Here is a 72,089-nt window from a genome sequence, read left to right as displayed (position 1 = left end):
TGCTCTAGAAGGATTGTTAAATGTAAATATAAAATCTTATGATTGTTTAATGTAAATATTGTTGAAAAAATCCAAATTTTCATAGACAGTTTCATATATTACACGCAAAAAGTTTTATTTTTGCATATAATTCTTAGATAATAATTAGTTACACTATTGAGATATGCTATACATGTAATGTTACAGTGAAAAATGGAATACTGTCGCAATTTTTTTTCTATAGAACAGTCCTAATTTTTGTAAATAAATGCTAAAATTTATATCAAAATAGGCTTTATCTTCAAAAACTGAATATATATTTAAATAATTTCACTTTTATCCATCATTTTATCTTTATATTAATAAAAAACATCATATAAATATTTAAATATATAGTTTTATGAAAAATACCCTCCGAAACTAGCAGGATATCTTAAAAGGCAAAGATTTCAAACCTAAGCAAATAATTCGTCGCCTTCAAACTTCCAAAGAGAAATCCGCGAATCCAGGGGTGTTCCTGCGCGCATTCTCCAGCAAATGAATCCAAATGAGACAGGACAGGATTTAATTAGTGCGCTCGTGATCCCTAATGGAATTTGGGGAAGAAAAATTAGAACCGAGAGAAAATCTCCAGCCTCACGAAGCTGTGAAAATTCTTCACATTCTTCTTCTGGAATGGAGCTATTTTCAGTTTTAAAAGATCCGATACTTATTGAATGTAATCTGATCCAAGCGTAGGCGAGGGGACTTCCAGAACCCCAACAGTAACTGATGAATGGCGAGCGTAAAGCAGAATTCTTCCTTGATGATGTGAATCACATTCATCTCAGGAAAGTATGCGTCATCACATAACATCCAAAAGAAGAATATATTCTATTAATATTGTTTAATAAATAATGACGCTATTACTCACATTGTATCTCAGATTTGCGATGTTTCCAAGCTGTTTATGTGCGGTATTGTAAAATAAGCAATCAGTATTGCTAAAAGAATCTGGGATATGTTATTTTAGTTGTCTATTCATGGAATGATACAACAATTCATTTCCAACCACAGAAGAATGTCCAAAACAGTATTATCCCTTCGGCATCCTCGCACATCGAAATGATAGGGCCCAGTTCTGTGAATAGCGATATAGTGAAAATGATTAATTATTCGTTTTGGATATCCTCCTTTCGTTCCAGTCGAATCAAAACTGATCATTTATCTGCTAATTTGATGACAAATCCAAGATTTTTTAAAATGTTGCTTTTTTTCGGATATGTATCAGCAAATTTGGAAATAGACCGACTGTCAATCCACCAGCATATCTGATCCAAAATTTGATATAAGATAAAATTATTCTAAAAACCGTCCTGAAGTCTATTGATGTTTTCCTTTATCATATCGGAATGCATAATGTGGCGCATTCCACCTGCTCACCAATAGTAAATGGAAATCAAATGTGACCGTGGTTCCCAGACTGCTCTGGTTACACTAAAAACTGGCCACCTTAAATGTCTTTCCCTTGAAATTGGTTGAAAAATCTATCCCACTTGTAAAAAAAAATGATGTGACCATCCAGTTTCACCGGATCTCTTCTGGGTTTTGTCGGACTTTCTGAGGGTGACTTAACAACCGGTACTCTTATTGTTATAGATTCTTTGGCTATCAACAACCTACTGGAGCTCACGTGACATATGCCAGATCTTTTTAGGATAAGTAACAACAACATATCGGAATGCAGATTGAGAGAGAGACCATCCAAAACTGGATTTTGTTCGAAATTCAGGAGGAATTTGGATATGAGAACCGCATTTCAGATTTCATTTCTAGTTCAGTTCTTTCTTGAAGATAACGAAAGAAACGATTTTTTGACGATTACTATCACTTTATAAATTTCTTGTACAAGAAAATAAAATATCCCCTTTTTTAACTCTCCAGCACTCTTATTGCACGAGTACAATGCGTGCAGATGTTGGATTAAGATGGTAGCAGTAAATAATTCTACTTCCTTGAAAACATCCTCAGAACTTTATATACAATTGAATATTGATGACAATACAAGAAAATAAAAGCAGGACCAAGGTCAGCGAGCCTTTCTAGACATTGAGGCTCTCCGATATTGTGCCTCCAAAATCACATCATACGGAAGTATCCCGACACAGTATATGGCAACAGAGTTCATCGACAGCCAGATCTGTACTATACGAGTCCAACAGCTTATCGGCATCCATTCCACCTTGGCGTAGAACTGCTGTGACTTGAATTTATACAGAACTTTAAAATAATAGTTAAAATCGCTTTATTTATTTATTGTTTTTGAAATGGTAGCGAAAATATATTCAGTTCGAAACAATTGCGCATGATTGCTAGTGTTGGAATAAAGAATATTTTTGAAGTAAAATGTGTATTAAAGTTATTTAACGTAACGGTGTTCTAATTATTAAGATTAATTTGGCAGAACCAATAAAACTTCTGCTACACGAGAGATATGCTGAGTAGGGCTTCCGATTTCATGTTGAAAAAATGTGAATAAATGCTCTTTTTATTTTTGAAGTTGAGATCCGTATGAGAAAGATCTGAAGCGGGTGTTTGAAAGATTTGAACCCCGAATAGTAGCCTTCACATAATCAGAATTGGTGTAACTCGAATAAAGCGCATGCTCTTTTTTAGTGTACTGTTATACTCTAATAAAAGCAAGAGCTGCAAAAAATTCTGTATATTTTATTTTTAGGTTTTAACATATATCACGTTTAATGTTTAGTAATACTAGAAAATCTTTAATGAGTTTTTTTTTCCTGCAAATCTCCTATAGAAGGCACACTTTTCAAATTTTTTTAATTGATATCAAAATTTATAAAAATATAAAAATTTATAAAAATATTTCATTTTCATGAAGAATAGGTAAGAGCACAAAATTTCAACCCATAAACTGTGCAAAAAATCTTCGATATTAACACATTTGAAAGAGAGTGAAAATATGTTTAAATATTTACAATTTTGCAAATGCTAGAAGCAAGTCAAATTAAATAAAAGCGTGTTAAAATTATATTACTTAGCTTCTAACTATTAGTTAGCTTTCCCACTTCCAACTCTTAGCATGAATGCCTTAAAAGAGAGGCGTCTCTTGAATAAATTTTAAACCCAACTATTCAAGAATAAACTGAATTACATAACAACAATTTGCGTTAGCAGGTTGAACTGCTTATACTATGAATGAAATATATTTATGACTACAAATTATAGGAAATATAATTTATAGTCATAATGACCATAAATTACATTTTATATTTCATTTCATATAGGATCATAAATTGAATTTCATAACATTGATTTGAATTACATAATAAAATTTTACATAAGATGGACGAACGGTTTATACTATGAAATATATTTATGACTATAATTTATATGAAATATAATTTATAGTTCTAATGACTATATATTATATTTCTCATTTCATTTCATTTATGACTATAAATTATATGAATTATGAAATATATTTATGACATTAATTGTATGCTTTTGTAAAGGCTGTAAAGTTTACTGACAATTTTTTATAGGAATCTCATAGTTTTTTTCAATTACCTAGTAGCTGTCACTTAACTTTAAAGTTAACTTTATTCTTTCATTAAAATATCAGGTAAGTGGTAATCTATGAATCTAGTACATGATGTCACACAAAGTTAGACATATTAAGGCAATAAATAAAAATGCCTGCCTCAGCTTTTTCCCCACGGAAAACCGTTTCAATACCCAGAAAAGTTCTTTCATCAAACATAAATGAATTTTGCTAATTATTGTGATTAATGAGTTGTAAAATATTAGATCTCTTCCTCATACTGCATTCATTGAAGACTGACAATTGATAAGAGAAATAAGATAAAATGGATAAGAGGCAAATAAATATTATAATTTAATGTCTGATGACTCCATGAGAGCTTTTCTGCGAAAAAAAAAAATACATTTACGGATTCATAGAAATTTTTTTCATTACTATTATCACTTTTGATTTGAATCATCGAAGCTATTGATCGTATTCTTATATTTCTCTAACAAGGACTGGCTTATTTTATACACGCTTACTAAATAATTATTGCACGTAGTGAGCACAAAATTTCATGCACCGCAACTTTCTATTTTTTTTTTAAAGTTGAACAACAGAGCTGAATTTACTAGGTGGGTCGGATTATGATTTAATATAGTTAATGTCCTGCTTAGTAGCTAAAGTGGAACATATTTTGGAATGGATGTCGTAATATTAAACCGTGGTCAATTAAATAGAACTCAATATTAGCTGACAATTTTTTCCACATTTTCACACATCACCAGCAATATAATTTTTGCATCAACAAACGTATATATGAAGTTATATATTTTTGCATGCGATTTTTCTGTATGTTTATGTTTGTTCGGTGTATATATGTGCGATATTTATGTATGTTCTTCATTATATGTATTATACTTCGGAATTTAATTAATTACTTATTTATAGAGAAATGGAACAACATTGCAACTTTAAGAAGATTTTGTATTTAAACTTTTGTAGCAAGATAAACTATGTTGATATTGATTTTTCGGTAATTTGTATGATATACGATTATTTATGAGCGGCATGTTAGTTTATTTATAATAACGTCTCACTTTAAAGCAACATCAGAGCTATTTCGGGAAGGATCTCGTTATTTTGAACCGTGGTCAAATGACGAGGATGACACCTGAGCTAGCACCCCTCCATCTCCAAGCTCCCGTACCAACAGGAGGACATTTAACCTTGACGGGTTTAACGTCGACCAGCCCCGCTTACACGACTGTTCATTGATGAAATCTTGTCCCGAACTTGAAACCTTCTGATCCCAAAACCGGACCTTACCACCAGACTAACTTGGTCTGAGAGTCATGATCAATGAATAGTCAAAGGGAAAAAAATTATTTCATTTCACTTTTTTCCGTTTAGCAACAAAAGTCTCTTCGCAGGAGGAGAAAAATTTGAAAAAGATATATTGAACTCCTAATGAAATGTTTCGCGTAATAATAGATTAATCATAAGTTGTATTTTTCGATTTGAATTCTCCGGTCTTTGGCTTATACCCAGATTACTAAGAGATAGTTCCACCTACCACACTCGTCAAAAAGAAAACGTAGGAAATCTGGGGTTTCATTTATATTGACTTTAATAAGGATTCTATTTTTAAAATCTTGATTTGAAATTTTCTAAAGGAATGCCAATATTTTGACTAATGTTACTAGATTATAATTCTTTTCTGGAATGGCTACCATCTTTCAGCAAAACATTAAATTACCTCAAGGAATACTTAATAGCACAGACGGCTTGCTTACCATGCAGATCATTTCTTTACGAGTGCAACTATGAAATTTTATGTTCGAAGTAAAATATTTGAATAATTTTATTCCTTTACTTATATACTGCACGAATTGTTAAAGGATTTTCACTCTATTCCAATTTCCACGGCATAATTTTGTCATCATCATCCTTCCTATTTACTGCCGTTCTATCAAAGATTTTATTTATAATAGCAAGAGAAGTAATCTGCTGAAGGAGGAATGTGTTGTGAGAACTAGTCTCATTTTCAAGAATTCATTATCGCATTAGTCAATAACTCAGTACTTTATTTAAAAAGTCTTAAACATGATCCTAATTATCTGGTTCTAATGAAATTTAATTTGAAAACCATGACTCGATATCGCTGAGGATGAAACTCTATATTGCAAATGAAACTATGGAATTTCGTGGAGCTCTTCCTAGCTACTGCAGTAGTTTTTAGATGCATGTACCACATAATCAGCCGTTGATGATGTCGAACAGCGAATTCGGCGCTTTTAAGGAACGAGTAAATTTAAAGATTCCCTAAGTGAAAATTTCTCTTATTTTGACACAGCAAGCCTCCAAGATTAGTTAATTCGCAAGAACAATCGAGTCCGTCGCTTCGTAGCAGCAGGAATGGGCCAGAAGGTGAAACAAATCTTGAAAACAAAGTGAAGCTAAATTAATTTATCCCCTCACCAAGATAACAAGAGAATTAATTATTCTCTCTGATATAAACGATGCAACTCTTTTCTTCCTTCGCATGTTCCAAACGAGAATCCACGCGCCTGGGACACCCCTTAAGGAACTTTTGGGGGCTTTCCGGTACGAATAATCGAACTAATTAAGACATTGTAGTGGATGCGAGAAACCCCGCGTGGAACCTCGCATTTCTCCAAACCGCAGGAGACGATTTATTCTAAGACAAATACATCAATTATGTGAATTTTCGCTGCTGTTGTCTTCCACTCGCGAATATTGCTCATCTGGTGCCGTCAGCCCCCTATCCAGTTCCGGAAAAGAAAAATTCATTCGAATCGAAGGATCTTTTCGTTCAGAAGTCCCTACGGATCATTCTCTTCCGTTCTTTTCTTAGGTTTAGGGACGAATTTGGTGTTCTCGAAGGATCTTTTGTCTCTCTGCAGAGATATGAAGAGAACAGATAAGAATATTTTAAGTAAATCGACAAATTTATCGTTTGGTGAATAGAAACTTCAAGATTTTAGTTTAACTAATGTGCATTTTGATTAACTTAAAATAGATTAATTTTGTGAAGAATTTTAATTGTATGCATACAAAATCAATTCAGATTAATCTTTTAAAACTTAAGCAATGTGCCTCGAATTCTGCGGAGAAAAGCTCGTGAAACTCAAAGAAGATGTTAACACACTGCATACGGCCCTCTGCGCTCAACGTTCTCCTAGGGCCCGCACATTTTTGACCGCTCTAAAGATTTACATTTTTTTTTTAAATTTCCTCCTGACCGAATTAAACTTCCATGATATTCTATGGATCATTGCTGAGGAATTTAAATTAATAAAATTACTGAGAATTATTATTATTACAGCGTATTTTTATTAATGTGTATTTTTTCAAATTTTATTAGTTTTTATGACAATTCGAGTTGCGCAGATTCGGGTGGCATCCTTTAGAAATGACATGATGCAAAATAATGAGAACAACTTCAAAAAACTCTTTCTGCAACTTTCAAAATGGGACTGTAATTGAAAATAATTTATATGTTTTTTTTTTAATAACATCTCAATTTAAACCTCTATTCCTTCCAAATTATATCCATCCTTGGTTTAGGATGGGTGATGGAGGTGTATTTATTTGTTTCTAAAGGGGATGATTCTTCAATCATTTTTTTCTTTCAGATGAGGCCTGCCATATTCAAGTTTTCTCTTCTATATACAATAAAAAAAATTTTAAAAAAAGTTTTCTTTTTCAAAACAATCAATAACTCTTTAAAAACGAAAATTTTTTTAATTCATCCTTTTTTTTTTTAAGAAAGTCTTTAAAATGAAGCTCTTATCATGTCCATATTTAATCCCTGGGCCAGGATAGCCTGGTTGGTAGAGCGTTGTATTGTCCCTTAGGTAGCGAGTTCGAACCCCGCCGGACGAAGATTCCCAGTGTGCTTGGTGGCTGACGCGTGTATAAATCTGCCGGGGTCACAAAGTCCGTTCATGTCGAGAGTAATACCACAGGCAGTACTGGATCAGGGGTGATCGTTCTCTGATTCTGGTCTAAATTACGATCTGTGAATGAAATGTGTGAAATCCACCCCGTAAAAAGGGTAGTGACGTGTGTGTGTGTAACTAAGTCGCTCTCTTGGCTTCTATAAAAGCGTGCCATATAAGTGTCATAAAAAATAACAACATATTTAACCTCCATTTCAAGGTCATGTTATTTGTTTAAAATAAAACATCCTACATAGTGTCAAACAATGAATCAGTTGCCGGCACCAAAAATTGACCAAAGGGAAGCTTACAAATGATGTTTGAATATACACATAATAGCCACCTTTGGCGACCGGTTTGCTGGCCCAGATTGTTAATTTTTTAGGTTATTAAACCATTAATATTGAATGCATTTTTCAAGATTTATGTTTATTTAATACAATTTAAAAATTGAATTTAGTTGAATCAATCAGCAACAAATTAATGTGGGCACAAATTAAAAATGCATTTACTACGAAATAAAAGCGGAAGTAAACGTCCTATTTTGGAATTAATGTCCAAAAGACAGATTTTTTAAATCGTAATTTTAACATTGGAAAAAGACCGCTATTCAATATTTTAATGTATGAGATTTAACTTCATAATATTAAAAGCATCGTAACAGTGTAAATTAAACTTGAAAAATTTATTAAAAGTAAAGAAAAATTTTTTACAAAAATGAAATCGATATCCTTAAAGAGGTAATTTCTTGAGTTTTAAGATAGTTTAAAAACCTTTTCATGAAATTAATAGTTTTGGAAGATATGGTCATCTATTCCTTGGGAAGTCATGGCGAATACCCATCTAGTGACGGTTAAGTCTATTTTCGGATTCGATTAAACTTTCTGTTTAACGTCTATTTAATGGTTTCCTTTACATCTTTTGACTGAATGAAGTGTTTGACTCAGCGAGGAACATTTATAATATATAACATTTATTTAATCAGCGAAATGTTGAATTAAGGGCAACTGTAAAAACGCTAAGTTCGTTAGTTAATTAGTTTGGTTTTTTTAAGCGCAAGAGCCAGATTTGGCCATATTGCGCCAATAGTATGGTAGAAGTTACTGATCAATTGGTACTGTAAAATATACTAATTATGAAATGCAAATTTTAAACTACGAAAATTTTACTGTAGTAAACAAGGTTAAAAGTGTAAAAAGATTTAATATTTAAATAAGATGATAAAATCCAATTGTTTTCAGAAATGTAAAAATGTTACAATGGGAATTTTCTCATTAAGTCATTGATGTTGGGAGATGATGCATTAAAAAAGTGTATTCGGTGGTGATTAAATGCAAGGCATTCTGATAAATATGTGAAATTCTGATAAATATGTAAATTCTACATGGCACGCTGTATGTAAAAACTCCAAATAAAGTAGTCTGAAACTTTCGTATAGCAATATGTTTGCATTTGACGGTTGCCATTCGATAATAAATAATAAGAACGATTTCAATGCCACATACAGTAGCATTTTATATATATAGATTTCAATTTTTACTTTTTTTATTTTTGGAAAAACATAATTAATTATAAATAACATGATAAGCATAAAATGATGCTTTCTCACCATTTCCAGAAATTATCGTCAGCTTATTAAACGTAAATTATTGTATATTTATCATAAAAAGTATATCTTTTATATGCCATTCGTTGAGTACTTTTAATGCGCCAAAAGGATACGAAAGGTAAAGCAATTGCAACATTAACCAAAGAGAACAATTAATTTCCCCCAATTCTTTAGCTTAGCGCAATCTTCCAAATTACTACCGGAAGATGATTTGATGTCTTCTAACAACAGCAAGAAAAAGTGTATTTTTAAAATTAAAACAACACGATTCACCGTAATATTTTTGATTAATTACTTTCAAGTCAAAGTTTCTTTTCCTCCCAACACATAATTATCTATGCAAGTGAGCACAGCAACGCAGAAGGGTGATTAACTTAACTAATTAACTAAAACTTTCCTAAAAACGCACCTTCGAAAACCCAAATTCGTTTAAAAGCGCACTGAAAGAGAGCAAGAAGAAAATTGCGCTGTGTTCCTCCATGTTGCCGTGTTATGTGAAGTGGAAATCATATTTATTTAGAGGAGCAGGTAGAAAAACCCAAAAAAAATATTCGGCTAACGGCTGTTTGAATTAATTAATTAACCGGTCATAATTCGAAAAATTCACTGTTTCCAGCGAATTTTAATATAAATGGTGAAAACTTAAAGGAATGAAGAATATGTTTGCCAGCCTCTCTCCAATTGTTCTTTTGTTATTATTGCTAAGTTGCGGGGGTGGAGAAAGATGAAAAAAGTTTACTTTGGAAAAAAGGTTTAATTAAAGAATTGTACTAGTGCTCTATGTTATTTAATAATGCTACAGGAATCATTCAAGAAATTTTCGGGAGAAACGGCAAAGGCATTTCGAAGAAATAATGGGAACCAATAAAAGAGCAATTAACGCTCGTTAATGAGGAAGACGGGGAATTTCATTTCAGAATCGAATATTATTCTGTTGAATAATATTCATCAAATATAATAATATTTTTTGAAAAGACATTAAAAAAATTTGACTTTCGATGCATATTTACTTTTGACTTTTAAACTAAACAAAATACAGGTAAGCACATTTGAGTACTAATTTTAAATTCTAATTCAAATGATGGAAATCTAATATCATATACCGGTGAACCATTCATTATAAAAAAATATTGCAAATTCACAACAAAACATGAATTTGAGAAGTTTTTGATACCATTAGAAACCTATAAAGCCCTATAAACTTAAATAAATTTTATTTGTAGCTATTTGTAGTTTTTATTCATTACTAAACCTATATAATTGTATGTACAGAACAGAACGCAGTCTCATACCCCGTATACGTAACCATTCTGGTCACTGAACGATTTGTTGGGCATGTTATAGGAATTTTATTACATATCATGTGATACTGAATTATGTACAGATGTGAATTCATACAGCCATAAGTCATCTATACTTATATAAAGCTCAATGTGTGTGTGTGTGTGCTGGCGCTCTACAGGCCAGACCGTTTGACCTACAGCTACCAAATTTGGTACATGTATACCTTGGAGGTTGAGAATGTGCACCTGCGGTCCCTTTTTTTAAATTTTTAATTATAATTTTAATGATTAATTAAAAACTAACTTTCCCGCCAAAAAAATCTTCTCATTTTCCCCACCGCCAAATAAGTAAGGCTTCAGTTTTTTTTCCCACTTTAATGAGGCTAGGCTTAATATTTTTCGGCTGATTATGTCAAACGATTCTGCTTATTTTCTTAATGTTTGATGCATTTAAAATTAAACATTGCTAATTAATCGATCTTTCAGATTCATTCTTAAGTACTTTTGAATTAAAATAAAACAGAATAAAGGAAATTAAAAATTTCTAATCTGCATAGCGTTACCCCAACTGGCGTAGAAAAATTCACGCATTTGCGTTACCGTACTTGGTGATGAAAATTCACGCATGCGCATTTTATTCTGATTGTTGACAAATATTATCAACGGATGCGGACTTGATTTAAGTTATTTTTAGGTTAGTTGCATGCTTTTGTATTTAAATTGTATTTATGTTAGTTATATATTTTTTGTATATGCTTATAGTTTTAAGTAGTTTTTTTAACCTGTTTTCAACCGATTATTTTAAACGATCCGTTTTATTTTCTTAGTGTTTGATGCATTTAAAATTAACCATTGTTAATCAATCAATCTGCTTGCTCATGATGAATCTGAGAAAAAAAATTTGAGAAATTCTTGAGATATTACATAAAATAAGAAAGATATTCTTTAGTGCCCATAAAGTTTAAACGCTCAGTGATTCTGTTTTCAGTAATCATATTATAAAAAAATGCTTTGTTTCAGTAAAAAATATTATTATATTAAATGCATATTAATCCTTTCCACTTTAATTTAAGGTATAAATTCTACGGGAACTAACAGAAAATGAGAGATACATATTACGTTATGACTGAAGACCTTTATAATATTATGAGTAAATTATATGATTATCAAAATTTGAAGTTTTAAAATATTTTGATGAAGAAGCTATTAAAGTAGGAATTGCATAAAATATTTAATTTTTAAAATTTTAATGAACATTAAGATAGACGAACAGGCTGGTCGCCAAAGCCGGCTAGTAATAAATAAAGTAACATAATATAAATTTTTTTGATTAAGTTAGAAATGTGTTGTAAAGTATAATAAAATTGACACATTTATTAAAAGATAGATTACATGATATATACTACTTAAAACTACCAAAAATTAATAAATTCCATAATAAATTTAAAAATAAGGGAGACAATGCCATAAAAAAATTCACCTCAATTTACTTCTCAATATTCGTTGGAGTTCCTCTTCAAAGAAAGGTCAAATAGTATTTAACCACAAAGCATGTTCGGTCTTTTTTACATGTTTCCACTCTCGGATACTGAAAATGTATAAAATCAATATCTCTTTTCCACTTCGGCTCATGGATCAACAGACCATTTCAAATTTTTTAGAAATCCGGCAAAGATGATTTTTCCTCTATCGTATGAGAAAGAAAAGTTCTGTAATCATCAAAAAATTATTTTTCAAGATTTATATCACACTTCAGACCACTTTCAATTCAGAAAGCTCATGCCTGTGAACGCAATGTAAGAAATGCGGCCTTAGTACCAAAATAGTAGATTTCTATAAAATTTTTGAAGGATTTCTTCCACGAATCGTTAAGTCCATTCCTTTCCGCGCGAGCATGCAAGTACGAAAACTTGGAAAAGCTTCGATCTAATAAATATTTGAAATTTATTTTACAATTTTAACACCAGACATTATCTGAATGAAATTTTTGCGATTACAATGAATTATGGGTTGCACGGTAATAAATATTTAGTTAAAATGTTACATCGATATCAGCGTTTTTTTTTTTTTTTTTTTTTCAGAAAAAAATTTAAAGGAATAAAATGGTTTACAAGTATTCACTAAATGTACTTTTCTATTTGCTGAGGTCTTTTTGTGTTGCTGCTTCCAGTGAATCTGACGAGTTTGTGTTGCTGCTTCAAGTGAGTCTGACGACTTTGGTAGCTGGTGGATGGCGCCACAACAGCTGTACGAAGGTTGAAGGTTTATCGCCCGAGATCCTCAATGTAGCGAATTGGAATGAGAGAGGATAGAACCTGGGACCTTGTGGTTCGCAGTCCAGTAACATGACCAGGATACAAAAGCAATTGCTCGTGCAGCGTAGTTGTTAACTGGCTTATAAGCTTTCGCCACACCGTTCAGGACTCCAGATCCTATTAAGAAATGCTTCATACAGAAATTTTATGATGCAGGGGAAGACAAATATGCAGTAGTTATTTTTCTTGTACAAGCAGGCCAAAGTAAAATTGGTACTTCTTCGATTTTAGATACCAAATCGATTCTCTAAACACTGAATTGGCCGCATAATGGAAGTTTCTCGTTGCACAACGGAAAATGAAATTGTCAAAATCTGTAGTATATTTGTGTGTTTATAGTATGTAGCATATATACATAAAATCTGCATTGGCTAGACGACTATCAAAATGTTTTTTAGGGAAGTGGTTACAGTGGCTGGATGATTATGAAAATGAGGGTTATTGAAAAAAAAATCTTGCTTTCTTTTGTTAATAATAAAACGCAATTAATATGAAAATTGTGTTGACCTTTTCTTCGGCATCATGTGTCCGATAATGAAACCCTCTTCCCAGATTTACGCTGGCGATGCAGAATATCAAATAAGTTGTTTTCTCAGAACAGTTAGTTCAAGGACCTCTCCGATGGTTTTTAACTGGATAAAGACGAGTTTACTGAATAGGCAAAAGAAAGTTATGTGGCGAATTGCGATGCGCGCGTATAGAACCTGGGACCTTGTGGTTCGCAGCTAAGTAACATGACCACAACGCAAAAGCAATTGCTCGTGCAGCGTAGTTGTTAACTGGCTTATATTTAGTTCACCACAGACTCTCTCCAGTGAGTCGGAGGTGAGACGAACGATATGGCTGTTGAGTGGTGATGTATTAACTATTGATTCTAATGCGCCTGTACCCATTTTTTGAGTAGCGAGTGTGTGGGGGTGAGTGGTTGCTGATGCTGTTGCACCAAGTGAGTCTGACGACTTTGGTTGAGGGTAGATGGCGCCACCTGGGACCTTGTGGTTCGCAGCCCAGTAACATGACCACAATACAAAAGCAATTGCTCGTGCAGCGTAGATGCTAACTGGCTTATATGCTATTCACCACAGTTAACAAGGGCAGCTTTAGCATCTCTAAATCAAAAGCAATCTACCGAGAAGTTTCATCGCGTTTTTCGAAATATTGAGATACAGTAAGGTTAGTCCAAAATTCGGTGAGATTTTATCAAAATTATTTTACATAAAAGCAAACTGAAACGAAGATGAAATGGCAAGTGAATTCGTAAATGCAAAAATAATAATAACTTTTGAAATTGTTTGGCAAGAAAAGTTCCAAAGAGAATAAGACAATAAGTTAAGAGTCAATTTTCTTTTACAAAATTGAAGATGACGTTTCACGAGCTGAAACATTAATCAGTGTCAGAAAAAATTCTGAGAACTTTAAAAAACCCAACATTTTTTCATATTGGTATTCAGCACATGTCTTAAAAATGACATGTTTTCATGACGGGAAAATATACCATGATAACTTGAAATTTGCTATAACAGATTTACAATTTATTTTTTTATCTGTTTTCTTTTCGGTCGGTTTTTTTTTTCATATTTATTTCATATTATACAGACATGTGCTGAAAATAACACTTTTCAATTAGCATTGATAGTTAAATTATTTTTTAATTTGAGCTTTTGTCAACGTGATAGCAATACTATGGCTAATTTTTTCCTATGCACGTGCAGATTCAATTTTATTATCACGAGAACTTGATGTTGTTTCGGTTTGAGGTTTTTGAAACCACAAAATCCACGGGTAGAAAATTGGCGATTTGTCGCTTTTGAGGCACCAACTTTTCATTTTTAGGTTTATTAGAATATGATATAATAGGTTGTCACATTTGATCACTTATCGCCAACCAGAAGTTACAACCTGGTGTGAATGTACGCCATGTACTCGATTCTCCTGTCTGACCAATAAAGGGTAGAGTCGTAAGAATTGCCTGACAAGCGCTAGTGAAAAGGAAAACAATTTGTCTGAAAATAAAGGACGGAAGAGAATGAGATTGCTGACGAATTCCGAAGCAAATAAATTTTTTTTATTAAAGTTGCTATTGTTGAACAGCATGAACAAAATCGAAACAAAACCTCTCCAGGTATCGACACAAATTCCACCTTTTCTGTCCAATTTCAAAGATGCATCTGATCAGCTGGATATGCCATATGATGACAAAGAAAGTATAACATTTTAATTACTGTTTGTCTATAGTACTATGAAATACTTTATAAAGTGTACAACCCCGAAGAGTTCTAGGAAAAGAATTTAAATGGAAAGGTATCAAACGACACCTTTTTGTCGACGAATGTAACACGAAATCATTGTAGATATAGTATTAAAAATTTCTTCACTGATTGACGTTTGAAAGAAATGAATGAAAATAGGTAACATTTTGTTACGTTTACAACTTCATTTCTTCAGAACAAGGCATGAATTCAATACTTAAGGTTTTTACAACACACATTTAGATTTGAATAAGTAATTAACCTGAGTTAAAGCAGTGGATTTTCATCGCCTTCATAACAGCTTTGAAATGCCAATAAACGAATAAACTAGAATAATCAATAAATATTTTCTTAACTTTCTTAAATGAAAAGGAGAGAATGATGGAATAAATAATTCTATATATTTAGTTTTTTATAACAATAAAACACCTGATAAATATTGGGTTGGCAACTAAGTAATTGCGGATTTTTTTTAGAAAATCAAAGACAATTTTTTCATGGAACTAAATAACTTTATTCTGTAATGTATTGCCCATTTTGATCAATGACCTTTTGCCTTCTTTCAGGCAGCATCATAATCCCACGTTCATAAAACTTCCGGTTTTTATTAGCAAAAAACTGAATCAGGTACGATTTGACATCATCATCATTATTGAAATTTTTACCATTCAAGGAGTTTTGTAAAGATCTAAACAAAAAGTAATCAGATGGTGCAAGGTCAGGACTATATGGTGGATGTGGCAAAACATCCCAACCAAGCTCCAATAATTTTTGCCGAGTGACCAAAGATGTGTGTGGCCTTGCATTGTCATGATGGAATACAACACCTTTTCGATTTATCAATTCGGGCCGCTTTTCTTCAACTGCATTGTTTAATTTCGTTAGTTGTTCAATGCAGACATCAGAATTGATCGTTCGGTTGGGTGGTAAGAGTTCAAAGTCGACAATTCCTTTGTAATCCCACAAACTGATAACAAAACCTTCTTTTGATGAATATCAGCTTTTGATATTGTTTGAGTTGGTTCACCTGGCCTGATCTACGATCTTTTCCACTTGATATTGTTGTAAAAAACCCATTTTTCATCGCCAGTTATCAGTCGTTTTAAAAATGGGTCATTTTCATTACGTTTCTTTAGCAATACGCAGCTATTAATGCGTTGCGTTAAATGCGTTTCTTTCAGTTTGTGAGGAACCCATGTATCGAGTTTTTGAATATAGACAAGTTGTTTTAAGTGATTTTCAATGCATGTATGTGATACATGAAGCTTCACTGCAATCTCACGTGTTGTACTGTGACGATCCAAATCGATTATTGCTTTGATTAGGTCGTCATCAACTTCAACTGGACGACCAGAGCGTTTTTCATCTTTGAGTGAAAAATCACCAGAACGAAATTTGGAAAACCAATTTTGACACTGCCGTTCTTTTAAGGCTTCGTCACCATAAACAGCACATAACTTTTTATGAGCTTGCGATACGTTTCTCCCTTTGCGGAAATAAAAAAGCAAAATATGACGAAAATGTTCCTTTTGTTTTTCCATTTTTCAATGAACGCCAAACGAAAACTACGCAACCGATCAAAAAACTTTTTTTACTGATTGACAGCTGAATTGCCAACTATCAAATAACAAAATGTGTTTTACATTTGTACTACGTCTGCAAACCTAAAAATTCAACTGAAGCCATCTATGAGTGAAATCCGCAATTACTTAGTTGCCAACTCAATATACTTGCTTGGTATTTACCCAATAACTTTGCAATAAAAATAGTGAAATTTTTGCAGAATCATATCGAATGTTCTTCAACTTTTTTCCCTGTAACCAATTATTTCTTTCTCTGAAGCTAAAAGCAGAATCCAAAATATATTGTATCAATAAACAAGTATCCTTCATTTTTAATTTTACTAACTGCTACGGCTATTTTTTCAAGCCGATGACTAGCAAACAGTCGTAGTCTTTTCAATACATTGAAGATTAAAAATAGTATGAGAAATATTCTTTATTTTAATTTCAATGTGTACCTTTAAATATATCTACATATCTCCTGCAAGCAAATTGTCATTCTACTTTCTTCGAATAAATACCAAATAGGATGTTGCGTAAATCTTTCTAAAGTTGCCATTGCGTTTTGTTTTCTGGACTCGTTTACATTAAATGATTTGTTTTTACCTATCAGATAATATTTTCTTTTGACGTCATTTAAATTTGTTTTTATATTTTCAGATCATTCTGCTTTTCCAAGCATACATTTTTTAAATGCCAAAGATGTTTGCATGAGTTCATCTTATATGGCTGTGTATTAACCGAAAAATTTAATGACCATTGATACATCACTTGAAGCTTTTCATTTTGATTATTTCTGAGATGTAAAGTGACCATGATGTCATATGTATAGTTCTCGGGAGAATGAATTAATATTTCATCCTCATTAGCAATATCTTCTTCAACAATTATATTGTCAATATCACTCTCACTGTCTTAAAGGTCGGAATCCGAAGTTTCTATATCCACAGTATTTGGATACTTCTGTTCTTTATTTTTTTGGTATAATATATCTATTACTCCTAATTAAATTCCATGAGCATAGCACAATTGCTGATTTGCACCAATCAACTTTCCAACTTTTTTTCATAACTGTTGCTCCATCAATCGTTATGGATACAATATCTCCTTTCAAGGATATTCCATGCTTCGCTAATTTAGATTTGAGCAATTAATTAAGCCATTCATTAGCTAATTAATTTCGCCCTTTAGGGAGGTATAAAAACAAAAAAATATACTATTTTGCTATGTTGGCGATCCTTGAACATATAGTGGAGAAATTTTTTAAAATTTCTATTAAATACCGAAAAAACGGTATTTAATAGAAATTTTAATAGAACGGTATTTAATAGTAAATAAAAAAATCCAGAAATTTATAATAACGAATTATAAATCAAAGAATAAAAAGAAAATAATTAAAACAAAACATTATGTTTTCGTTCAACTAACATCGTTTTTTATAAAACGATTTATTAATCAAATATGATATGTTCTAAAAATAGTCATGAATTGTCTAGCTTTTAACAGCAACACACGTGTTGAATTTCTGTATTTGGGCCTGCGTTTCGATGTGAATTATCGTTTTCTGACATTCACTTCAGATACTGAAACCTTTAAAAAATGACAGAGACACGTTCAGTGACACGCAATATCGCTTTAAATAATAGATAAATAATATCAGTTTAAACTGAAAAATTTCTTTCACATTTCCTCAATATATTGCTGACACATACTGCTGTAATGAAGTTTTCAACATTACTTGGAAACGAATCAGTCATTTTTATGAATGTCTCCTTTTTTAACAATAAAATTCTGTACAGCTGTCGGTTTTTCTCATTTGTAGAAACGAGTTAACAGTTCTCAAACTATTTTAATAATACCTTGAGGGACAAGTATAGTTTTTCATGTTTTTATTCGTGTGCTGATCCTTGAAGTTTGATAAAATTCTACTCCTTATTACTATTTCCGGACCGAAAAGACTTTTATGTATTTCGGAGCCTCTTACTGCCTTTTCTACTAAATGCCTCGTTATCCAGACAGAAAATGCTTCTTTTACGGGCGACTACATTTTCGCTAGACAAAGATGCATTATTATCAATTTGCATGGGCAAAGCGCCTTTCCAGGAAATCTTAGAAATCAGTTTTTTCTTCCTCCTTCCCATGGAAGAAGCAAATTGGTTTAAGCCATGCTCTAGCAAAAATCGCAACGTGTCCTCCGACTTTTTTCCTACCGGTAGCAAATTATTAACCTTAATAAGCGAGGGCTTTCGAACAGTACTTTTTTTATGAGCTCGAATGATTTCTCTTGTATTTAAACAATACAGAATATATTTGAAGTAGTTGTCGATGAAATAAATTTAGCAAGTAGCTTTCATGTTTCATGCGATTCTACAAAAGACAATCATAAAAAAATATTAATGGAAAAAAAATTCGTAGGATACCAATAACGAAACATACCCTACATCATTATCTAATAATATTTTTTCTTCACGAACATAATATTTTTTCTTCACGACGTCTTTTGATAGATGGAAAAACTTTATGTAAGTTTACCTTAGTTTAGTTTAATTAACGTCCTGTTTTAAAACAACATTAGGGCTATTTTAAGGTGGACCGCGCAATTTTGAACCATGGTCAGATGATGAGAACACACCTGAGGTGGCGCCTCCTCTCCAAGCTTCCATTCCCAACCAGCTGGAGGGACGGGTGGATTTCGAGTGTACCAGGCCCACTTACACGACGGTTCTTCGGTGGAATCGAGTCTGAGCCCGTCCGATTCCGAAGCCGAGACCTTACCACCAGGCCAGCCCGGCCCTCTCTCAGTGTAAGACTTTTAATAAAGAAAAGAAGCGGACGAGTGTGGGCAGCCTACATAAAGACGAGGTGAATGACGACAACAGATTCCCAATAATTGGCGATGGAAAAAGGAACTAAGAGCAAAAAATGATGGTTTGCTGGTATAGAATTATCATAAATATTATCTTAGAAATATGATAATAGCTAAACATACACAGGAAAACTTATATAAACCAAGGAAATTTAAAGAGGAGGAGATATTTACAAATTCCCTCTAGATCTTGACTGAGATGCATTTAAGTATCAACTCCTCCAAATAATTCCAATTCTCCACTATTTCATCAAAAAAAAAAAAAAAAATCAATTTCGAGATTCTGATTAACTAGTACAGTATCATGCAGTCCAAAAACAAAAAAGCTATTTTTGGCATAAGCATATAGTTTAAACTCAAGGAACTACATGAATTACAAATTAACTGTGAGTATATCATCAAAATCGTAGAGGAGTGCTAAATTTTGACACACCTGTACGATTCAAGGGATTGGTCCTCTGTCGGGTTCCTAATTCGTCTGTAATTCGTAAACTTAAGGCAAAAACACATTAATTAAATAAAATTTATCAAATGAGCTTGTAAACAAATGAGTCAACAAGAGTTAAATTTAGGAACCAATCAGCCGAAAGATTGCAAAAATAAAAATAAATGAATAAAAACTTTCTGCTTTCTTCACTGAGCTACGCTCATTTATGCAGTACACGTTTTGTTATGACGCTCCTGCACATCACTGACTTAAGAAGCGTTTATACAAGACCAACTATTGTGCATAGTGGCAGATCATGCCTACCACAAGAGCATCACGTGCCCCCGACGGGACAATGGCAAATGGTTATCTCATCGGGATTGCCATTGTCCCATTGCGATCACATGATCTTCCTAAAGTAGACGTGACCTTCTAATGCGCGCAGTGTTTGACCTCGTGCGAACTCTGCTTTACGAGTATTGACTATTTTCTCAGTGATTCGTTGAGAGGATACAGACTGAATGCACCATATTGTACAGATTCGACAAAGTCGACAAGTTTGGCTGGTTGTTTTTCCTAAATACTCCGAGACAGAGCCAATATACAAAAGCAGAAATTTTTCGAGAAATTTTGCTCTTAACTTTTTAATGTGTTCAATTTTTTCCCGTTCAATTTTAAAGGGGAAATTTGTATATCCGTTGAAACTTACTTCTCCAAAAGAAGAGCTTTGCTTTCAATCGACGGATATGAACAAAATAAGTAGTCAATCATAATCAGAGGAGGCAAGGGTGATCATTTATTATTTTCCTTTCTTTTTACTTGCATCAATAAAATAAAAAAAGCTATGTATTGGACAGCAAAATTTGCATTCGGGTTTTATATAAATACAAATATAACAAATGCACACTTCTTTTATTATTTTTAATTTGAAAAAGTGCCGAAAAACTCCTTATCTTGGAAAAAACAAAACACGTGTTTAAATTTTTTTTAAGTCCGTCTATTTTTATCATACCTTTTAGTTGTCCTTGAAACTTCTTCTCTTTTTACTTCCGTTTAAAATAAAGACGGTAATGGTGTATTAGAATATTTATTATTTGATTTTAAAAGAAAGAATCTTAAAAAACTTTTAAATGTTTATTTCTTTAGAAGTATATCCAGTTAGAAAGACTTACAACATTTGTCAGTTTTACAATTTAAGCTTTCCCTTTTTACTGACCGATTTAATGAGTGCGCAAAAAATTGTTAAATGGTGAATCCAGTGAGAAAAAGAACGCATTTCACCTGTTAGGTATTTTAACGTCTTTGGAAAATTCTTTCTTAACTGAATCCAACAATTAAGCGATGACGAGTATACATATTGTTACGAAATTTCCGGGGTTTGTTTGGATAGTGGGAGCTATATGGTGTGGAGAACACTCAATCAGCAGGCGGCAGCAGAAAACGAAACAAAGACGTTTATTTACACGAAGACACAGAGGACAACACAAAGACGACAACTATATACAACACACAATTATCTTCAGCCGAGACGTGCAGTCAACAGCACACAACAGACCCTAATGCAGACCGTAGCGCACAACTTAATTCAGCACTCACTTGACACCTTCGCTGCTCCGCTAATCTCTGGTAGGCCAGTTCCTTCTGTCGATTCCGACTACTCTGCCCTAGCAGCTGCAGCCGCATCCTTTTATAGGTCCCAGGAGGCGGGGCTAGAAGCCTCTCAACCAATCAGGAACGTTCGAGGCGTATCTCGGTTCCTAATGGACGGATCGGGAAAATTCTCGATGTTTCGGGTATAATCTATTTTGGCGCCAAAGGTGCCAAATGGTCGCCAAGCTCTGGAACCTCCAACGCGACCCCGGACTCCGTCCAGTACAGATGACTGTAAAACATTCTTTCCGAGAGTGGAACCAACTATGCTGGGAAACAGATTCGTAACAATATCAAACACAGAGTAAGTATAATATGTAATTGAGTTGTAATGAAATGCCTTTTTTTATTTTATTACTCACATTAATTTATTTACTTCAATTAACATAGTTGGCATTTCAAACATCTTGAAGCTTATCGATATATTTTAGTTTAAAATTGTAATTTGAATTATAATTTTCACTACTGTTTACTCGTGATATATTATAATTGCTAATCTTGTTTTCATTTCAATTTTTTTTCAATTTGAATTTTCTATTATGATTAATCAAATTACAAAATTGTGAACTTTATTCATGAGGAGTATACTCATCACAAAAAGTTGACTAGTGAAAGACGTTCAAACAATATTTCTTCGAAATACTTTTACACTGGCTGTGTTTCCAAAACGAATCCTGAATATTTTAAAGTAATGTCGATGCCAGCATTGAATGGAGCCCCATAATTAAAATTTTTCATCACAACCTTCTATCTTTTACCTCCCCCGAACTTTTTTGATAACAAAAGAAAAGTGAGTGAGGTTTGGAAAAATATTTTTCCCTTCTTTAAGTTTTGGCCCTTCATAATAAAATTTGCAGGAAAGAGTCCATTTTTCGAATTATGACCGAATAGTTAATCAACTCAAACAGCCGCTCATCGGATATTTTTTGGTCCTTTTACTTTCTCCTCCAAGTAAATATGATTTTCACTTCACACAACGCATCAAAATGGAAGAGTGCCGCACAAGTTTTTTTCTCACTCTCTTCCAGCCAATTAAGCAAATTGGGGATTGCGAAAGCATGTTTTTATTAGAGAAATTTCAGTTAATTAGTTAAGTTAATCGCCCTCCTGCGCTGTTTTACTTACTTGCATACATAATTATGAGTTGTCCCGGAGGTAATTAAAGGAAAATATTTGCCGTGAATAGCGCTATTTTAATTTTAAATGCGAATATCATTTTTTAGTTTCTAAGATCTTTCAAATTATCATATGGTAGCAACTTTAAAGATTACATTAAAAAAATCTTATTTTAATTAAATATTTTCCTTTCTTAATGTAGATATGCCCTTTATTTCGAAGCTTTCAAATATGTTTTTAATCGTATTCATGCGAAAGAATAGTGGGAAATTAGGGTGAGGGGGAGGAATAGATTTTTTTGCGGGTATTGAATTTTACAATTTGTTATTAGCTGATCATAGGGAAAATATTGAGAAAAAATTATGTGAACTTTCTATTCGTGCAAAGGGTTTAAAGTTTTGAAACATTCACGCAAAAATACAAAAATTTATGAAATTTGAACATTTATAAAAAACTGACGATTTTAGATCACTTCATCTACCGTCTCAAAGAAAATATGCCAGGGTTTCTCGAGACTGATTGGCGTATGAAAACGTTTTAAAAATTGTATCATAAAAACTTCATAAATCGGTGAAATTTGATATCAGAAGATACATTCATTTATTTATTTGACAGTTATAGTGACAAGAATATTTCGCAGAATGTCATTCCTTAGGACCAAAGAGCAGTATAAAATTAAGATTTCATAATTCTTTCAAGAATACATTTATTGACTGAAATAAAATAAAATATTTTTGTTTTCATCATTTAAATTTTTTGAAAATAAAAATAAAAACAGAATTTTATGATGAATCAGAAAAATTTTAGTTGAATAATTCTTTGAGATATTATATAAATTATGAAAATTATGCTGTAGTGCACATAAAACTTCAATGTCGAACTGCTCTGCTTTTAGTTCTTATATTTAAAAAAAAAGACATGGTTGGTTTCTGTAAAAAATGTTTTTATATTAATGTGGTGCCAGGTACCTCACTTCCCGCCATCGAGCAGAGCCTCTGGCGGAGGAAAAGAGAGTTGATGGCAGTTGACGCCAAGACATGGCGAGTTGCAGACTAAATATTAAGACAAATGTGAAGACGAACTATTACGACATTTTGTTTAAAAGACGAACTTTTATGTTAGCTCTGGACCTGATTATAGTAGTTGCATCCTGTAAATTTGTCATCTTCAGTTTGTTCATCATAATTGTATATCATCATTAACGTAGCTATACTGTCATTCATTAAATTCTGAAATATCAACTCACTCGAACTTGTTATTGCTTGACCATCTCCCCCACAATTTTTGGAAGTGGGATGAAACGAAATTAGATTTACAAATCAAAATTCCTGTAATTACGCCATAGTTTCCATTAAACAGCTTTTAGAAAAGGTATATAGTATTTATTTTGTTATAAGATGACTACCTTAAATGATATTCAAGAAATAAGCATTACATTGAGGAATTGTAAAACAGAAAAATAAGATACAGCACAGATTTCTTTTCGACTCTGTCGGAGATAGTTTAATTCGAAAGAGAATAAGAAAATTTATTGGTTTTGATTTTTAACCAGTAGTAACGAATTTGAAATGAAGTTACAAAGATTCATTTTCGCTGAACGAAATCATTACGATATGTAATATTTTAAATATTCCATTTGATGGTTTGAAGCCGGAAATATCCAAAAGAATTCTTTTCTTTCTTTTTGCGACCTTGAATCGTTAGCTGAGAATTCTCGCACAGATGTCTTTCTAGTGATTCAGACATCGATGAACAATCTACAGCTAATAACGGCGAAAAAAAAAAAAAAACAGAAGGAGCGATCCCTCTGTGCAATGTGAAAGCATAAATAAAAAATGTATAAAAAATGAAATATAATAATTTTGAAAGTCGCAACAATAAAATCTGTTTTAATTGTGAGGACCCAAATCATATCTCACGATTTTGTGCACATAAGGATAAGGGATTTAAATACTTGGATGTGGAGCCCCCGGTCATAAAGCTTCAAAATGTGTTCAAGCAAATCCTAAACCTAATGGATCTACCTTGGAGTTTAATTTCAAACCAAGGTTTGGCAAATAAGGTTTGAAAATATAAACGTTAATTCATTTATCGATACTGGAAGCAAAGTGACATTGTTTCGTAAATCAGTGTTTGATTGATAAATTAAATGTGTATGAATTTTACCATTGAAACTCTCTTTAAGTGGATTTGGTAAATGCAAAGTAAACCTATTAGGTTATTTTAAGGGGAATATTCAAATTGATGATTTTAAGAGTAATGCAGATATATGGGCTGTAGAAATATTGTTATGTCTTATAATGTGATTATTGGTATGAATGTATTGATACAAGGGGAAACGGTAATGAATGAAAATGGAATCATAATTAAAGAAAAATTTGAATGTGTATATGAAATTATCCGACCAACAAATGATGTAATCCCTGACAAAGTGGGACTAATCATTGAACCTAACGTTCCAAATATTTTAAAAGTTATGATACGGTAGTCAATTTTAAATTACGTATCACATAAAGCTACAACAACAAGTGTTCAATTAAACATTTTGGTAAAAAGCAATGAACCTATATCTCATCAGGCTCATAGATTAGCTTTGAAGGCAGAACATATGAAGTAAAGATTTAAAAAATTGGTTATGGAGATTAGAACGTTTAGAAAATAATTACGATTTCTAAACATTTTCTGCCAAAAAAACTGTTATTGTTTTATTTTAAGGCTAGGATAGTCTGGTTGGTAGGGCGTTGGATTCGCATCCCTTGGAATGTGAGCTCGAACCCTGCCGGCAGAAGACTTTCCGTGTATATGGTGGCTGGTGCACGTATAAATCTGTCGTAACCATACAGTCCTGCAAGTCGAGACAATACCACTGGGAGTACTGGATCAGAGGTGGCCGCTCTCTGATTCAGGTTTAAATGACGATCTGTGAATGAAATGTATTAATGAAGTCCACCCCGTGAAAAGAGCTGTGACGCATGAGAAATTATGATGTGTTCTTGGCCCTAAAGGGCGCTGCTGAAATAAATGACCCTAAAACTCGGTTTAAAATCGGTTTGTTTTGACAAGTGCCATAAGCAACAATAACGTTGTTGCTTAAAAAACATATTAAACCTAAACATTCTGTTGAAAATTTTAAGCATTTAAATACTTTTTAATCAGCAATTCTTTAGTACCTGCAATTCATATCAAGTTTATTACTCTTCTATCTAAATGGTATGATGATATTACATGCTGTGTTCTAGCCCGCTCTGCATGCCAGTTTTATTCAAAATATTCCATTCGAATTGTTAAGGAACAACTTATTTTCCAAGCCTTCATTTGCAAGTAAATAAATATTAACATAAAAATTGTGAATATTATCATATAATATATATTTTAACATGTTTTTAAAGAAATTAATTTAGATAAATTATAAATTATAATCTCGTAATTGTTTCCCAAAAGTACGTTAATAAAGGAAACTGTAAATGAAATCTTTACTGACCCAAAAGCTGAATGATTGTTAGCATTTTAAAAGAGATTTATGCCCTCTCTAACTTGAATGTACGCTTGGTACCCTTTCATTAGATTTTAATTGTCTCACATCTGAATAGACAAAGATGACCGTAACTGGAGTCATCGTTCTGCGCATTTAGTTTCCGGATTAAAAGTGTCGACCTCTTTAGGTAACCCCGAAGATGCTCGAAGGAGATGAGAGAAGGAGAAATATGACACCAAAAATATGAGTCTCAAGATTTTTTTCCCTGTTAAACATCGAGAAACAGATTTTTTCATTTTCAATTGTTCCAACAGATGGCACCACGAGGGCCACTTTGATTTAAAATGAATTCCATCAGATTTAATAGAAAAGAAATAGTGTATAAATAATTTCTTCAAACAAAATTAACTATCAAACATATGATATCATTTATGACTGTATTAAAGGGAATCGATGTAACGGTCTTTTGAGATTTTGTAAAGGTTAACTTGTTTATCACTAATGAGGGAAAAATACACAAAAAGAAACTAAACTATGGATTGTAATTTTTAAAAAATCAAATAATTTCGTTGAAACGTTAAAGAAAAATATTGCTATCTGCTTAGGTTGGCAATACGGTGGAATTTTTTTTAAATAGAAAGACCGATACTGACGTAAATAGTTCGCAGGCAAACCCAACGTAATTAATTTAACAGTGAAATGGTTGTTATTTTCCAAAGATATTCACTTTCAAAAGATTTTTAAAAAGTACAAAAAGAGAAGTACAGAAATTCTAAATTTATTTCCTGACGTTTCTGTTTTAATTTTTGGACCTTTTGCAAAATGAACTGGATTTAGAAGAACTTATAAATAACCACAGGATATTTTTGATCGAACTATGCGATTGTTTGAGTTTGTTTTCATGAATTTCATAATATGAAATGGTAATAATTCTCATCGATCATCAGCGTCATTTGACGATTCTTATTTGTATTCTCATTTAAATATACCCATCCATACTGTGACTATTATATTTATTATTTCAAATGATGATGGTGAAATATTTACATCCGAAATACCAGCTTCAGTTCTCTGCATTCAGTCGCCAATAAACGACACAACTATTTGAATGGACTCAATTGAAAAGAACATAGAAACATGGATAATACAAGGTATCATTGCGTCTAATTCTTTGCAGTACACTCTTTATCAGTGGTGGATGTAGGCATTTTGCTGCCTAAGCAATGCACATTATCAGAACATCTTTTTATAAGAATATCAATTTAGTTTCATATTTCAACTCATTTTTAAAATATTGATTTAATTTTAGATTAATATTATTTTTATTTTATAAAATTTGTAAATATGCATTTTTTTATTTACCTACCAAATTTTCCCATACCCATGTTTGTCACAATGTTATTGAATAAATATTCTACTAGCTAAGTGAACCTGATGAAACATAAGAACTTGACCCTTTCTGCCTGATAAAGTGTTAATATTACCATAATATTTTGCCATTCACTGAATTTGTATTTTTTAAAAATTTATTTACTTGGTTAAAAATTTTTTAATTTTTTATGGACTTGCTCACCAAGCCTCGTGAGTCTAGGCAGCTGTCTAATCTGTCGAGATGAAAATCCTTCATTACTTTTAATTCTAGCCCCGAACTTCCAAAAAAAAAATGTCAACACATGGCAACATTTTTCTCATTTTAAAGTGGCAGAGGAAGTCGGGCTCCTAATTAGATAGCTGGTCAAAACTAAAATCACCCATGATCATTGCCACTAATTAGTTATCAATCGCAGTCAACTGAAGACATTATTACAGGCAATAAAATACACCTATTATTCAAATAAGTAACACTTTGTCTTTTGCCAATAGATGGCGCCACAGCGAAATTTGCTTCTCTTCGTTTGCAAAGTTTCGCGATTATAAAGCAGTTATTTAGAAAAAAACGCTATGATGAGCCCAGGCAACTGTCAAGACATCAATATATATATATATATATATATATATATATATATATATATATATATATATATATATATATATATATATATATATATATATATATATATATATATATATATATTCACAAATAACAAGGAAAGATGGAAGATGGTGGGACCCTTTTTGCCACCTGACAGGAGTATGAATATGCAATTCAAAATTAAAAAGTGACAAATTTTGAAAGAAAAATGATAATTTGACTATTCGTTTTCAAATTAATGTTCACCCATTTAAAATGACTTATTTTAATTTATACGATATTAAGAGATACCAAAAATTAAGTTTTAATTCCCCTTTGAAACAGCATGAAATTTATGCGACAGATATATTTTGCAAGTATAAAAATGTAAAATTGCTTTGAAAAGGCGAATGGTATATTTAGGTAATTTACCTGTTGTCTCTGGGCATGCTTTGAGCCCAATGTTACAGTGATTTATGAAATTCAAAATTGATGTAAAAAATACCAGAAGAATAATAGCTGAAACAATTTGAAATTTTAAATAATGTGATGTGGAATGGAAATATTTGTCCAAACGGAAAGTATTAGAATCTCCTCTTTAGATATATAAAAGAAACAATTCGAAATCGGGAACATTAAAAAAATTAAATATTTAATTCGGTATTTATACTATATTTGGCACAATAAGATTCTTCCATGAAGAGAGACTATTCTTTTGACACACAAAAAAAAATGTGGAAAACGAAGATTTAAAAGGAAGAGAGAAGATAATGACACAAGAAATTTAACCATCTAGATTATGGATCATGACTATGTTACAATAATGCTCTCATAAATTAAAAAAAATCATTAAAATGGGTTTTTTTTCTTAAAAAATCGAATTTTTCTCAAGTTGTTACAAATAGGTATGAAATCTTTAATAACACATCCATTACGTTTTTTAATATGTGCCAAAATAAGTTTGTCAAGAATGCTTTTAAATAAGAATACTTTTATGTGAGTGTGTGGAATAAATGTCGAATTTTACTAGCCTAATACATTGTTTAGTGAAATTGAACACGAAAATAGTGAGAAGGAAAGATACTGAAAATTACAGATGAGCTACTGTTTTACCATCCAATCATCTACTTCTAGAACGACTATTCTTCGAAATTCGTTCAAATTCCTACCACAGTAGAATATAAGTTGTTCTATCAAATCTAAGACAACAATTTTGGATTTTACGAGGCAGAATGACTGTTCAAAGAGTCATAAACCAATGCATAAGCAGTAAGATATGTACTTTGAAGGAAATTAAAACTGCACCTGCCCCACTACCTGAGGACAGAGTTAGAGATACGCTAGTTTTTGAAGTGACCGGTGTGGATTTAGCAGGTCCAGTTTATTTAAAGAATGGAAATAAAGCATAGATAGTACTGTTGACATGCGCGATTTACCGTTCCATACACTTAGAACTGAAACAAAATCTCTCCACTGATGATTTCTTGTTAGGGTTGAGTAAATTCATAGCAAGACGAGGTCGGTCGAAAAAAATGTATAGTAACAACAAGACTAATTTCGTTGGATGTAATAATTTAATAGCTTCCCTTGACTGGAAAAAGATTGCTTAAGAGACCACAATCTCAAGAATTCAGTGGAACATCAACCCACCCACTGTTTCTTGGTGGGAAGATTTTTGGGAACACCTGGTCCAAATGGGTAAGAAAATCTTAGGGAGAATTTCGGAAAGAGCGTCCATAAATTTCGAAGAATTAAATACTATTCTTTGTGATGCGGAAGCAGTTATTAATTCAAGACCACTCAACTATTTATCTGAAGATCCAGACGACTTAACAACTGTCACACCATCCATTTTTGTTCAACAGTATCCCTAGGCCATTTTTCCCGGCAAACATTTTACTAGGGATTGATAATGATGTATGTCGTTTTTAGCCAAAAGGACACCTACACATTTGTTGGGTTTAAACTTTTAATTTCCCAGTCAATGAGCCAGAAGAATAACTCGGATGTAGAATTTTACAACTCTTCGATTGTGGATTGACAGTCCTCTTGATGGCTGTTGTCCATCAGTGTCAGAATGGAGTCTTAGAAATGTTTTTGAGATAAAAATGGAAAAATATTGGGGTAGATATCTCTCATTCCCTTGAAAAGAGTGGATTCATAACAAGTCAGATCTGGAGAATGAAAAAATGAGATAACGGTCTGATATCGTAAGTTATTTGAATTTTGATAAGTGATTAAAAGTATCAGAAGTATTGAAAAAAAATTGAATTATTGTGCCGAACTTTGTAATATCTGATACATATCTAGTTGCATAACAAAACTATATATGAGGAACAGGAGAACACTTTTACATTTTTTCAAAGAAATTACATAAACTTACTAATAAAAAATTATATTACTTATCACCTCGTAATGAAAAACATGCCAATACCCAAAAATGATATAAATTTATCACAAGACTATAAACTGTTTTTTTAATCCATGATTAAGCACTTTTTATTTTATTTTCAGTTTGTTAATTTTAAATTTTATTTAAATTTGCTTCCATATATTGACTTACGCCAGATTTTTACAACGGGGACCCACCAAACATCTACAGAAGCCTAAGTAAGATTGATATTAAGAAATTATTTACCTAGCTGCTAACTAATTTCGTCCGCCACTTTCAGAGAAAATGTTGAAGATAATCTTCACCACAAGTTTACTTATTCTGCTCAGTTCAACAAATGTTGGCACATTTGTTGACGAACTGCAGAATACTTTAGAGTACGAAAATACTTTTCCATAGTTTGAAAAATGCCGAAAACTTTGTCTTAAATTTTTAAACAAAGTATTTTTCTCTTCTAGAGGTCCAGGGTGCAACGTGTTACAACCGATTTGCAAGTTTGGTAGAAGGTAAATGGTAGAGGAATTTTTAAATGGGAATGTATGTTTACTTACTTTCTTTCATTTCTTATGCCATTCCTTGCGCACGAACTTAGGATATGAAGGTTTTATTGTGTATTATTTATTCTGCATTTTTATGGATGACTACCTTTTTGTGGTCCCTTTTGTTTTAGAACTGCTTAATCAGTAAACTGTCTCGACCTCTTTCGAAAATACGTATCTAAATTGTCATAAAAATATATATATTATAATATAAATATAATAAAGAATTAATTACAAACATAAAAATTAAACAACTATTATATAAATATAATAATTGTCATTGAGTAAACTCGTAAAAAAATGTTGTACTTTTTCCATGACGAGTAAACTCGTTAATATATATAACTTAATGAAAACTAATTCTGTTTAGTTAAAATGGTCAAACGCGCCAAATTCGAATAAATAATCCGAATTTTGCCTTTTCTCTTCTTACTTATTAAAAAACTATATTTTTGAAAAAAGATTGAAGTAATTTTATTTAAGTTTAAATTTAGAAAATCAATTTTAGATACGTTTGTTTTATCATATTCAATAACATCATTTTAACCTGGTTTAGCTGAAACAGTGAATTGTTCTTTGATGATAATAAAATCTTTGAGCATTCATTGAAGATGACTGAATTAAATTAATCTATTCATAGTAATTTAATCAGTTATATCAGACATGAAAGAAATTATACATTTTTTTCTTTGTTTGTATTTGCAAATATCTTGATTCCTTGTGTATAATTAAAAATCTGAGATAAACATACTTGGCACTTGTGTCCGTCTCGTCCATTAGTTTTACTTCATACGAGACTTAAAAAATATTCAAGAAGCAGAAAAAAAATACCATTAAATAAATAGATTTTTCCTTTATGTCGTTTTTTTCATAAAAAAAACATGATAAAAACACATGTTTTATACAAGTAAATCCTCAGACGTAGTTCAACAGTCATAGTTTTTCTTGAATGTGGATACAATAACTGCTAGAATATCTTTACGCATTCGTTGTGTTCTGGATCCCGGATTTCGTCTGCAGAACATTCAGCTGAAAAAAAGAAGGAAAATGATGGAAACAACGAGAAACATTATAAGGGGAAACAAATAAAGATTTACAAATAATTTAACAGCCCGTTTCCATTGTAGACACTTCTTATTTATTTAGAGCATTGAAACATTAATGTAGCAACAAATAAATGGATCATAGAAGTACTTATTAACAAAATTCCATTAAATGATTTTTGTCAGTTTATTAGAATTCCTTATTTATTGTCTAAAATAATACAAATACCTAAGCACTTTTTGAACTATATCATTTATCTAAAACATGAAGGATTTTTTTTTTTCATATTTATATGGTGGTCGGTATGTTTTTTGCTCGCCGTACCCTTCGTCATTTTTAGGGAAAACTTAGAAATTTAAACTGAATTTTTTCAATTCTTACTCTATTTTAATCGATGCTAATGAGGTTTGGGTTAGGATTCCAATTTCCTTCGACTCCAGACATTGCTACATTGGTGTTAAAAAATGACATTTTGGCTATACTCAGGTTTATTTAAAAAAAGTTTTTTTTTTTACATAAAGAAAGTTATGAATTTGTAAGAAAGAATTGATTTTAATAAATATGTAGCATTTATTAATTATCCTAAAGAAGTAAAAGATTAGTTTGTTTTTCCCTCCGTCTGTTTTTAGAGTTTTTTATTTTCTTGATTTATTTAATATTTGAAAAGAAATGGAATTTTGTAATCTATATTTCATGAGCTTTGCTGTGCTAAAAGAATGTAATATAATGTACAATCGCGTATTTTCGATGACAGTATGCTATGTTGATATTGATATTTGCAATGTTTGATTCTATTTTTTTGGAAATATTTTTTTGTTTCATACAGTTTTTTTATTTCATACTCACAACCGTGATATATTAAGAGCCATCACTGATTTGGCAAAGTTTTGATTGAACATTAAACAAATCTTGTTTAATGTTCAATCAAATCCAGGGTTTGATTTTTCCAGGGTTGATTTTTCAATAAACCAGGGTTTGCAAATCCAGGTTTTGATTTTTCCAGGGTTGATTTTTCAATAAACCAGGGTTTGCAAATCCAGGTTTTGATTTTTCCAGGGTTGATTTTTCAATAAACCAGGGTTTGCAAATCCAGGGTTTGATTTTTCCAGGGTTGATTTTTCTATAAACCAGGGTTTGCAAATCCAGGTTTTGATTTTTCCAGGGTTGATTTTTCTATAAACCAGGGTTTGCAAATCCAGGTTTTGATTTTTCAATAAACCAGGGTTTGCAAATCCAGGTTTTGATTTTTCCAGGGTTGATTTTTCAATAAACCAGGGTTTGCAAATCCAGGGTTTGATTTTTCCAGGGTTGATTTTTCAATAAACCAGGGTTTGCAAATCCAGGGTTTGATTTTTCCAGGGTTGATTTTTCAATAAACCAGGGTTTGCAAATCCAGGGTTTGATTTTTCCAGGGTTGATTTTTCAATAAACCAGGGTTTGCAAATCCAGGTTTTGATTTTTCAATGTTGTTAAGAAGACAATGATGTCAATCAGGGAAGAATTTCAATACTTGATATTACAAAATTAAAAAAGCTGATTTTTTTGAAAACTTGGAGAAACTGTTAGTTGATAATTTTTGAGAATCTTGCATGAGAGCATGAATAAGTTGATCTTCGGATTAGTAAAAATTTTGTAGAAAGTATATGAAAAATAAGAGATTTCTTAATTCCTGGCAACGTTTGTCCCATTTTACATTCTTAGAGCATGTCGTGATGACATGAGAAATAAAATAGTGTTGTATAAACTGCCAACTGTATTCATATATTACATATTTTCACATAGTAAATTAAAAATACTTATCTCTACTTACCTAAACATGGCGTTATGAAATCTGCCGGCGTCCATGTCCCCGATTCGTCACAAGCGAACAATTCAGGATCTCGCGTGTAGTTATCGAAACAGGTGGGTTGGCAAATCTTGCCGAACATCCACTCCTGACAATTGGCTTCTCCATTCTCTGGGTCTGCCAAGTCTTTACAAACACCAGCTGTATGAAAAGAAATCAATTAAATTCTCTTTTAAAACTAGGTAGCTTTAAATCATCTGTGAAAATATGAAGTGCCGATAGTTCAATGGCAAAGGAGTTTTATTTATTGCTTGGACACATATTCAGATCCGCATTAAGTGCTCTCTAAAGACACAAGATTGAAAGGGTTATAATTTTTTTCAAGCATCAACCATATCTCTAAAAAATTTCAACTAGTTGAGACATACGATGCATCTTCTCGGTATTACTACAACCACAAACTGGCTACTCCGACCCGGTAGGTAGACACATGGGAAAATCTGAATGGCTGGACCGCAGCAACAGCAACACTGGTGGGAACTGGGGGTGAGTCCTAAGGGCCACCACCGGCCACGGTACAACCCTTCTTTAAGGAAGTACTTCCCGTCATCGATGGGAGTAGCCAGACCCCACCTTTTTCCCTACCCACCATGGTAACTAGAATCAACCACCATGCTGGAAACTTCTCATCCTCAATTAAGAGGTGCCTCCCCCATAAAAAAGTAATCAGTTATTCGAAGAGATTTAAACTAGGGATAAAACATTATTTGCTAACACTGCAGTTGCCTATTTTCAAGTATGTCGAATCTGAATTCAGATACACTGCATCTTGTCAAATTCTGTAGGTATGTTTTCATAAGAATTTCGAACTGGTGTTTCCATACTTGAGAATATTTAAAGGAATATTAAAAGAAAAGTCAATGTTATTTTGCAAGATTTGTCATTTTTTTGTTGCTATTATTTATCTTAAGAGGCGTGCACTCTGTTACTAAAGCATGCGAGGTGTGAGAGTGCCTCATTTCTTCAGTGTGAAAAAGATGGACTCTAACGGGAGCAAAGAAGGAAAGTGTTAAAATTATGCTCGAAGAACTAGATTCATTTTCTTTCTGTTGCAGCGGCATTATGATGTTTCAGTGTTATTAATCAAATCAAACCCAATATTTTGACACATAAAACAATCTCTTAATGAATAAAAACATGTTTATCACCATTCATTTCAGAACTTTTATTGAGATTAAACATTAAATCAGAAGTTACAAAGAGATTTCAGTACTTACACGTTACATTAATGTAAAAGATGCATTGGCCGATGTTCCCGGCGAAATCTCGAGCGATGTATTCTACAAAATGAATTCCGGGACTCAGAGTTGAATTTGGTTCCTAAAAAGTAAATATGCGTACAAGAATTCAGACAAAAATAGTATCTTTTACTTCTTTAAGTTAAAAGTTTTATTTTTTTCTGAAAGATTTGAACTCGAATAGCATCTAATAAAGCAAAGATTTCTTGCAATGAAGCAAGCAAGTGCTTTCACTCCTTTGGAAATTATTAGATGTCCCGACTGGAAACTATTTTTGTAATTAGAAATAAATTCATGTATCATGTATAAGCTGATTTAGTAAAACAACATTGTAAAATTATGGTAATAAGTTACAAACTTCACAGGTCAGTACCGACGGTGATGGAGAAAGCGATGCTTTAATGGTACTCATCTATGCCTTTAAAGTACAGCAAAAGGAAGGAAACTTATTCTATTTGTATCATAGTTTATAGGCATAGTTAATGAAGTTTTGAAAAGGTGAACTTCTGTCAGATTCTTGAAAACAAGTAAGGAAAAAGAGAGAGAGAGAAAAAAACTTTTTTTTTTTCATTATTACGCTCCGTTTTCTTTACGCTCCATCATGGATTTCTTGTTTGTTACATATGAAGTTCTACTTCATTTACATCTCAGTGAAAACGGTAAAAACCAGTTATCAGCATTTGCATGAGAAGAAATACTTTCCAATCAATTATAAACAGACAATAATTTAAAACTAGCTGTCTTTGGTGACCAACTGTTCGCCTAGACTTTTAAGTCTGTATTAGAATGTATTTTTTTAAAATTCACCATGTTATTTGACGAACTGGAAAACATGAATTAATTTGAACTAATTAAAATTAAAAAATGTATATATTATGAAATAAAAGCGAAAATGAAAATTCTCTTATGGAGTTTAAGGATTGGTGAAACTACGCGACTGAATATTTTGATGCATGAGTTTAAACAACATAACATTTAAAAACGTGTATCAAATAGAAATAAACAGTATTGTTAAAATTAAGAGATATTAAATATACCTATTGAATTAAGTGAATTTCATTTCCGTAATTTTTTAAATCTTAAATTGGTACAAAGACAATTTTTGTGAGGTCATTGTTTTGGAAGTTATTAACGTCATTTTCCATCGGCAAGTCAGCGATCACCATTCTAGTGACGGTTAAGCCTATTTTTGTACTCGATTAAACTTTCTGTTTGAATCTTATTAATTGGCTTCTTTCCACAAACTAAACTGACTATTTTGTTCCAAAACATTTAATAATATTTTGCAGCTCTATCAATTAACTAGGTGGCGTGCTCAATTTATTACAGCTGTTAATATATTAAATGAAGCAGTCTAAAATACGATACGATATTTTGCTTACATTGGACTGTTGCCACTCTACAATAAGTAATCAAGGTGATTTCTGTGTCATATATATATATATATATATATATATATATATATATATATATATATATATATATATATATCATATTTATATATACACAGATAGATAGATAGATAATTCATATGTGCAAATCTTGATACGAAAAAAAATGATGAAAACCATTCAAAGATATTCTAAAGGGTCATATGCCTACATAAGCACATTCCTTCCTGATAAATGAGATTATTAAATTAGGCTCATTATTTGAAAATGTGCAACGAAATCAAATCCGTGATGGAGTGACGGCCTGTGAATATAAATTAGTAAGTTCAAATTATTATCTGTCAATGCATGACAAAAAAAAATCAAGAATAGTTTCATTTCACAATTCTGAATTTATCTGTTTATTAACATCCGATATCCATTCCGATGATAATCAAGAACATCCAATTAGGTAAGGCAGTAAAAAATAACATTTTCTATGCAGCCTTTATTGAAATAAATTGCTAAATAAATTGAAATCTCTTGCTAAAAAGGTTATTTTTTAATACACTTTTCACGAGAATGTCAAATTATACTTAATTATAAATTAAGAGAGGTATCTACTTGTGCACAAGTATGTGCTTGATAGGCCAACATCGGTTAATTAATTAATAATCAGCATTTAACATTCATTTTAACACTTTATAAATTTTTAATTATTGTGGTAGCACTTTTGTAGACGCCGTCAGCTCGAAACAACATCTTGTTTGTACATAATACCGAAACAATACATGTTTGTTTATATACAAACTAAAATTTTCAAAAATTAAAAATATATATATATAAAATACTAGCAGTTACTTAGAAATATTAATATTCACCACGACAGGCACATAATCTTGTAGCAAGTTAATGGTGATCATATATATATAGAAAAAAACAAGCCCTGTCCACTTCAACATCTTGAATATTAAGTTAATATATTTAAAAGAAATTGATAGATATAGGAGTAAAATCAAATGCTAACTATAGGTAATATACAGACTGTGTAATGAAACGATGAATGTGCGTTTAACAAATAATTAAATAAAATCTTAGGTATTTTATATTTTGGTTTACAGATAAGGTAAGATAAAAGGGGAAAAAGCAACTATTCCATCGAGCATAAGGAAGAAAAAGTGTAAAACTGTCAGGTAAGAGTATATCACCTTTCTGTAGAATGTTTATAGTATCCTTGAATGCATCGAGACTGAGTGTGATAACTTCAGGCAACAATTGGGAGAGGATATTGCTAAAAAGTGTAAGTATGGAGTTGCTATTTTATAAGTTGAAGATATCCTCTGAGCGTCGATTATTGACATAAGAATGAAGTGTTTGTGCTGTACATAGCAAGGGCATATTCATTCAAACATTTGTCTTTTCATAAGCAACACCTTTGGACACATAAGAAGAATTCAAATGTTCACAACACTGTAAGGATGTTTTTTAACGATGTGAAATGGGATACTTTTACAAGAATGAGTGTAAATTGCCCTTGAAAAAAATAAGGGATCTTCTAAAGATAATTCCTAATCATCTTTTTGGAGCAAATATTAATGTAAGACCAGACATAAGAACATAAGATGCATTTAACAGATATCAGTAACAAACCTCTATATACACCCATCAAAGCAGAGTCTTCCCCATAAACTACTCGAATTTAAAAGGAGAAAAAAGCACATAAATCTTTTATTCTACCATAAAAAAACATGCTTCCAATTTGTAAAATAAATGCAACAACATCAAACCTTTGTGCGTGTATATCGACAACTATGTGAAACTGAACTTGACAACCTATATAACTGCGTAAAAGCATTGAAGAAATAAGTGATATTTATAATTATACATGACGTTTGGGACCATATTTTTGTTATTTTTTCCCAATCTACCAAATATCAATGATCAATTCAGGATTTACTCCCGATTTTGCATTAGTTCCCGCATTCTTTCCAATCAGTGAAGGAAGACCGTTTTCTTACCAAACTCTTGGATACTGATGCAACTCCGACATTGTCTTCTGCAACAGGTTCCTCCCAATCCACAGCAGTTCCGGAGACACTGGACGTCACGAACAGATTGTTCGGGCAATTGTGAAAGATTGGTGGATGTGTGTCTGAAACAAAGCATGCAAGGTGAAATAGGCGGCTACTAAAGAATCGGGTGATGGAGATAATTGTTTCCTTGTGAAGCGCTGAGATTAAATTTCATCTTGAAATCAAATACAGAAAATAAATAGACCAATACAGCGGGTTAATATATTAATCGGTCAAAGATGATGATCATTGCTCATCATCTGTTAACTAGAGACCGAAGTCAAATAAATAAATATAAAAATTGCGAGATTTTTAATGTAATAAAAATAAAGCATATTTGCTGCCTTTCTTCAGTGGTAGTTATAATTCTTGACAATCAACACATTTTAGACTTTGTAAAATTACTAATTAAAAAATTAAAAAAAGGGCAAACACGTTTTTACAGAGAATTCATTTATGTATTATTTGTATATGGCGTTGTCAGAATAATATTCCAGAAATTGTCTATAGATGTATGAAATCTCATGCTTCTCGTTCTATTTTGATTCGTATCTTTCAAATATTGGATCAACTATTGCATCTCTGTGATCTTTGGTGTCCCAGTTCTTTTTCTTTTGGAGCAGGCCTAATACAAGGATTCTACAAATCTCACGCACCTTTTCAATTTTTGTGCTTTTTCTGTGAGATGTTCGCTGTCTGAATGTAAAAGCCCTTCTCGGAAATCTTCACTGCTCGATTGTTTTTGCAACAGTTCATTAATTGATAATCCACTACAACTTAAAATACTTATTTACAATCAAACAATCAATTAATTAGGCATTTCAAAAATAAAATAGTTAAACAATATAAAGTAAAAAAATTCTTATTAAAAAAAAGATTTCAAAAGGTTATGAAACTAAGAAATGGCTGAATGAAGGACAAAGAGTATTAAATACTATTCATGAAATGCCAACCAGTAGAAAAATGAGTTGCAGTCTTAAATTTATCACAAAAGAATTCTGTGAAGGGGATTTAGTATTAATTTTAACACAAGAAAGCAAATAGATTAGCAATAGAATGGAATGGTCCTGAAAAGATTGAGAAAAATTACATTAAATTAATTATGTTGTGAGTCAAGAAGAAGTAAAAGAAATCCTGTTTGCCGTATTAACATGATTGCACCCTATCAAAAGCGAGTAAAATGGTTTAATCTTATTATTGCTTAAGATAACTTGAAATGGAAGGGGTGGAAGAAGATTTCTCAAATATGGACATTGAACCAAAACTACTTAATTTTGAAATAACTGAAGAAAATATTTTCTTAAATGATAAACTAAATGAACAACAAATTCAAGATTTTTTCAGTTTGTCTATTAAAATTTTCTGAAAACTTTTCGAATAAGTCAGAAAAATATATTCAACAATTTATGATTTGGAAAATTTGGCAAACAGAGCAATCCCTATAAACTTTCAACAAGAGAAACAAAAATTAATAAAATAATCTTAAATACTCTCATAAGAATTAAAAAGGAAATTAAGAATTGCAACTCCCCCATCATTTTAGTTGATGCAATAGATGATTTTGCATCGACAATAAAAGAATTTCAAAATCTTCCCTTTACAATAATACGCAGTAATGGGTGGAGGTACTATAACAACTGCAACATGCATATCTATTCAAAAGATAATATTTAAAATAACCATTAATATTCCGTGATAAAAGATTTGCCACTTTTAGGCAGAATTTAAACATTTTTAGAACGTTCAGGCCTCCACGCGTGCCTTTTAGGTTAAAATATGCAGCATTTTTATTTAAAATATGATGTCTCAACTATCTTTAGAATAGCAGCCTATATTTTGATGATACTGTAATTTATTTTAACATGTTAGAAGAACACTTTAATCACCTGATTGTAGTTTTGGAAAAACTGAAAGATCCTAGTTTATTAAATCAATAAAGCGTAAATTTGCTGAAGATAGTGAAAATCACAGAACATAATACAGACTTCGCAATTAAAATATTTACGGAAGCGAAAGAAAAAGATGTCCTTGATTTTCCAGAGTGGATTGCAAAAAATAAATAGACAAATAAAAAAATGCATATTTGGAATTAATTTCCTATTAATTAGCTGTGAAATAATTCCACTGAGCTATAACGAATCAAACGGAAAATTTACAACTTCTAGGAAAGTGAAATGACATATAACTGAAGCTTTGCATCACAAAAGGGTAAGGAATTATCATTACAATTGCTATGAATGGTTTGGGACTGTGATGTAATAACATGCAGTACACTACCGAGTATTCGACCTAATGTAGCGGAAAGAACAGGCCGGATAACAAAAATATCGGGTAGACCGGAGTTCTATTCTCATTTCTTTGTCCACCAATACCCGAAGATAAAGTTTTTATACTAAAACTCATGCGTATATATATATGCTCATATATATATACGCATTTTATATATATATTTTATAATGCGTATTTTCGAACTTCTTATTGAGTACTAAGACCTCCATTTATCTCAAATCACATAGAACGTGAACACGACCGCGGCTTGTTGAAACATAGAAGTAGTTTCCGATAACGAATCGAATTAAAAGCAGTATGTGCTTCTAGTTTATATATGTTTATATACTGAACTGCACGTTCAAGGGAAAAAGGAAGTGATAAAACTGTATAATATAAACTGTTCACATTTTAACATAAATTCTGTAATGCCTAACTTAAATGCAGAAAACATACACAAAGCATTAAAGTAAATAGTAGGCCTAATTCTTAAAGAAATTGAACTCAAACTGATTTGATTTTTCACTGACAAATGATTACACAGATGTGAAAAGGTTACCTTAAAATAAGAGTCAAAACTTACAGTTTTTAGTTTTTGGAATAGTCCTTAATAGATGACTGCTTCTGCAACGCCTTACCTTCCTCATTTAATTACAATAAAAAATAATAGCTCGGATAGTATGAAAGCCGGATAATCGTGAACCGGATACTCGAGAGTGTATTATATAAATAAGAAGCGTTTAAACAGGGCTTTAATGTAGTAGCTAACACACAGTGCAAAATGTACTGCTCCTGACTCATGCTCCTGATTTAACATGGCCAAAGGACTCACCTAGAACGATGACAGAAATAGAGCACTCAGCTGTCTTGTTGTCGCCGCTGACTGAGAAAGTGACCTCCGTTTCTCCAGCTGGAAAAGGTGAGACCTGGTCCAGGGACACCCAGGGAGGAGAGATGCGAATGGGTCCTGCCGCCTGTGTGGTCCGTGGACTGTTTAACCGAATCTCTGCCCAGCTTTCGTCAGAAGTCAGCTCAATAGTTATGTCATCATCGGGACAGGAAATTGATACCTCCGTTTCTAGGGAAATAGATGAGGATTTAATTTCGCTTTTAAAAATATGCGAAATTAGAAATATTGTTTACGATTAAACAGCCAATGAATTTATAATCTATGAAAGTAAATTGAATAAGAATATTTTAAAAATAGGATTTAAATTTTTCTCTGCCTTTTTACTTTATAATTCTTCATTATATGTAGTATTGAACTTTAAAATCTGTTGTTCTCAATCTAATTATTAAATACCACGTCACACGAATGGAATCGAAATTTGATGAAAATAAACTATTAATCATTATTTAAACTCTGAAAATGATAATGAACATATTTTTATTGAGCATAAGCATGTACGCTATTTTTAAATTCCATTGCACCACTAAAGAACTAAAAATCAATAAAAAGCCCCCATTACGGAACCAATTAAGATGAATGTGAAACCAATTAAATTGAAATAAAATGTATACAGCTGTCCTATTTGCTTTCTAAGTTATCAGACACATTTAAGCTTAATAGCTTGCTTTGAAGTAACAGGGTGCTTACTTTTTTTCTGTTTGAAATATAATATAATAAAAACGTCAATGTCAAAACGTTAACAGTCAAATGATAAAAACGGAATTTCTGTTGATTTACTTTTCTCTAAAAGATTTCGCGCCATACGAACAAAATATATTGACCCAGTGAAACACACAAGGATACAAGGAAAAATCTTTGGAGCGCCATCTCCGATCGATTATTACTTGGGGATCATTTCGACTTGGTTTGTACTTGAGTGAGGAAAGGTCTTGAATGAAGTTGGGTGGAAGGAAGCATCGGCTTATGTAGGATGTGAGAATTTTAGTGGCGGGCCAATGAGGAGGCTTGCTTTTGTCGGTGGGCGTGGCTATGGTTTATCTAGAAGGGCGTTGATGAGGATGAGCAAGTTTTCTTGCCTGTTTTTTGCTTTTTTGCTAAGTTGGATGACTTCTATTAAGTTTGGGAATTCTTGGAGGAGTATTTTAATTTCTTGCAGGCATGCTATTGACTCTTTGAGGTCTTGCAGGTTTAGAAGAATACTATTGTGGTTTGAGGTAGGGGCTGGTCGGGAGGATGCTGAGTTTCTTGGGGCTTGAGGTGGATTTCTGGGTTTTGCAGCTTGGGCATATGAGATTCTGGGAGGGAGGGGGGTGCTTGGGTTTTCTGCAATCTTGGGATTGCGGGCAACCTTTCCAAGCGGCTAGGTGTCCTGTGGATTTGCAGTTGATGCAGGAGGGGTTTTCAATTTTCTCTTTAATGTGGCATTCATTTGCTCTGTAGTTCCCTTCGCATTTAATGCATCTGGGTAGTTCTCGCAGTTTCTGGCAGAATGGTGGAAGCGGGAGCAGTTGTAGCAGATGGTGGCTGTGGATCTGTTTCTGTAAGGTTCAAATCGGATGGATAGGTAGTTTAAAGCACGGATGTTAAATATTTTTTGGTGGTCAGGGGTTTTCTTGATTTCCAAGAGGAACATCGGCAGGAGGCTTTTTAATCTGTAATTCTTCATCTGACTAATTCGGATTATGGTAAAGTTCATTTCTTGAAGTTCTTGCTTGATTTTGTCCTGGTATGTGCTTGCAGGGAGTCCTTTCTTGTCCTTTCTTGTGCTTGCAGGGAGGATGAATTCTTGTTTTTTGTTGCCTAGGTATTGGATGATTTCCGTTTTAGCTTCTTCTGTTGGGTGTTGTATGACGATCTATCCAAAGGAATATTGACTGGATGTACTTGGGTGCTGACGGGCTATTTCTTGGAGGATTAGGTTATTGTTTTTCTTAATGATCAAGCTTATGGTAGCTGGTTTGAAGGTCTGTGTGTCCATTTCTTATGATTTGAGGGCTGTGTAGGGGTTTTCAGTTGAGATTGTGAATTCTTTTAGGATTCTTGGCTTTCTGGCTGATTTCTTTGGTGTGACTTTTATGAAGTTATCCGATTTTTTGCGTAGAAGTTCTTCGACGGAAGGTGTTGGAGATACTCTCTCTTCGGAATGTACTGTTGAGGAGTTGCTGCTGTTGGATGCAACTTCTCAAATTTGCAAACAGTTGGCTGTTGGGTGTCTCTGCTGTGGTTTCCTGGTTTCCATCTGCCCAGTTTGTTGGGTTTTTATCAGGTGGTGGGTTGTACTGGAATAATCCGTTTTGATTTTCGTATATTTACTGTAGTGTTTTGCGGTAAAGATCTGCTGGATTGGAGCACGGGCTCTTCAAACGTCTGTCTCCTTCCATGGCTGGAGGCTGGAACCAGAATACCCAGTGAAACATATATCTACCTCGCCTTTTATCTTTCCCGGTCACCCCACATCATGCCAGCGCAATGACGTCATTACAGTTCTTAGACCATTTATGATCCACTGCCAATCCCTCCTCCAAAACATGCCTGCTCCCCCTACTTGAAGTTGCATCGCTTTAGGGGTTTCTTTGAAAGACAGCACGAAAGACAAACAGCTTTACAGTTGTTTATTTGTGCGTGAAGACGAAGAAGGAATGGTGTGAAAGTAATGTCCGATTCATCATAAGCAAACACGAATTTTTTAATGATCTTTCTTTGGAGCCTTATGATTGGAAGAATTACCTGAGGGGGGTGAGAATATGATTTTTTTAATGATCTTTCATTGGAGCCTTATGATCGAGAAAATTACCTGAGGGTGGATGAGAATATGATTTTTTTAATGATCTTTCATTGGAACCTTATGACTGAGAAAGTTACCTGAGGGTGGATGAGAACATGATTTTTTTAATGATCTTTTATTGGAGTCTTGTTATTGGAAGAATTACTAGAGGATGGGTGAGAACATGAATTGTTCTTAATGATCTTTCTTTGGAGCCTTATGATTGGAAGAATTACCTGAGGGTGGGTGAGAACATGATTGTTTAAATGATCTTTCATTGGAGTCTTGTGATTATAAGAATTACCTGAGGGTGGATGAGAACATGAATTGTTCTTAATGATCTTTCTTTGGAGCCTTATAATTGAAAGAATTACCTGAGGGTGGATGAAGTGATTTATTTGCAATTGTTGAAACCCACTCCATTTCTAATAGAAACTGAATTAATTTTATCAGGAATCTAAATACAATTTCAATAAAAACTCCTTTTAAAAACGAGGCAAAGGAAAAATAGGGTTAAAAAGAAATATGATTTCAAATTTAAATATTGAAGCTTATCTTACTCATTCTATTCATTGAAACATTTCACAGCAACTAAATTGGTATAATCGACAAGGCAGTTTTTTAAATTTTGAAATAATTTAGATACCAAATTTAATCAATGATATTTTTAAAGGTTATTGAAAAAAACCCCCTGCAAAATCTCATTAAACGGCAAGTTGGCCAACTTGTTTACTAAAGAATGTCACCGCCGTGATTAAAGCAGCAATTTCAATGTTTAAAATAGAAATCATAAAGGAAAAGTAATTCGTGATATTTCATTGAACATAAAGGATAAAAGCTGGAGGGAAATATCTGAGCTCTGCATAACGTGAAGCAGGACGGGTAGGTAATTCAATTCTACCTCACTGTTTTCAAGTCTACTGTTGTGGAATCGGGTTTCGAAGCTGGAACACTCTAGACTCAAGACTTTCGCCTCCAAGGCTATTATAGACATCTTAACTCTAGATAAAAGCACAATTCTCTTTCATAAACTGTCCCTCTCTCCATCCCGCTCTTTGAATAAGAAATACAAACATTTCTCCCGTGATATCTCTCATCACTAAAAGTTTTAAAAAAATTTTAGGCATCTTAAAAATATTCAACCATAACCTGAAATTTCAAAGCACTTATAAATTAATGTAAGTTAATGAACATAATGTGAGAAATTCATTTACTATTTTATGCCATATTGCTTATTTTAATTTTTAGCAGAAGGTAATGCTCTATTCTATAAATTATTAGTTTATCAATGGCACACCATCAAGATATCATATCAGATTTTTCAATTCATCTGATCAAAATTGTCATTCACTCACCTGGAACGCACCGTGTTGGTTTCTTCTTCGACCAAGTGAGGTTGTTTCGGCAGGTCAGCACCTCTTGGCCCGTGATCCGGTATCCAGGAAGGCAGGTGAAGACACATTTCTGCTTCACGGCCGAATAATCTTTTTTGCAGGAAGGGGGGTACACGTCCCCGTTCGATGGAGGGGAAAGAGGAGGACACTTTAAGACTGGAAAAATGATTCGGACTTCTTTATTTTCAATATATATATATATATATATATATATATATATATATATATATATATATATATATATATATATATATATATATATATATATATATATATGTTTGACTGAGTATAAGTTGCCAAAAGCTGTCATTAATAAAATGCCTTACGCAGTTGGAGTTGAAATCGGAGTGAAAATATCATAGTTACGATTCTGTCATCAATGAGCAGCTAAATTTTACACTGGCTTAACAACTTCTTTCATTTATATTATACGAAGCTATTTTTAAGACACTTCCATGGAATTAAGAAATGATGCGAGGGAATTTTTAAGGGATGTCCTTTAAAACATTCGATGAATGTTTATGAAAGTTTCGCAATCATTTTTATTCATATGTAATAGCATGAATGCAATGTCTTTTATGTGGAAATTGGCGCGAAAATAGAGGAGAAGTAGCAGAAGAGTATTATCGAGGATATTCTCAATAATACTCTTCTCCTACCCGAGAAAAATATAAAAGGACTTACTTAACCATTTTGAATAACTTCTATTTTAATCAATGCTAACAATACCAGTGATCACTGCTATTTTAGCAGTCATGTTAATTTTATTCAGTTTGATTATATATAAATCTCATTTCGGAGCAACACGAGGGCTGTAATTGTAATAATTCGTAATTTTGATCATTGGTCCAATAAGATGACGACTCTTCAACTGCTTCATCCTTCTCGAAGCTTTCACTCCACCCCAACGGAATTCGAGACACGATTCCACCGAAGAACCTTCATGTAAGCGGATACGATGCACGTTAAATTCGTCCTGCTGTTGGTGTGGCGTGAAAGTTTGGAGAGGGGGATGCTAGCTCAGGTGTCGTTCTTGTCATCTGCCCGCGGTTCAAAATTACGAGCTCCGTCTCAAAAGAGCTCTTGTGTTACTTTAAAATGGGACGTTAACGTAACTAAACCAAACCACACCAACGGGAGGACGTTTGACCGATGACTTTAGGGTTAATATGCATTAGACTCATTTACAAGGTAGTTTTTCGCTAAAATGAGGTTTTGAACTAGATCCCTCCAGTGCTAACTCTGAGTCTTTCTATCAAGCCTCAAGAGCCAAACATTAGGGTGGTGGCTTGCTTTAATGGGACGAAAACCGTTCCTAGTCATATGATTGGTGTGAATGATTTCAGAGAGAAAACAGCAATAAACGTCTTAGAAGGCACGCTAAACTACCTTCTTCACTTTGGGTGTTATAAAGAGATAAACATATCATACCTTGGCATTCGGATAACACTGCATTCCATTTCCCATTATTTTGGCAGACAATTTCGCTGTGGGTATCTCGTAAGTCATATCCTTTGTTGCATTTCACCCTGCAGATGGCTCCCACCGGAAACTCCTCGTCTTCGGGCATTTCCCTGGGGCGGAAGATGACCTTGCTACTGGTCGCACTTTTCTTGCACCTCAGGGTGGAGTGTTGAGGAACAGACGGTCTGGGGCAGTTGATGGCTGTCGATAAATACGAAGTGATAAATGAGTGCATTAGCTGTAACGCATTTTTAGGTCTCGAGTCCTCATGCAGTTTATATTGGACAAGTCATTAGGGCCAAAATATCTGAGAATTATGAATTAATAGTAGAAAATAGATTGTAGATTAAAAGTAAATAATAGTCTTCGAAGGAAATGTTGGTCAAAAGTGTCACTAATTATTTTTCCTATTCTCATATTAGTGGGAGGTATGCACCGAATTCTTAGTATTGCACCGAATTGCTCCTGCGGCTATTAGAACCAACAAATCTGCGCCACCTTCCACCTTATGAGCAACTTTTTCGTTGATTTTTTATTACCACTGTGGGCCTATTTGTAAATCTATCTTCCAGTTATAGCCAAGAGTCAGAGTCATGTGTGTCAGAGTCAATTTTACACCTGCACCAGATCACACCTTCCTCACCTCATTTGCTTGCTTCCAAAATATTATGGTCATGTACTTTTCGAAAAAAACCTCACAAAAACCTCACAAATTGATAAATGTTGCATAATGCGACCAAATTATGTAGCCCCGGATTGCAGATTCAGTTCCAGGTCGAATGATCATTAAAAATGTTGTTATTTTGTAGGATATTTTCTGCTCTTTCAAAATATACTTTACAAGAGTTGGAAGATTAGTTTACATGTAGATCTATCAGTAAACTTTTAAATTTTCTCCCGATTGGTAACTTTATCCGCCATATCTTGCAAATCGCAAGAAACAGGACAGGATTGCTAAAGTGTTTTATTTTCCGCATGTTCTCTTCTATCACATTTATTCATTTGGCAGGTGAGTTCAAATTCACTCTATATTTTGCATATATATTGATGTGCATGATTTTTGCTGGTACATAAATGCCAACATAAAACTAGAAATATCTTAATTCGTTTTAATTTTTCTTTTGATTTTGTCACTTTAAACTATGTACAGGCCATTGAGAGTTCCATTTCGATTTATCATGAAAGCATTACAAAATATTTTCTCGCATCATCAGTATGTCAAAAGGAAAAAAAGTTGTCTTTTTCTGAAAAACTTACACGAGAAGTGCTTTACATCCTACATTTTGTATTTCAGCTGATGCTTCATCAAAACATACTTACTATATAAATTTTACGGAGATACCCATTTCGATTTGATTTAAATGCAGAATGTATCAGATGATATATCGATAATATTTCTTTCACCAAGAAGAGATTCATTTAAAAATATCACTAAAAAATTATAAGAATAGAATATTAGATATTAGATTAAGGTAATAGAAGTTTTCGTATAGACTATTTGATATGTACTATACTATGTTTCGTAAAGACTATTTGATATACAGCGATTTTACCGAAAAAAGTTTAAAAACAAGTGTTGCTGAGAAAAACAAAAGCAAGAATCTCAATTCAAACTCTTCCCATCTTCTGAAGAATCTAAAATCAACAGTTCTGTCAGAAAGAAAAGAACTCACGAATGCAGGATTTGCCGTCGGGATGGAGATGGTATCCTTCGGAGCAGAAACAATGGAATCCTCCCTTGAAGTTGACACACTTGTCGCTGCAACCCCCATTTCCTTCCATGCACTCGTCCAAGTCTGAAAGAGAGAGAAAAAAGAAATATTGACAACCTTAATCGATCATATTCAGAAAAGAAGTGGCGAAGGAGATATGGGTACTCTTAAAGGTGTCATTTATACAAGACATCAATAAACCAATATCAATAGTTAAAACCAGATGAGAATTAAATGCACTCATGTATTTGTAATTTAAATTGCATTGAAAGAACTTTGTTTTTTTGGCTATTCAAATAAGGTTTCTAAGTCATCTTCTCACCAAAAATGAGTCCAGGGTATTTCAAGTTTTAACGCTTTTAATAGCAACATATCCTAATTCGGAAATGTGTAATGGCTTTTCCATAAAGGAAAACAATAAAGGGCGATTTTTTTCTGTTTAATATCTTTTGAGAACTTTTCCACAGACTCAACAGAATTCTTGGGATTTCCATAAATTTATAAGATGCCTTTTCTGTTGTCATTATCAAGATGTCGTCTGCAAACAATGTGCATTCTGAATTTTTTTCACTATTTATGAATCTAAATAACCTACCAACTATCGTAAGCCAAGGAATCCACCCAAGGCAGGATCCTTGTGGAACTCCAATTTTATAATTATTTTCTATATTATTCTCTCTGTCTTGAATCTATCAAAGAGTATCTAGTACTTGACATATTTATCGATAAAGCAACCGATGTCTTTTTATTTTCTGTATCACTATTAATAAAGCGTTAAAACAGTAAATCAGTCTAATACCTTCTATGATATGACCAGGGAAAGGTTTTCTGTCTGTTCATGACTGAACTCTTACAAATCTGTAATGTTGCTTCCAAGCACGGTCAATTGATCACTGGAAAGACCGTTTTATGATCAATTCTGTTGGATGCTGATCGGATCCGAATCAGTAATCTCAGGGCCAGGTGACAAATTTGGCGAGGTTTTGATGATTTGGAGTTGAATTTAGCGATTTTGGCGCCAAAATAGATAATAGTATATTTAAGAATTTTGGCGATAGAGCCAATAGAAGCCGAGATATGCTTGATTGTTCCAGAACTTTTTATAAAAGGCCGGTAGTCCAAGTCGAAGACAGTCGTGTATAGAGTCGTCGAGAGGCTTAGAGTCGCGTAGGAGGTAAATGACGGAATAGTTGGATCAGTGCAGCGAAGCGCAAGAATGGAGAGCGGTTCAAGCGATTGCTAAATTGAGTTGTGTGCCGAATCCTGGAGTTTATAATAGAAGCAACATCGAGTTGTGTGCCGAATCCTGGAGTTTATAATAGAAGCAACATCGAGTTGTGTGTGGAGTAGCCAGTCGTGTTGTAGTGAGTATGGATATAATTAAAGTTAGGAGACAGTGAAGAATTGCAGGTGTTTAGAGAGACCATACGGAGTAACTATGTAGATTCCCTCCTCCTGCTGATTTCTGTCTGGCCGCTTTGTGTGCTGTGGTTGTTGTTAGCTACAGAATACTACTTCTGGGCTGCTGTTTGTATTAAGTGTGCTGCTGTGTGTTGCTTGTGTACATCTCATCTGTTATTTGTTATCTGTGTCTTCGTGTAAATAGAAATCGTTTGTTACCGAGGCTTGTTGATTGTGTCACACCATACATCCACTACAAGCGAACCCGTTGACTTTACGGACATAGTGGTGGAAGTTCTGTAAGAATACAAACACAACTCAAATACGTAATATACTAAATGAATGTTTGTAATGCAATAAAGTTGTATATGTGTGAAATATTTTAAAGAAAATCTGACTGAGGGCATGCCGTTGAAATACGCTTATAAGCAAAAGCGATAATTCGTAAAAGTGATGATAATTGTGGCTCTGCCGCTAAAATATAGAACATGTCATAGTTCGGAATCCATCGGAAAAATAGGCAGACAACAGAAATGTGGGAAGCACTCTCCCGATAATGTTATTACTTCCGTCGAATAATCTTAAAACTGGGAAAGGCTACTTACCATCACAGCTGTATCTATCATTTGGGGAGTCTACATATCCCTCCGGACAAGAGCAAGTGAAATTGCCAACCGTGTTGTGGCAAATGCCGTCACAACCTCCGTTTTTGATACTACATTCGTCAATGTCTACAGTGATAGAAAAAAAAATGAAAATGGGATCATGAGTGATAATTTTATTCTCAATTTCAGTAGCTGAATAGTCTAGAAAAGAACAAAAAATAGAAACTCTGAAATATATTTTGGAAATCTGATTGGAAACTGAAATTTTGATGAAAAAATAGGATAAATGAATAAAAGCATGGTGGATGTCAGTTGAAAAAATCTGAAAACAAATATAACTTATACTTGAAGAAAATATTACGCTAGTACAGCTGAACGTTAATGCCATAAGCAGAGGAAAAACAATTCTTAAATTCTGTGAAACTTGTTTTAGATCATGGAGATTTTTCATTTTATCTAATTCAGGACTTGATGGAGTATATCGTTTTTGCCATTCAAATGTTGAGGATGGGATGGAGAATGATATATTACCTAATGATAATAGAAGTAAATTCGATAGAAAATATTTATTTATCAAATTTCAAAAAAAGAACATTTTTTAAAGTCTTTTTTTTCCTAAAGTTAAATAATTGGAATAATGATTTTAAAGAAACTTCTGTGAATTTAGTAATCATAAGAAAAGGCCTGTGAGTTAGCAATCATAATAATATTTAATGCAATAATGTTATCATGAACATTAATTTAAGATTCAAATGACATTAATTTGAATGTCTTAAAGTTCTTGCTTTAAAGCGGGATCGGATACATATATATGAATTCTTGTGTTTTCTTTTAAATAAATCTGCAGTTATGTTGATTTTATACGAAACTACTTTGTATGGTATTCTCAAAACACTATAAATAACAAATAAAAAAATTTCGAAATAAAATAATTAAATAATTAAATGAAAGCATTCCTTATTAAAAATTTAGTAGTCAGTATCAAAGTAACTACAAACTTCTGGTCTGAAATAAATTATGTTACTTCACCAGTGCAAGTCTTTCCATCATCTTTGAGCTGGTACCCGAGAGGACACGTGCAGTGAGCGCTCCCAGGCGTGTTGACACAGCCATGGGAGCAGCCGAAATTCTTTCCATCGGCGCATTCATCGATATCTGCAAATCAATTTTAGAAAAATTAATACCCTCGTTGAGAAGGAAAATTTTGTGTGAAATGTAAGTATAGTCATTATCGTGAAGTTTTATGGTACGTTGGTGAAAACTATATGCAGAAAAATGTTTCTTCTCGCTGATGTATTTGATCCAAATTTTATAAGATGCGCCATTTTAGTATAGTAGTCATATACCAATTTTTCAAGAAATGCCTTCTTTTCTATTCATTACAATTCTTACTCTTAGTGAAAGAAAAATTTAAAATGAACATATCTCACAGCAAGTACTATTTTGTTATGTTTGTCCAATCTTACTTTTTATTTTGTTATCATCTACTTAGACTTTTGATATAAAATATACTTTAAAATACATTAATGTGTATTGATTGCTATTTTAACCGCTGATATCAATAACTCAATCATAGGCAGAGAAATAGGTGTGTGTACATGCAGATGTGTGCATGTTTAGAAAATGAATTTTTATGCAAAAACTTTAAAATATTTTTTAATGTTATGAGCATACGTTTTTCTACGAGGACTAGTTGGATGTGTTTCCGACCATGAGAAGTCTGTGTTGGTGCTGGTGGTCTTTTGGAGGTACCTAATTGTTACTTCTACTGAAGTGAGCGGTGAAAGCGATTGTTGAAATAAAAAAATGTGTTGAAATAAAATTCCTAAAAAAAGCTCAACATTTTTTGGCTGAAATTCTTGCTTGATGTTTTTGCAAATTGAGCACAATATGAACTTACCGATATGCTGCTACTTCTCTGCCGATATATTCAACACTTTCCGGGTGAAATTCAAAACCATTTATTATTGATACACTCTATGAATTCCCATGTCTGAATCAATAAACATTTTAAATTCTTAATGAAATCCTTTCATAAATTTGTCAATTGTTGTAAATCATTGACACTGATGGACTGAAGCTTTTTTCCTGTGGTAAAGAAAAAAAAAACTAATATTAATAGATGTCTCTACCTTTACAAGGAATTCGTTGTCCGGGATTTCCATTGAATCCTAGATTGCAAATACAATCATTCATTGACGTTTTTGCTTCGCCATCTGTGTGGGAATGGGCAGGACAGTCTCTACAAACGGTGTCGAACTTAGTTTGGTACGAATTCATTCGGCAGCCTGAAAGATAATATAAAAATCAATAGTTTTGTAAGAGAAAATTAATTTGATGTTAAAGTCAAGTAAAAATTGGCTGTCTCTGTGTTGATTAGTTATAAAAATTTATTTATTTCAAGAATTCGGAATAAAGAAAAACTTTCTCCCAAAATATGCACAGTAAGAAAAATGGCAGCTTCCAAATTACAAACGAAATGAAGATTTCTTTTCAATATTTTCTGTTTGTAATAAATCATACATAAATTAATAATAACCAGTAAGTATATTTAATAAAGTTAAAATAATTCTAATTTCTTGATAAACTTTTAACAATTTATATAAATAAAGGTATATGGCGATTTGATTCAAAATTTGTGTTAGAAATCTCACAAAAAATGCTCTTCGACTTATTGCAAGTATTGCTGTTTTCGTATAGGTAAATCTAATTACGTTTGATCTAACTGATATCTAAATTCGTCACATTGTTACATTACATTTAAATTATCAAAAGTCTTTTTTTTCCTCACTCTGTAGCTATTTTATTCTGCATTTTGCTCATCCTCAAGTTGGCATTTTACTGAAATTAAAAAATAAAGATGTCGTCCTCATTATTATAACTCATTGCAAGCTTTTAACCAACATTTTTAATGTGTAATTCAAAAAAATTAGCTTAAATAGATAAAACAGTGGAATTTGTTTTCATTATTTTCACTTTCCATATAGGAAAAATGCAATCAAAAGTCTATTTGTGCTATTTAGTTAAAATATACTTTCCTAGAAATTTTTATTAAAATTCGGTAACTTCGAAGGTGTTAGAAGTGTGAAAATTCGTCAAGATCTCGAATTCGAATTTTTTAATGATTTTGTTCCCCCTCTACTTCGTATACGAGAAATTAAAAATGAAAGAACTAAACGATACTTTGTAAAGTACTATACTCGGGTTTTCATATGGTTTTCTGATATGAATCTGTGAGTAAAAAATTCTTTTGTTTCAATTAGATGTCTAGTTTGGAAAAGTATGACCGACAACCGGATTTAACTGAACCGATGAAACAAATTTAATTAAACTGAGTTTTTACTACTTTACAACGTATTTCTTAAAATATATTTACAAATATATTTTTTTAATTCAATTTTTATATTAAAAAATCAATAAAAATGTTTTATAGATTTTCAATAAATTACTTATTAATGACTGAAAAAGGTTTAAATGTTTCATATAAAACAACTTTTCTTAATTATATCATTGGGGATAAATATGGTGAAATGGATGCATGTGTTGTAGCATAAATCCTGGTCATTTCTGTGAGACTAAATGAACTCACCTTCACACCTGAATCCATTGGTAGAAACGTATCCCGCCCTGCAGGAGCAGTTATAGCCCTCTATTGTGTTTTGACAAATATGTTCGCATTTATTCAAATTGTCGTCCAAACACTCGTCAATATCTGAAACAATAATATAATGAATATAATAATGTTATGGAAGCAATATAGCAAGGAAGGTTTTTATTTGAAGTTCAAGCTTTAGCCGATCTCGTCTTATTCTTTTCACTGAACATCCTTTATCTAAATAGAATGTTTCAGATAACTGTCATAATCTTTAAGCTTAGTAGACGTTTCATGGCCTAGTGGAAAGGTCACGGCTTCAGAACCACAGAGTTTCAGGTTCGACACCTGATTCCACTGAAGAACCGTCGCAAAAGTGGGTCCCCCTTCGGGACAAATGATCTTCCGCTGGTGTGATGTGGTAGATTGGAAAAGGGATGCCAGCTCAGTTGCCGCCCTCGTCGTTTGACCGCGGTTCAAAATTACGAATTCCGTCACAAAATAGTCCAAGTGATGGTTTAAAACGGGACGTTAATATAATTAACCAACCTTGAGAACATTTTAATTTTGAATCAAACGTTAAGGTTTGAAATTCTTTCTAAGCTTTTTACAGTAATTTAATTACCAGATATAGAAAATTTAGCTTCCACAAAACTCGATTAACATTCTTGAATTCTGAATTAACGTTTCTAGAATTGAAATTCTTAACGAAACTTTGGCTGGGCAATCTCGTATTAATAGCATTTTCAAAAGCATTCGCTGGGAATGCCAGGCTTCAAAATTTAAAAGGTAAGAGCTTGAAGAAAAACTTTTTTACGTTTAGCTTTCAAAATCAATTATTACAGTATATAAGATATAAATATGAGAATATAGGGACGAGAAGGGCAATTAGGAAGGGGATGGGATTTCTGTATTTAATCCTATGTACGCAGACTCATTCTGAACTATTTCATTCGATAATGCCCGAACTTGAGAGAATTTTAGAGATGAAATATAATTTGCGATTAGCTACACATATGTTCTCCATTATATTGGGACCTTTGCTCGCAGGACATTTGGATGCGCCGATAAAAATATTTTGCTAGCAGCTGTGGAAATAGAAAAAAACATTATGCAAATGCTCTGAAGCTTTTGAATATAATAAAGTTAAAAGCAGAAGTTAATAAATGGAAATTTTTCTAAATATAAAGCATAAGGACTAAATATAAAGCAAAATCAACTGCTATGAGTCTACATTTAACAAATTTTCTATTTTCTTTTAACTAAGAGCTAGTAATATAAAAAATGCATGTAAAAGCAGTCATCCCAATTCTTCATTCACAGTCAAAATACATCTCTAATTAAATTTAACCCAAAGATGAAATTTATCAATTGTTCATAATAACATACATGAATAAAGAATAAAATTTTTTATATCAATGAAATGTACAAAGGCACACATGCCTTAAAATAATTACATTCTTTGCAAAAAAAAAAAAATACAAGTGAATTTTATGCAAATGCTTGAGTAAAAAATACATTTAAGGTCAAATAATGCAAATTGTCAATAACGGAGTTAGAGAAATCTTTTTAGCTGAACCAAGAGGAACTGGTAAAACATTCCGAATTGATTCTGGCAGCAAATTCATTCCAAGTGATATAGCTATAGTTCTTACGTCCGTTGCTACCGGAATGTTGGAAGGACTGCCAGTTGGAAGAACTACTCATTCTACAATGAAATTGCCACTGAACATGCTATTCTTTGATATTCCCGTGTGCAACATTTCCAAAGCATCCAGCATGGAAGAAGTATTGCAGAATTTAATTTTTTTTTATTTGGGATAATGCAAAATGGCGCTTACAAATTCGCTAGAGGCTCTTCATCGATCATTGCAAGATTTGTGCAGAAACATCAGATCACTTGGGAACGCATTAATATCGCTTGCAGGAGATTACAGACAAACAGTGCCTGTAATTTCCTTGATTGACACCAACGGATGAAGTAATTGCACGTCTGAAGTACTCCATTTTTTGACAAATCGTAAAGACGTTGTAATTGTATACAAATATTCTTATCCGGCTACAAAAAGACTGATTATCTGAGATATTTTCATATCAATTGCTAGAAATTGCGAACTGTGCCAATTGATCTAATCTCAGGATGAATTTAATTACCTCATAAATTCTACATTTTACTATTAGCAAAATAAAAATTGTTTGAAAAAGTATTTCCCAATAATCAAACTAATTACATGAATCACGACTGACTGAGACAATGATCTATTCTTGAACATAGCCATTATGAGCTTAACATTATTATTTAGTTGAATATTAAACTCGAGACAGTCATATACAAATTCATCAACACTATTGTGGAAATAGGTGAAGCGGTTAATTATTCAACAGTATTTTTGATTTCACTCGATCTGCGTGGGAAGTCATCACACAAAATGTAATTTAAAATCTGTGCGTCAATTATCGTGTTGAGAAATATCAATCAACCAAAGCTTTGCAGCGAACGTGGCTTCCAATAAAAAAATTAAGGAGAAACGTCATAGAAGCAAAATCTTAACAGGGCCTTTCAATGGTGATATTCTCATTTTTTGCATTCCTGTGATTCCAAATATGCCATTTCAGTTTAAGAGATTTAAATTTGCAATTAGAATGGCGTTTGCAATCATCATCAGCAAATCTCTGACTAATATTTAGAATTATGCGGTTTAGATTTAGACAAGGATTCCTCTAAGACAGAAAGTTATATATTGAGTTTTTAGAGCCGGCAAACCAGACAATCTCTACATATGCACATATAAGTGAACTACAAAAACTATTGTATACTCTCAAGCATTACAAAGTCAATCACATTTGAAACATACACTTTCTCTTTTCTTTTCTTTTGCCATTTAACCGGACTGAATCACAGTAACGAGTGACCGGCTACATAAGTACATTTCTATGCAATAGGTTCTCATTTGTTATGAACTTTGTACTTACTACATATTGTATACAAGGTGAGAAGTTGGAAAAAAGAAAAAAATATGAGGAAGGAATGAGGATGTGCTTCCTTTCATTCATGCTTAACATGACATGGATTTGACATAGCAAAACATGGATTTTTTTATGGATTCAAATTCCTCATAATTCTCAATATTACCGTCTAATGAACAACCATCTAATCATCAACAATATCCATCGAAGTCGAATTAGATGGAGAGTATATGGAAATAAAATCTTATCTTCCAGGTGATTAGAAGATTCATTCAATATGTGAAGGAGATAATTAACCATACAACGGCCCCTAAGAGAAAAAAAAAAGTTATCTGGTACAGCAACTGTACTGCGCGTAACGAACAAGTTAAAAACTTACCTGTGCATCTGAACCCGTCAGGAGAGATGTGCCCTTCCCTGCACAAGCAGTCGTAACCTCCGGGTCTATTCCGACAGATATGATCGCAATTGTTTAAATCCACATCCCTGCACTCATCAATATCTGGAGAAAAAGAAATAAAAGCTACAGAAAGTGATGCGAATTTTTTATAAGTATGAAAAAAATTTTATAAGTAATTATCTTCTTATGTAATACATTTCATGAGGGTGAGTGAATTCTGCAGAAGGTACTGAAAATACTCCAAGATCCTGTACTTTGCGAGAAAGATGTGACATTGTGTTTCAGTAGTGATGGAACGAGAAATCCAATTTCCATTTCTTCTCTCACGATTATTCTTTTTGTTAAATTTAGTTGTACGTTTATGATACTATCCACATTAACTGCTTTTAAAACATTGTATGTCAAATTCTTTTCTAAAGCACCTTTCTATGAAAATGAATTAGACAAACTAATTTAAAATTTTGTACTAAACATTTTATATTAACATACAATAAATACAATATTTTCAAAAGAATGTACTTCAGTTAATCAGAAATATGTTTTGCCATCAAAGAGGTGCAAGTTTATATATATATATATATATATATATATATGTATGTCCTAATCTTCTTATTAGAATGCTTGCTACTGTTTCAATCAATAAATTAATAGAATAATATGAACATAATTTATTTCATTTTCTTTCTGAAAGTTATTAACTTCAAAGAATTTCTTGAAAAAAAACACAGAAGAGAAAAATATATGTTAGCTTTCTACTCTTCAAGCATACCGATGCAAGTTCTGCCGTCTTGAGAAAGCTCATACCCTCTATTACAGGAGCATCGAACACCATTTGGTTCTTGGTGGCACTGATGAGAACAATGCCCATTACGCACTTGACAAGATGGCCCATAGGTTGGAATATCTGGATGGGGTGCGCTTTGAAAATCTTCGCCTCCAAGATTGACAGCTGGGCCAGGATTCACCGGCAATATCTCTTTTTCAGATGGGCCAGGAGTCGCCGGCAATATGTCTTTGTCTGCTGGGCCAGGATTCGCCGGCAATTTCTCTGTAGGGAAACAGTGACAATTTATGAGCAATTTAAAATCACACTCGTAAGAAAGCAAATACTTAACCAGCGAAAAAGTATTTTTTTCATCGATTAAAATGACAAAAAACGATTGTTCAGAAAGAGTATCAGTATTTTAACTAAATTTTAATATATAAATAGCATAAAGATGAACAAAATTTTTGATATGAAGTTATGATTATATAGACTCTCATATTCAGATCTTTGAAAAGTGTTAGACAAACTTATTCATTTTTCATAATTTTTCAAAACTTCTATAACTCTTGAAATTATCAAAAGAATTGCAAAAAAATTTATTTAGAAGTTAATTACAAGCTGATAAATCGATTCAGCTAAAAATCTCAATTTCGGTAAGGGAAAAATTTCGTGATAGTAGCTGATTAACTTCTATCTCGATCAGTTTACAGAATGGAATAAACCTGTCTCTTCAAGCCATTTCCATCGATCCGAATTTTGTGAAGATGCGACAATAAATAAAAAAGTTACAGAAATGTCATTTTTGTTGTTGTTGATGATAATGACTGTGCATAGCGTGCAACTACATTCGTTTTTGAACATAAGACGTAAATAACTTCTAATGAATATTTAAATGAGAAAATATATTTCGGATTCCTTATTCTGTTCCTAGTTTTCTTTTACTTTTCTTTCTACAGTCATTTTGGTATTTCCCAAAAGCGGCTTCATGGAAGCAATACAATCCATAATTAAAATAATATATTACTTACTAAGACACCTCGGAAATCTTTGATGCCCTTTTTCGTCTGTCAGTCTGCCATCGCGTCTACAAATGAGGTGCGTAGGGCCCGACAATTGGTAACCTTCGTTGCACCGGAAGTGACAAGTATCATTATATCTGGGCTTCCTCTCAGGAGAACACCCTGTCACAGTCCCTTGAATCAGTGGTGGAGGCTCCGAGCATTCTATAAAATAAATTAACGAAGTCGTAATAACTCAAAACAAAACAAAGAAAGCTGAAAAGAATAAAATTTTATATTTTTCTAAAAAGATCGATATTTTTATATAGAATTATAATACTTGCTATAGCTATAAAAACAAGGTGCCCCACAAAGTATGTAGCGCCTAATATTTACAGATTCGGATAGTACCCGTCAAGATGAACATTTTGATGTGTAACATGTGGGGTCCCTGAATATAGTGTCATAGTCTAATTACACGAAGAATTTTAATTACGAAACCGACAGTTTGTATTCCAAATTACAAAAATACTACAATTGCACAACATGGAAGCTTCCCTAGGTGAGTACGCAAAATTGTGGCAAGCAATGAGTGGAAAAGCGCGTCTGCAGTGAATATGCAAATTCCCGCCACGGTATATAATGGTAGAAAACAGGTTTGTTGAGAATAATCTCTAAGACATTATTGCGTACCGTACGTAGTCGTTGTGATCCTGAAATGAGCAAATATACAATTGCTCATTTCTGTGTCTCTCTTAGCGAACCTTTTCGTGATAGATGAATCGGGTTGGATTCCATTACAAAAACAAGCAATGGCAGAGAGTGGCCACCTTACTCCCCTCATCTTAACCCATCCGACTTTTTTGGGGGGGGAACGTCAAAAAGACTAGTTTATCTCATACAGCCCTCAACATCAGACGACTTGAGAGCAGCAACTGAAATCGAGGTAAAGGAAATTGGAGATTGTTTTCAGAACACGATTGTGAACTTCGATTTCAGACATCGACAATTGTTCGAACTGCCAACAATTCGAAAATCTATTGTATTGAAAGTTTTTAATAAATATTCATTTTCACTTGGTTTTTTTCCTCGTTTCTTGAAGTTTTCATAACACATTCTTAATTAGATCATATTCGGGGACAACACATTTTTATACATCAAAATACTCATCTTGATCTGTTCTATCCGAATCTGTAAATATTAGGCGCTACATACCTTGTGGGGCACCTTGTAATAATGACTAAGAAATTTGCCGTTGTTGTCAAAGAACTTTTAATGATTACTTATTCCAAAAATTACAATATTTCTCGCACGATTAATAAACGAGAACACTGCAAGCAAAACGGAAATTTTACGAATTTTTGCAGTAGCAGCACTGAAGGCACTCGACTTCTGCTGCGTAAGCAATTCACCTGGTTTCAAATAGCAACGAGCTTCAGATCCGGTCCACCGGAGATAGTCAGAGCAGGTTCTGGTGCTGGATCCTCGCAGATAATGAGAATTTTGGCATTCGAACGTGCACGAAGATCCAACCTCGGGTGCTGTGGAACTGCACTTCATCGAACCGTAGGTGGGGGCTTTCAGATGACGGCAACTTTCTGGAAGAATAGAAAAATAAATTTCGAATGCGACATGTTCTCAAAGAATCCAATTCGAAAAATTATTAAAATGCTCCATTGTTTACTAACACAGATGTTCAGTTCAAATATTTGTTCTTTTTTTTTTTCCTACATACATACATTTTTTTTCTTCAATCTTGAAAATAAAACGCTATCATTTATAGATTTGAATTAGAGTCGAAATACTTTAGATGATAATCGACATACCAGCCATTACACTGCTGACTAGGAGGGTCTTAGTTGAGAGAAAATCATATAAATATCAGTGCATAATGTGTTTTCAGCGCACAAAAAGTTTTTTTTTTTTTTTTCCAATTTTTCATGAGAGCCTTTGAATATCTTTTCAAGGGAAAAAAAAAAAAAAAGCTTGGTAAAGTTTGTTCAAGTGAAAAAAGTGATAGATTTTGTGTGAAAAAACTTTCCTGCTTTATTTCAATTTAAAATTTAATACAAAAATTTTAATTTTAATAAATATGACTTACAATGTGATAATCATTGAAAATTTAAGAAAGTTAATATAAAATTTCGATATTAATCAGAAAAGAAATAAAATATAAATATATGTTTAGTGAAATGCAAGTATTGGTCAGTAATAGTCAAATAGGTATATATGAATGAAAGGTGGATCATAAATTCCAAATATTGTTTAGTCAGTTATAAATTTTTTATAGTTAACTTATTACCAGGAAAGATTAAAAGAATATCAGAAAGTGCAAAAAAGAAAAGTAATTCATAGGTTAAAATAAAATTAGACATTTAATCCACCTTGCACACGTTTGATGAAAAGAGAATTTTTTTTCCAAGATGATCATTTTAATTTTCAATTTTTTCCAAGATAATAATTTCAATTTTCAATTTTTGAAGGTAATAATTTCAAGATAATAATTTCAATTTTCAATTTTTGAAGGTAATAATTTCAAGATAATAATTTCAATTTTCAATTTTTGAAGGTAATAATTTCAAGATAATAATTTCAATTTTCAATTTTTGAAGGTAATAATTTCAAGATAATAATTTCAATTTTCAATTTTGAAGGTAATAATTTCAAGATAATAATTTCATTTTTCAATTTTTTCAATATTATAATTTTAATAATTCATTTGTTTCAAGATAAAAATACAAAGGACTTTTTTCAAGATAATCGAATAAACTTATTTAGCTTACTGACCTTTAAGCAGAATGCATTGCGGTATAATTGTTGGTAACTGCCCGTTTTTACATTTAATGACTTTGACATTTCCATCCACTTTGAAATTTGGGTATCTGCAGCTCACATGTAGGTAGGCATCTTCTTTAAATTTTAAAATTGTATACTTGGTTGTTTCCGTTGACCAGTTATCTGAACAAGTTTCTCCAGAGCAGATAGCTTAGCACAGAAAAAGGGAAAATATCAGTTTTAAGGTAGATATTGCAACAAAATCATAAAATAAAACATCGATAAACTTTATAAAATACCTACATTTTTGGCATGAGGTATGACAGATGAAAGAGAGGAAAAGAAAGCTTCCTTTCATACCTATCGAGCATGATTTATTACATTTGCACATTAAAAAAATAATTTTTCACTTTTAAAACTCTTTTTAAAAGAAAATATACGTGTATTTGTTGCGCAGGATACGAATCAAGAAATGTGGAAAGGACGTCTGCAAAAATATGGGAGATGATATATTACTTTTATTTTTATAAATAATTTTATCATTAAATTGAAATTATTTGCACATCTGAACCATTTTTTGTTAGAAACACATCAATGTTAATTTTTTTTCAATATTTAACTCACTAGTGTTGAAATATTGATGAAGTTTTGCACATCAGTCACTTCATTAACTATTTCTTTTTGATTCACTGATTTGAAAGAAAAGTAGGTTTCTTGGTGGCAAAAAAGTTTATATAATTGTGTTCTGTAATTAGAAAAGCATTATAAAATCTAAACGTAGAACTACGATTTGAAAAAACAATATAATTTTATATGTATATTTATTTAACGTATTGCACTCCAATTATAGCATTAGCATAACAGATTATTCATTAAGGCTTAAAAAAAATGAGTACTGAGTCATTATATTACTTGGTTATGAATGCGTAAAGAATGAATTGTTTTAATTTAATAAGTAAGATATAATAAGAATAACTTTAATCTATCAAGAGAATCAAAAGATTTCAATCAGATTATAAGAGTCGTTTCAGTTAAGAAATAAGAATCATCTCAAAATGCAGAGTGAGTGAAAATGAATGCCCCAATTTCATAGGTACACGATATGAAATGATGTAAATGTATTCACTAAATGTACATACATGCAGAGGTAATATGGGCAAATTTTGAATGTACCCCTCACAAACGTTGACGTTCACTCCTTTTTGTTATACGATATACATCGTCTTAAATTTAATTCTTGCTAAACTCTTTACAGAATGTCTCTATCGATGCTGGAGATAGAAGTTTTGATAGGGGCTTTCAAATCAGTCATGATCATACGACCTGGAGATTCATACATGCGATCATACGAAAATCGCGTGTATGTGCCTCCATAGGAAAAAAATCGCTTGGGATGAGATTTTTGGATCGTGGTTTCCAGGGTAAGAGGGCATTGTCTGTGGTAGATACGCGACCCATCAACCATTGTGGGAAAGCTTAAGTGAGGTGGTTCTGCATTTAAGTCATAAAATGTAATGGTACACCCACCATCATGCTGAAGAATAAATCTAGGTATATCCTCTTGTAGCTGTGGCAGAAACCATAATTTGAGCATATCTAGGTACACTACTCCAGTAACAGTAATTTCAGAAGAAAAAAAAAAGAGCGGATCGTAGATTTTTTCATGGGATATTGCGTAAAGCACATTAAACTTCGGGGAATCAAGTTGGTATTGTAATGTGGATGATCTTTACTCTAAATTACCATGTTATACTTATTTACTAATCCAGGAATAGGAATATATTATTCAGTGACTTATCACTGAATAATTTTTTCTAAAATTCTTCATTCTCCATGACCGTTAGGTGTGTCTCACTGAAATATAATCGATGTAGCAGATCTTCGTGCTTCAGATATTGCACCAATTGAAAACGATAGGGTCTCATTTTCAAACGCCTTCTATAAACTCTCAACACAGTTTTTTTCCAGTTCTCGTCCAGCTTGATATGTCAATATTTAAAAGCTTCTCACGTACCTATCTTCAATATGCAAAATTGCGTCTTCTCTTATTGAAGGCCAATCTCTTGATTTGTCTTTACAAATGCAGCTTATCTCTTGAATTTTGCGTATAAATGACCACCTAATGATCCACGCTGTTTATCTGCAGTTTGTTCGGAACTGGCGCTGAACATTGACAATAGATTTGCCAACATGAAATTCAAGCATACAAAACGCTACGAAAGCGAATTATAATTGATATGAAATAATATTTTTTGGTCCCTTCTCCTCATGTTTGGCTTCAAAAAGAAAAACAAAAGAGTTAATTATTTGCCACCGATTCTTCCTACTACGATTATCCTTCTAAGCTGATTACGTCATTGCCATCAGGAAGAATCTTGAAAGTGATGTGGTGAAAGCGTATAAGCCAGTTAACAGCTACGCTACCCGAGCAGTTGCTTTTATATCGTGGTCATTTTACTGGGCTGCAAACCCCAAGGTCCCAGGTCCTTTCCTCGCCCATTCCAAACGGCTAAATTGGTGACCTCGGACAATGAACCTTCAACCTTCGTAACAGCTGTTGTGACGCCATCTACCCGCAATCAAAGTCCCCAGACTCACCTGACGCAGCAACCACTCACCCACACACGCTAGCCATAACGCTTAGCGCTACTCAAATGGGTACAGGTGCATTAGAATCAACAGCTAATACATCACCATTCAACAGCCATATCGTTCGACTCACTGGAGGGAAGAGTCTGTGGTGAAAGCTTATAAGCCAGTTAACAACTACGGTACCGAGCAATTGCTTTTGTATCGTGGTCATGTTACTGAGCAGCGAACCACAAGGTCCCAGGTTCTATCCTCGCGCATCACATATCCCTAAAGTGGCATCAGTTTTCAAGCAGAGAGAAAAAAAAAACACTTTGGATATGTATACGCCTTGTCTGCATTTTTTTTTTTTTTCAATTCTTTAACTTAATATAGTGAACGCTTTTCATTAATTAAGATAAGTCTAAAATACAGTGGAAGCAAAATGAAATAAAAACTATTCGACTTAGTTTCTAATTCAGTAATTCAAGTTTTTAATCCAATGTGCCTTATGTTCTGGGGATAAGACTTCATTCCCTAATGAGTACACAAATCCTACTTTTACAGGGATTATCGCAGAAAGGACGAGCAAAAGCCGTCCACTTTTTGCATGTTAAGAAGTGGGGCGAAGAAATATCGAAATTTTTCAGATAGAATTTGTAATAATTTTTTTTTACTTCTTTTAAAATGTTCTAGAGGCGAAAATGCATCTAAGTATTCTTGATTACAAAATTATGCCATTGCAAAAACACTGTTTTAACGTTTTCAATGTTTTATCATAAAAATATCGATTACTTAACTAAAGTTTATATCAAAACAAATGTGTCAAAATATCTATATAGAAAAAAATACATCTATTATAGAAAAAAATTGATTTTCAAAATTTTTAAGTATTTACAATGTTAATTTATAAATAAAATTAATTATTAAAATGTTAATAATAATTAAAATAAAAAAGTATTTCAAATTTTAGAATAATACTGAAAGTAAGTGTTTAAAATTCGCTATTATTTAATCAATTTTCATTTGATTGTTCTGAATGTAGTATTTTATAATCGATTTTTTATTATCTTCAGCATGTGTAGCAGTTTTGAGATTAAGAGCCTTTATAAGTTTCGAAAGAAAACACAGTAATTTAATATTTTTAATACATGATAATCACTACATTGTTCCATTAAATTTAATTTCGCTTAAATACGAGCAATGGCATCTGATACTGAAAAAGACTGATTAAAAAATTCCTTAATAATCAGGCTTTTTCAATAATAATGATAATAATTATTCCTTTCTGAAATAATGAATTAAGAAGAGTATTAAAACTAAAAAGTTGAAAATAGCAATGAAAAAGGTATTTTACAAACCATGCTTTCATTTGACCTCAAAATTGCATCAAAAAAATTTAATTAAAAATCCAAATACGAAAATTAGAAAAGCAGAAGACTTAAAATAAAATAATAATAATAATATGGCAAATATAAAACAGAATGAATACGAAAAAGCAGAAAATTCCTCAATAAACGTTAAAAATTGAAACATAACATGAGTTGGTTAAAATTGCAGTTTATTTGGAATATTTATATAGGTGCATTATGATTTTACGATTGTTGTTTTGGTGTCAAAAATATTTTTAATCAAAAAATTACTTTTTTTATACTTTTAGATTACTAACAAAAAACGAGCTTTTTAAAACATTTTCATCGTTAAACTTTTATTTCATACCATTTCTAATAAAGCTTTTGACTAGCGCTGCCATCTAGTTGTAAAAAAAATATCAAATTTGTTTCTATCTTTTTCGCTCCTATGGCAGCGACTCATTAAAATGCATATGTTATAAATTTCGATATTCAATCTTACATTAGAAACTTGTGCATTTTTTAATATTTTGCATGAAATCCGACCTCTCTTTTTTTCATTTTAGAAACATTTGTTAATGATATATAATTCGATTGTTTATCGGCAGACATGAAATTACTTTCAATTACTATTTTACCTACATTTTCAGCATTTAAATCCTTTAGATACTGAATGCTCCCTTTAGATGCATTTTCCTCCAAACAATAAACAATTAATTGAAGAAATATTTCGTATTATTTCAAAAATATTCATTCATTATTTTCAATAGTAAATAGCAATTCTTTCTGTTTGATCCCTAGAAAAATATAATCGAATAGCATTTATTACATTCTAATTTCGAAACAGTTCTCTCTATTTTCTTTTTATTCATTCGTTTAATAATTATTTTGTGACCGAACTTAAGCAATTGGTTATATTTTTATTATTTTATTTTGTTTATCAAGTTATTTATTTCTTTTAAGGTGACGGGAGATAACATCTAAAATAATAAGAAAAACCTAAGTGTCAACATCAACCACCGCTCTGATTTCATTAACTTTATCATGTGTAAGCTTGTAAATCTAGATTTGTAATCAAGGTTTTATGACCCCCTTCATTTTTGATCAAAATATCAAAAACGCTATTTCATTATGATACATAATGGAGGGAGACCACGATAGAGTTCCCCAGGCCTAACTATAGGTTTGATCTTGCCAAATTTTATTTCATATGAAAGCTTATGATTTCTAGATGCTGCATCAATACTCTTCTACCTCCCTTCTCCATTTTCAAGACATTTTCGAAATGGAGGAGAGGGGGGTACCCCAGTACAAACCATTGGTTCATCATTTCTACTCTCCGACTCATTTCACCGATTTGCAAATATTGTTGCCCAATCAGAATGTTCCATGCTTATTATGCAAATATAATTCATTGTCAAGTCTTTATTATTATTAAAGTTGTGTAGCGCGAGAAGCTTAGAATTGAATAATATTAGTATAATGAGCGAACTTCAGAAAAAAGTTTAATTAAAATTTTTTTCCAAAAATTTAGTTTTATTAATGTGTTGAAAGGGGAATGTTTCTAATTAAATAGTAATTCGTTGTTACACATATAATATAAGCTTGAAATCGGTTTCTCAAAAATTTACTATCAAGTATTGTCACTCACATTGAATTCAAATCTCATTAAATTATTCTGTATACGAATCATTCATTTCTGAAACTATTAATATTAAATATTAAAATCATATGTTATAAGTGAGGGAGAAAAACAATAGAAAAATAGAGAACAAACAATTACTTACGGTTTATTTTTTATAAGTCTTGTTAAATAAAATTTATAAAAAAAGACCGTCTGCAAAATTATATTTATTGCATTAAAAAGAATATTTTTAAATTTACAAGTACAACGTGAGTTTTATATTATATGTAAAGCATATGGTAAAAAATGTGAAGACATTCTATAATGTTGTATTTTATACAGTCTGCTATAGCATCAGCTAAAAAAAAAATTCAATAAGACGATTCGACCTTGAATTGTAGTCGACAATGAGCTTGCTTACAAATGGCTTAACAGTTTTTGATATTCCTCATATAAGGAAATATTATTATTAATAAATATAAGGAAAATATTTATTAATAATAATATTTTTTTATATTTATTAATAATAATATTTTCCTTATTATAAATAATAAGGAAATTAAATATTAACAAATATTATTGAATCGTATTATTTTTATTGCGTTGCATAAAAATTATACGTATTATTTTTATTGCGTTTTACTGCATATAGTCTCGATACAATAATGGGCCGCAGTGGCCTGGTGGCAAGGTCTCGGCTTTGGGAAACGGAGAATTTCTGGTTCGAGATCCGATTCCACCGAAGAACCGTCTTGTAAGCGGGTCTGGTGTGTTTTAAATCCGAAAGGCGTCCCGCTGGTGTGGCGTGGATAAGGGGTGCCAGCTCAGGTATCGTTCTCGTCATCGGACCACGGCTCAAAATTATAAGGTCCGTCTCAAAGTAGACCAAGCATTACTTTAAAACAGGATGTTAATATACAACTAAACTCGATATATTAATGGGTGGATAAACAACATTACTGACAGGTCAAATAGGCATCCAATGTATTTTAAAATACACAAGATATTCTACAATAATGCTCTGATACTGAAAATCGCGGACTCGAAATGTACTTGGCAATAAATTGAGATTTTGCAAAAATTAAATAGAGATTTAATAAAATATATATCAAGTTTTGCAGATAAAACTTTCGAAAAAAACTATCCGAAATTCTTATTCTCGAATAAAGTTATGCTGAGGTGCACAATAAAAGGATATTTCAAGTATTGAGCTCTTCACCGTGTGAAACTACATATGATTTAAGTAATAAATGGATCTTCAATTCAATTTTTAAAAAAAAAGCTTTGAGGTTCGTTCAAAATTGCAAATAAAATTAATGGGGTATTCCTTTAACTGCAAACAGTTGCTTAAATGTATTGTTTATGAAATGGAATTCCTTTTTTATGTTAACGACATAGCCAAGATTAAAATATTCTGATTAAAATTATAATCCTGGCAATAATTTTTTTGATTAATGATATCGCTCATGTGACATAATTTTCTAATTCAAATTTAATTTTTAATCATTAGTTTCCAAATATAATTTTTCGTTATAAGTTTCACTAAATATTTTGTAATTAGAAATTTATGTCACATCGATGTGAAACCAACATTCAGGACTAGAAAATAAAAACAAAGGCATTATATGTTTCCCTCTAAATGCTAAAAAATCTCTCAAAATAACAATACACTTCAAATTGGAAAAAAAAAAAAAAACTTCTTTATTAAAAATGTAGATGAACAAATAGTCCAAAATGTCTGAAAAAAGATATGGGCACTACCTGCAAATGTTATTTTATTCGTAGATATAGTACCTTCAAGCAATCAATTACTATTTTTACAAGAAAGCGTATAGTTCAAGAAAATAAATGCACTAATGAAAACAAAACCATATAAGTTGAGTAATTGAATAACTTCATAGCAAATAAAAGAAACGACATATTTTAAGCATGCTTGCATAAGAATGCATATATATGCGTCACTAGTTTCACGGTTTTATTAAAAAAACTATTATAATTTAAAATATAAGAGTTTCCATTACGATCACGAATTACCATTATCAATTAATTGTATGCAGAAATAAAACTTGAAAAGTAGTTTAAATAGCTAATATAATCATTCAAAAAATGATTTGCACCAAACAATTATGACATGACAGTTTTAAATGCATCGAAATTTTGTAAAGTCTTTTTTCTCAAGAATCGCAAATTTGTCTTCACTCACCGTACAGTAGAGCCTGGAGAAAGATGGAAAAAATGAAAGCGGCTGCCATTTCATGCAATAAGGAGATGTTATTTCTCCGAATTTAAAGATTGCCTGCTGTTTAAAAACACTTCTACCGACCACACTCATTTCTGATCTGTTTATTTCTCCGTCTGTTTCCCGACGTTGAACTCTCATTGATCAGCTAAGATTGTTATCAAAGAGTAGGACCTTCACCTTTTCACCCTGGGGAAATACATTTTTTCTCTTTCTGAAATTTTCGCCCTCCCATCGGAGATCTTGCATATTGATCTGGCTTGATTAAAAAAAAAACAAGAAAGGAAGAACGAATTTTAAAAGTAAACTTTTTTATTTTCAAATTTCCTGTTATTTCAGAGGACAGTTTTCATTTTCATATTCTAATTTTAGCCATTGAAGAAGATTAGTTTATTTTAGTTATATTAAAGTTCCGTTTTAAAGCAACACTAGGACTATTTTGGGATGGACCTCGTCATTTTGAACCAGGTCAGATGACGAGGACGACACCTGTGCAGGCATCCCCCTCTCCAAACCACACCACACCAACGGGAGGACGTTTGACCCTGACGGATTTATCGTGCAACAGACCCCCTTACACGGCTACCCACTGAAGTGAGCAATAGTTTAATGCAATATTTTTTATTTGAAAGCACTTAGTGCTGCGCTTGTTCAAAAGATTATTTGTAGTAGTAGATCCAATACCAAATTATGAGACTGAAAATACTTCTTGCCAAGAGGCAAAAGGTATCTTTAATAAATAAATTAATAAATTTTCATTCGTAAATGAGTAAAAACAGAACAGCAATAATTTAAAAGTTTGGAAAAAACATTTTTTTTTTTTTTATCAATGACAGCTTATCCTTAGTATATCTATATATCTATATCTATACTTCTAATGAATATGAATATGTGTGTGTTGGTGCTCTACGGGTTAGACCATTCCGCTTACAGCTAACAAATTTGCTACAAACATATCTTGGAGGTCGTAAATGCGCAGATAGGATCAATTTTGTTAGATTTTTAATTAGATATTTAATTAATTAAAAATGATCGAAATTTCGGCGTTTTTTCACTATAACGTCCAAAAATATTATCACACACAAAAATTTTTTTCATCAAATTAAAGTTCCAAAAATTTTCTTTTTAATAATGCCCATGCTTTAACCTATAAATTAAGATCTCTTTTTAATGATTTTTTTTAAATGTTAACCATAATTTTCAATAATTTATTTCACAATTTTTTTTAAAAAAATTAACCTGAACTAGCCCGTATAGTGTGCATAAGAAAAAAAATTAGCCTTTATCAACGTGTTGCCATCATATTGACAAAAAGTTAAATATTACTACAAACCGAGAAATGTGTCATTTTTAGCACGTGTGCGTATGAAACGAAATAAATAAGAAATATAACATTTTCTAAAGAAATAAATACAAGAGAAAGTTTCTTTTTATGATCTTTTAAAATATCTACATTATTAATTCCATAAATAAGTTTTATTTAAGACAATCAGGTTTAATATATATCCTTTCAATTCAGCGCCTAATAGCTAATTTAATAATAGCTGCGGCTAATAGCGACTAATTTTAAAGGCTAACTTTTAATAATAGATATACATGTATTAAATTGGTCTAAAAGAACTAAATAATTATATTTTATGTAACTTAAGTCAATAAAGTCTCTAATTTATTACGAATTATTAGCTACAAAATATTCTTGAGTCATTAATATTTTAAAGAAAAAAGAATTGCCCTCCAATCTAATAAATCACTCACTGAAGCTGACTGATTTATGAAAATTTGAATATCACTAATAAATAATAACGGCGATTTCAGA

General features: G+C 32.3%; 1 protein-coding gene across 2 annotated transcripts; it reads right to left on the bottom strand.

Moving 5' to 3' along the window:
* Positions 1 to 31,758: 31,758 nt before the first annotated feature.
* On the bottom strand, positions 31,759 to 70,375 carry LOC129966672 (sushi, von Willebrand factor type A, EGF and pentraxin domain-containing protein 1-like). 2 transcript variants are annotated; one of them, XM_056081185.1, is made up of 18 exons: positions 70,238 to 70,375; positions 62,503 to 62,700; positions 61,128 to 61,313; positions 59,746 to 59,940; positions 58,721 to 58,999; positions 57,931 to 58,053; positions 54,582 to 54,704; positions 53,125 to 53,280; positions 52,022 to 52,147; positions 50,993 to 51,118; positions 48,948 to 49,070; positions 47,242 to 47,475; positions 45,772 to 45,966; positions 41,575 to 41,820; positions 38,421 to 38,554; positions 35,012 to 35,114; positions 33,759 to 33,935; positions 31,759 to 31,933 (listed from the first exon to the last, which is right to left on the bottom strand). In XM_056081185.1, the coding sequence occupies exons 1-18, from the start codon at positions 70,284 to 70,286 to the stop codon at positions 31,872 to 31,874; spliced, it is 2,835 nt and encodes a 944-aa protein (XP_055937160.1). In that variant the 5' UTR covers positions 70,287 to 70,375; the 3' UTR covers positions 31,759 to 31,871. The 2 variants fall into 2 exon arrangements, with proteins under 2 accessions (XP_055937160.1, XP_055937161.1); XM_056081186.1 differs by lacking the exon at positions 62,503 to 62,700.
* Between the last annotated feature and the right edge of the window lie 1,714 nt (positions 70,376 to 72,089).

The sequence above is a fragment of the Argiope bruennichi genome, chromosome 4, assembly GCF_947563725.1.
Source record: "Argiope bruennichi chromosome 4, qqArgBrue1.1, whole genome shotgun sequence".
NCBI lineage: Eukaryota > Metazoa > Arthropoda > Arachnida > Araneae > Araneidae > Argiope > Argiope bruennichi.
This window is presented reverse-complemented; position numbering and strand designations above follow the sequence as displayed.

Coding starts and splice junctions, on each gene's coding strand:
- LOC129966672 (XM_056081185.1), bottom strand. CDS start 70,286: ATGGCAGCCGCTTTCATTTTTTCCATCTTTCTCCAGGCTCTACTGTAC. Junction 58,054..58,720: donor AGACGGCAGAACTTGCATCG/GTATGCTTGAAG, acceptor CTTTTTCTCCAG/ATATTGATGAGTGCAGGGAT. Junction 41,821..45,771: donor ACCAACACGGTGCGTTCCAG/GTGAGTGAATGA, acceptor CTATTTCCCTAG/AAACGGAGGTATCAATTTCC.